Consider the following 72,089-nt stretch of genomic DNA (forward strand, 5'->3'; position numbering starts at 1 on the left):
GATGCCCTGACTTTGGGTTTTCGGTTTTGCGAGCGTTTTCCAATTGTTAGTCTCTACTTTTAGTTTAGGGAATTAATAAAATTCTGGCCTAAATGTGGACTACTGAAATGTACCCTGATATTTATAATAAGGTGCTCTTTTTTTGGCTGGTCAATCTTAGTAATAATGACATTGATCGTTTATTTCGAATTTGTTTGTGGGTTCCTTCTGCTTGATGGCATATTTGAATTTTTTTAGTTGTATCTATTTTCTAAGTATTGTGACAACTCAATCATCAAATACATTCTCGACTTAATCTTATTGTCATTCAGCTTAGATGTATTTATTTTTCCCATAACTTGTCATCTTCGTTTTGTGTTTGTGAGACTGTGTATGTTTATCATTGTCTTGTTGAGAAATGAGAAATAAGATTAGGGATTTGTCTTGTGACGATCCAATATACTTGCTGACTTTTTAAAAAATAAATTCCAATACTTTTTGATTTTATCTTGTTTTTCACGTTGTCCAATTGATGTTATTGATTACTGAGTAGGAAAGGGCATATATGATGCTGAGAATGAACAATGAAGGGAGTGATTATGGAAGTTGGGAAGCTGGAAGTTATTTACATGATGATGAGGATGATTTCAATGATTTTCATGATGACACTGACGTGGATGATGATGATGATGACGACGAGGAATTTGATGGAACTGATGTTGAGAATGATGCAGATGCATTTGATATGCATGCTCATGATGATGATGATGTAGAAGATGATAACCCCAATGTTGAACTTGACCCTGCTGGTTTTTCAAGTGACGAGGCCTATGCAAGAGCCCTACAGGATGCTGAAGATAGAGAAATGGCTGCTAGATTACTGGCTCTTGCTGATCTAAATGATGGTGATTATTTTCGTACTTCTCTCATTTTTCAAAATCTTTTCATTTGAAATGGTTTAGTTATGGGGTTTTGTGTTTTAGGTGAAGTTGAGGATGCAGACGACCATGGTGTTAACTCCCAGGTAACGTCTGCGTTAGCTTTTAACAGGATCTGCTAATTCTTTTTAAGCCCATCTCTCAGGAAATTCGTGGACCCAGACCCACCCAGATATACACACATCTCAAACTATTTTTAGTCCTGGTTATGTTGCCAGATTGTTTAGCATCTTTAAAGTAGAATCCTTTTTTAACTTTTTTGATATAATTCATATCCTGATTTAACTGTAGCAGTTGCTAAGAGGAGTTTTGATGAATATCAGTTTAAACATGGTACAGTTTTAAGTGTTTGGAAGTCAATGTAAAATAGGTATAATATGTCCCTTAAACTTCATTTTTGGGTATTTTGAGTTTGGCTTGGATGAATTGGTGAAGAGGAAAAGTTACACATGATTACCACCCCCCCGGGGCTCCCCTGGCGGGTTCTAACTAAAATTACATGGATCTCTGATCAGAAATAATGATACTTGTTAATTCCTTCAAATTTTAGAAGTTAGCAGTGGCCAGTCTTCGAGTAATCAACTGTTGAGAGTTAAGTTTTCAAATATTGCCTAGAGGGGTGATATTACCATAGGACTCTTTGCTAGGATATACATGCCTAGAAGTGTGGATATTAGAAGAAACCTCCCTTTTGGTTTGCAATTTGTTGTTTTATTTTCCATTTTTTATTTTATCTTGCTTTCTTTTTATTGTTTCCTTTTCTCCCCTTCCCTTGAATAAACTAAGAGAAAAAAACACAAAAAAAAAAAAAAAAACAAAAATACAAGGCATTTACGGCTTGAGTACAAAACTGTGAGTGCAGTCACCTTGAAGATCTGTTCAAGGTATCTGAGAAAAGCAGCATAGATCCATATTCTAATTTCATTTGATATTCTAGGTCTGCTAGAGCACCTCTTGGCTCATTTATATAACATGTGCTGATAGGTCATTTCTCACCAGACAACTTGATAAAATAAAGTTATTGGTAGCTGTGTATGATTCACCAAATTTTGCGGGCTGCTCCAACTAACTTTAGATCTTAAATGAGTTAAACATGATTTTTCTTTTCAGTTGGAATTAGACTTAAACATGATGTAGCTAACTATTGGAATGATGCCAAAAATGAGATAAGAATGTATCTCTCAAGATGATAAAGGGGGTCCATACCTTTTTCACTGTAAATTCATCATATGAAGTCATAGTACTGTTTTCAATCTTGTTCGTTTTTTATATCTTTTCTTACCTTAGTCCACCCAATGTTTCAAATTTGATGTATATCTTCCCTAGCCTCTTTGCCCTACATCGCTTCTGGAAGTAGTGTAGTATATTCTAGTGGCACTGGGTGCATTGTGGAGTACCTCCCAGCAAGATACTGAATTTTAAGAGCTGTCCTTCCACCCAAAAAAAAAAAAAAAAAATTTAATGACGAGCTGTTGTTTGGACTTTTCCAAACCATGTCAAAAAGTGTTCTTTTTGTGTTCTCTTGCCCATGTTTCTTAAATTAATATGTATGCTCATACAGTGAATCTGGTTTGTACTCTGCAACATTTTAGAGCATACCAGCAGTTATTTTTTGTGTGTGTGTGTGTTTGTTTGCTTTTGTATCTCATTATTGCATTGTCCAGGAAACTTGGGAGGAAGTTGATCCAGACGAACTTTCATATGAGGTAAGGTGTTTACACCTTTTAGTGGACTTTCTGTTTTCTGTTTTCTGTTTTATTGCTAAAGAAGTTCTTCAACTATTATAGGAGTTGCTTGCATTGGGTGAAGTAGTTGGAACCGAGAGCAGAGGTCTTTCAGCTGATTCAATTGCATCATTGCCTTCGGTAAACTACAAGACAGGAAGCAGTCAGATTGGAAGCAATGATTCGTAAGTATACATATAATAGTTCTTGGCATCCATGGCATTCATCTTATAATCAGTTTATTTGGTTTCAATTTAGGTGTGTCATATGTCGGTTGGACTACGAGGATGGTGAGACCTTGACACTGCTCTCTTGCAAACATTCGTATCATGTTGAGTGCATAAATAACTGGTTGAAAATAAACAAGGTACATTCATGAGATTTTGAGCTTTTTATTTCCTGGCAATGGTTTAATGGTTTTTAACTCTTCACTACTCTTTTAGTTTAATCTGCTATTTAATTGTTAAAGTAGGTTAATTACACAAGGTGTTCTATTTTAGACCCTATATTTTATTTGATTTTGATTGAGATCTGCAATGTATAGATTGATTTGAGGTAGGAATTGAAGACTAATGGGTTTTACAGAAATGTGCAAGTAACACTATGATGCACAGGATTTATTATGAAAATTGCAGTCCATAAATGTAATTGACGAAAAAACTAAAAATAAAGAAAAGATAATTTATTCAACGATTCTCGAAACAAGAAGTTTTGTTTTAGTCTTACTCAAACATTTTAAAATATCAACTTATAATTTTATTGTGAGAAAGAAATTCTGTGTAAGACACAGGTGTGTATAATTCTTTGCTAATCGCACAATTATTAAGATATTTGTTGAAAGATACTATTATTATAATATATATTTTTTATTATGCATTTTCATTATTATATGATAAATATTGAAAAATGCTAATTTTTTTGGTTAGAAATGTTTGTGGTTATAGTCATCTATACTGTGTTATTATAATATTTTCATATTGGTTTCTAAGCTAATTTTACGTTTTTTTAAAAAACATGTATACTTTCTCCAAGTTGTTGAAACTCAATAGTTTTTTATGAGTACCGTGAAAATTTGCACATAGTTATGGAGTTTATTGATTTAAGTTTGCTAAATCAAAAACATATTTCTGAAACTGTGAAATCAAACTTATTATTCTCAACTTAGAAAGCTAAACAGATACCTTTGTGCTTTATTCTTTCAGTTTTTTATTTTTTTTTATAATTAAATATTTTTTGGTTTTATTATAGTTTAAGGCTCTACATTGTGCTCTAATTTCATAAAATTCTTCATGTTACTTCCATATATCTAGTGCCATAAGCTCTTTTGCCCTCTAGAGTTGATAGATTTGGGGGTAGAAACCAAATCATCAGTTGGGTAAACGTATTCCTCTTAGCTTTGAAATTTATAGCCCATTAATTTCCTTATTCATTTATTTTTTGTGAGTTTTGGTCCCTTATATTGCAGTTGTGGTTGAAAGTCCTTATACATTATTTTCTTCATTTTTTCTTTTACATCTAAAGCTATTAGTGTCCTTGCATTATCTGAGTTGTTAGACGAGACTGAAGAGAAAGGGTATGTGCTTGAAAATGTGAAAGCCACATGTTATGGCAAGCTCATGCTCAATTGATTTGCATACTTTTCTGAAGCAAATATCTTATACTCAGGAAAGAAAGTTGTTAGATCTGGTCATTTTGGAGCTTGCTATGTCCCAATAGAGCTGTAGGTTTGGTTTTGGTATCAGCTGCTTTACCAATGGGTCTGCAAGACTTCTGATGGATCTTGTGCCCCTCAGGTCTTGTTACTCAAGTTTAATGATTCAATTGGTAGGGATTGACTCTATGTTTAATTATTTATATTAGCCGCAAATTTATTTTAGGTAGCTAGACATGTAAAGAAAGTTGAAATATTGTAACTAATAAGTTTCCTTGGTTGTTTAGGAGGTTTTTTCCAATAACTGATTTTTTGGACTAAATATGTAGATAGGATATCTTCTACCGTTTTTAATTACCTCGATCCATTCAATCTTTAAGCAGAAACAAGAAAATTCTCTTCCCAAGTTAATGGACTGGGCATCCCGCTCAATGTGCCAGATCTTCATTTGAATATCCTAAAATCCAAAAATGAAGAAAAAAGAGAGAGATGCTATTAAGGTTAAAAAAAAAAAAATAATAATAATTAAAAAAAAGAAAAACAACAACAACAAAAAGCAGCGCCATAGTCCATCACTTTAAATGAACTTAATTATGATGATTGATAAGTTTGTGTCCAAAATGAACAAAAGAAAAAGCAAAGTCAATTCTGTTACATGTATAATATTACATTTTCCTGTTGCTTCGTTTTGTAGTTTCTGATATTACAAAGTTGTGTGTGTACATATTTTTTTCCCAATAAAAAAGAAGAATTTATGTGTATTTTTATTAAGTAAACACCAAAAGTTATGGATAATATGACTGGTATACTAGTTTGAATATGTTAAATTGAAGTATGGCTAAAATTTATGATTTTTGGTGTATCTGCATGAAGTTTAGAACTAGCTGGAGATTATAAAGATGAGGCATGTAGGTCTTATGGTTTATAGATAAATTGTGAAAGGGAGAAAGAGATATTTTCACAATTTTTTGTTCTTCCTGCCCATAAACAAAGCCCAGAGAAATCTATTGAGACTACTTTGATGAATGCATTTCTCCAATGTGTGTATTTAACATTGTGAGGCAAACCTCTGAAAAAATTGGATTAAATTATTTTTTTGGCTTTGAATCATAACTTATTAAATATGAGTTATATGCTAAAGGATGCATCAAGACACTGAATATATATAATACGGTGTCATTTGACTGATTATCAACTACATTATTCGGTCGCTTAAGATGTTTACTCATCTATGCTCTCATGTCTGTAGTCTTTTAGATTGTATCATGCTGTAGTTGCATCTTTTGTTCTTGGAGTTATTTTATAGTTCACTAGAGAGATTTTGAAGGATTGCTTCTGTTTTTATAATTTATGGCCTTCCTGGATTTTAAAAACCAGTTGAGATGACCTTGTTTGTTTTGGTCATAGGACTTATTTTTGTCCGTAGATTATGTGCTTTGGTGAATCTAACTCGAAGGAAAGTTGAAATGCAAGCATCTTTTCCTCCATACTTATTTTCTTAATTGGTTCCTCCTTTATTTTGCTTTACCTTTATCATGAAAACTGAACTCCCTTTTCGGTGGATAGCTTTATACTGTGCTTGTTTTACAAAATTGGAATTTTCTTTCTTTTTAGAACATGCATATGATTCTTCATGTTTAGCTCAATTCTATTGCTTTACCGTTTGCTTTTCAGCAGGAAAGGGTTTGAGAGATGGATAAGTTTAATTACACTATAATTTACTCTTTGAGTGCAGGTCTGTCCTGTTTGCAGCACCGAGGTCTCTACATCTGGAAACAGCTAATAATATTTATTTGGCCATCGTCCCGTAAGTTTTTAGACATTCGTGTAAGTTGGTAAACCGCAGGGTTCCTACCCTGTTCTATTATGCATATTTCGTTATATACCAGTGGCGAAACGACTCAGATGTAAAATCCAACTGTTCAAATTAGATTAATGTTGATTTTATTATGGTCTTTCATTTTTTACAACGCCAAAGACGGTAGCCTGATGATTCTATGCATATTTTTGTCAGTGTTCTGGAGTGCAATGGTAAACTCCAACCAATTGAAGTAGTGGGCAGTAAAATTTTTTCTGTGTTGTCAATTTTTGGGCTACGAGGTATAAATTAGCCGCCTTCAAGTCCTTTCCACCTTAATCTGAGTTTTGAACCTAAGACAAAAGTTTTTGCAATTTCCTGGAGGTTTTATTGCTATTTACAGGGCTATCGGTACGGTAATCTACATCTTATAATATCTATTTCGATAAAATTTGTTAATAGCTGGCGTGGATTCATGATACTTGTTTCGACTTGAGAGTATAATATTGGTAAATGTGTGATTTATTTAGAACTCATGTACAAATATATAACATAGACATAGAACAGTGTTTGTGTTTTTTTTTTTTTTTTTTTTTTTTTTTTTTTTGGGAATAATTCACCTAATGTACAAGCTATCCAAAATCTCCTTTTCCCATGATTCATTCGAACTCTTGCGTTTGTAGGCACAAGTAGAGATGCTCTACCATTGGAATTATCCATTTTGTCAACAGTGTTTGTGTCTTAAGATTGGTAATTGGCATTATCGTCAAGACTTGGTACTTTATAAGAAAATGAAGTGGAAATTGTTTTACATTAGACGTCGCATTAGTGAGGATGATTACTGACCAACACATATGATAACACAAATGCAAATCCTGTACTCAACAGTGAATATATAAGGTGCCGTTTGGTAAAGAATTTGGTTTATTGTTTGGTAATGTGTTGGTTTTTGGTTTATATTTTTTCTTTGCCTAATCTTGTGTAATTTGGTTATCTCAAATATTTATTACTGTTAATTATTGATGATTAAAGTTTTTTAGGCATCTCAATTGACTATAAACTTTAAAGAAAGAAAAATGATATAAAAGAAAAAAAAATCAATTTGAAAGTTTGAAATTTTGTTCAATTTTATTTTATTTTTGTATTGAAATTTTTGTTCTTTAACTTTGTAGCTAAATAGATGCTTAATAAATTATAATTACTGCTAACACTAACAAACGTTTGAGAATAATAAAATACAAACAATTAAGTAGAAACAAATAATAAAAACCAAAAAAAAAAAAAAAAAAAAAAAAAAAAAAAAAAAAAAGAAACCAACAAGTTTTAAAGGTCTGATTTAGGAAGTTTTCTTGCTCCTGCGGTTCAAAAGTTGAAGGTTAGTCATGTGTGCCACAAGAAGTACTTGATGTGAAATGTTCAATAGGCAGTTGTTTGGTAAAACACTAGAAGAAAACAGTTGGCCTCCTTTTCTTTGTTCTTCTATTTCTACCTTTTCTTTTGTTCTAAAGAAAGTACCCAAAAGTAAAATAATTAATATTTGAATTTTGTTAGAATAACCTAGAATTCAAAGAGATATAATTAAAAATAAAAAAATAAAAAAAAAGAAGACAAATGACAACAACCAAAAAGAGTGTGAAAGCAACTACTGGGAAACTTGTAAATATGAAACACAATTGGCCAGGTTGCAAAACTTTGGGCGTTACTTACCCACTCATGGCATTTTGATTAGATGTAGTGTACCTTAAAAAAATAGGTTTATGGCTTTATATGCTTGGTCTGCCTCCATAGTCATCACCAAGAAAAGCATTTTTTACTGAACGGAGCTCCATGATCACCTCCTCCATGACCATTCTATCTTTTGGCAACTCCATTGAGCAAGCAAATCCTTTTTTATGGACGGAATGCAAACGTTATTACCATCATACATTACGGTATGTTTTTCACTGCTCTTGCTTTCATTAGGCTTTAGTTTTCCTACTTCTGCTTCTGCTTTTTGTTCTACTTGTCTTGAGAGCAATCTACATTAATCTTCCTTGTAAATCCCATCTTTGAAAATTCATGAATATTGAGAGCATCTTTGAACATTTCGCCTATCGGCCTCTTCCCCATGAACATCTCCAGCGGAAGAATCCCATAGCTATAAACGTCTCCATGTGTAGATGCTTCATCACCAACCCCATACTCTGCAATTTCAACGTTTTTCAAATGTTTTTGTTGATAAATAAGTTAAGTTTGTAAAAAGGGGTATGTAAGCATCTTTTTTTTTTTTTTTTTTTTTTGGGGAAATATGGATTGGAAGAAATTATTTGTCAGTTTTAGGGGCTTGATTTTGCAACATGCATTATTTATGGCTACAAATTACATTGTTTTGATGGCATAGTAAGGATTTAAAAGACAATTAAAACAATGAATAGTTTCTACCTAGAGCAACATAGCGAACAGTTCCCTTTAATACTATTGTACTGGTATATGATTTTAAGAAACACTGTTAGCGATTGAGAGCAGCCTTGCTAAGCCAAAGTCACCAACATGACCAACCATTTCATTGTGAAGAAGAACAATGCTTGGCTTTAAGATCACAGTGGATGATTGGTGGTGATATTGATGATTAAGATAATGCAATTTAGCCTTTGAAGAAGGTTCAAGTTTTGTGAAACATTTTTACCGGCTCTGTTTCGATGTAACCACTTTTGCAAGGAGCTTGCATTTTCCATGAATTCAAAAACTAGTGCTTTGAATTCATGGCCATGATAATCCATGCTAGAGCATGATGTTAGAATCTTTACTGGACTTCGATGTCTAATATTTCTTAATGCTTTACATTCAGCCATAAAGATCTAGGAAGTTGAGAACTTTTATAGCTACTACTCTCTAATCCTGAGTCAAAACTCCTTTATACACAGAGCCACAACTACCACTCCCAATCAAGTTTTCAGAAGAGAATCCATTTGTTGCCTGATAGAGCATTTTGCATGTAACTTTGGAAACATGATATTGGTCTGGGTCCGATGTTACAGGTGTAGCAGATGATGTTTTCCTAGGTTTCCTTCTCAAGTATAGTGCAAGAAAAATTGAGAGTAAGAGCATGGATAAAACCACACAAATAACTATTATTAACAGTTTGAGAGCGTTGTAGATTTGATGGGGCATGCATGAAGATGAAGTTCCAAGCACCCCAACAAAGCTTACTATTTCCCATTAATGATATGGCATTACAATTTCTAAAGGCTCCTCTGGTTGGCACTTCACCCTCTAGATCATTAAAAGAAAGATTGAAATACATAAAAAATGGAAGATCTTATAGATTTTTTCGAATATTTTCCGAAAAGTTGTTTCAAGAAAGATCTAAATGCTTAAAGCCTTTCAGGTTAGGTACTCAAAACTTGTGCATTCTCCAATGTTTCCAGGAATTTGACACATTGTTTTCTGATACATCTAATGCATTTATAGGCTTAAGATCGCCAATATCAATAGGTAGTTTCCCACTTAAGGAATTACTTGAAAGGTTGAGCATGAGTGAAAGTGAGGAAAGATCAGTTACCTGCATAGGAATGGCTCTAGTGAGATAATTTTGGGGAAAGGTCCAGATAATGTAAATATTTGCAGTTTCCTATACTTGCAGGAATGGTTCCTTCCAATTCATTTCCTGACAAAAGGAGTGTTGACAACTTTGTGAGATTGCCAAAGGAGGAAGGAATTGGTCCAAATAATCTGTTCCTACTAAGTGACATACCTTGAATGTTTCAAACAAATAAGAGGCAATGATGCCGGTGAAGAGTTTATCCTCTATATCCACTAAGTTCAAATTGGTGGTTTACTTATCTAATGCGTCAGATAGTTCCATATATTTGATTGCCACCAAGATATAGTTCACTCAGTTGGGTTGACAAATTGGCTATTGAAGCTGGCAAAATGAGTCCAAATTGGCTGTCACCAAAATCCAAGTTTTGGATTGGCTACACTTTTTCAAGTATGATAGAAAATTCAAGTCACCAGTTGAATTGGCACCTAAATTGTTGCTGCCAAAACCTAACCACCAAATATCTATGAGATGATCTCCCAAGTTACTTGGAAAAGAACCAAAAAAATTATTTAAGTCATAGCTAGTACTTGAAGCTTAGTAACATTAGTTATGGAAATTGGGATATATTGGACCACAGAATTCATTACTAGATATTTTCAACCACTGGAGATTAGGAGGTGCAATTTCTATATTTGGTGGAAAGCTACCTCTAAGTCTATTGCTTGAAATCTCATATGAAAGTCCTAGACGATATATTGTAAAATGAGATAGGAAACATAACAGATAATTCATTATCCTCAATTGCAAGAATCGATAAGCTTTACAACGGAATATTTCCTGCCAAATTATTGTATGGGGCAGAAAAATGCTTGAGGGAAGAAATATTTCCAATAGAAGAAGATGGGATGGTTTCCGTCAACTCGTTTCCACCAAGCTGAAGGTACCAAAGTTTTCTTGAAGTAGCCAAGTTTAGTGGGTATTTTCCCAACTAGCTTGTTGCTTCGAAACACTATGATCTCAAGCTCAGAGCAGTTGGATAACTGAGTTGGAATTTCACCAGTAAGTGTGTTGTTTGTGAGATTTAGATGACGGAGTCTGTACAAATGACCAATTTCTAGGGGAATTTCACCATAGTAGCTGTTGTTCCGGAGGTTGACGAATCCAAGGAAAGTAAGATTGCCACTAAAAGGAGATACGGAACCACTCTACTTGAGCCCTTAGAGGTTCAGGTTGACAACTCTGTCGTTCCTATGACTGCATGTAATTTCATACCAATTACAAAAGTGGGTAGAATCATTCCAAGAGCTTAACATACCAAAAGGTTCATTAGCTATGCTTTTTTGGGATTCAAGTGAAGCCAAAGTATCAGTTTCATTTCCTAATGCATTGGCAGTAATGGTGGTTTGCTCCATAAGTAACTTCAAAACTCCGTTATATATTAAGGAAGAGGAATTTGAACTTGGATAAACAAGGATTTTTACCTTATAAGTTATTCTAGTAGAAAAACACAATAAATCTAATATGGACCTCCATTAGGTTATAAGTTATTTTCATTTCTCATACTGATTGCTAAATAATTTAGTAGATAAAGTTGATAAATAAATTTGTAGTTAAACATATTTTGTGGCAACATATTGAAGCAAGTGGCATTTATATGGGTTGGAAGTAATAATAATAGATTATTTGAGAAAACAGGAAAGTTAGAACATCTCAATTAGGTTGGTACCCTACATGAAAATCCGTTTAAACAAGCAAATTAAATTGAAAATATAAAAAAATACATAAAAATTAAGAAAACATGAAGGTAAAAACAATCAAAAGTACAACAATCTACGGCCTCATTAAAACTTGACGGATGAAAATCCCCAGGAAAAATATCCAATAAGAAAAATAGTGCTAGAGGAATCAAACAAAAAGAAACCCAAAAAGTAAAACGTACAAGTTAATTACAAAAAGGAAAAGGATGAACCCCCATCAAATCAAAATAGTGGGCAGCTAAACAATTTGCCGGTAACATAATTGCCAAGTCAAAAGCAAAGATTGTAATAGCCATCTTTCAAAGAATATCAGCCACTGAATTGCCCTTATGAAAAATATGAGAGACATGGAAATTAATGGATTCTACAAAATGTCTACACTTGGCCCATCTTGCTTTGAATTTCCAAGGGACAAAAAAAGATTCATATTCGAAGAGATCAACAATATAAGACGAATCACATTCAAGCTAGAGCCGGTCCAATGAGAACAGTTTGACCAATTTTATAGCATGCACGGTAGCAGCTAATTCGGCAAGCTCCACATTGAAACTAAAACAGTCAAGAACCAAACAATTGTAATCCTGAAAGACTCCACCACATCCTGCAACACAAGAATTACCAGTAAAAGCTCCATTTATATTAGCATTCATCCAACCCTCCGATGGTAAATTCTAAACAACCGGAATAATTTGTAGCGCATAAGGAAACTTAGGAGAAGCACCAATCCTACAAAGGATTAGAAGACCATTCACTGAGTTTGCCATGAAGCCAGTTTTGAGTCTATTAGCACAAAAAATTGCCCGATGTATAAAGACCCAAGCTCAGGAAGAAGAACATCTTCATACAAGTATTGATATGGGTTGGAAGTTGTATTATAATAATAATAATAATAATAAAGAGTACTAATTGACTAAGAGAACTTTATTGTTCAAAAGTTAAAAAAAAAAATATATATATATATATATATCTTTCAAAATATTACATGCCTAATAATTTGAATGCTTCTTAAAATATTAATTAGAAATATACATGCATCAACCAAATGTGTATATATATATATATATACATTTTCATTGGGAGTGGGGAATTCAAACTCGAATTGATTTTTTGAAGAAACTTTGATTTTTACAATAGAATGTGCTTTCAAAGATAGAAAGACAATTAAGGAGCGAGGTTTTATATAATGTCGGCACTAAATCCTTATGTTGGATATCTCATGTCATATAACCTTAAAAAACATGAATTCGCCCTTTGCTATTTATCCTTCCATTTTATAATTTTTTTTAAAATATTATTGTATTATGAAAAATTTCTAGATTAGGCTTTGTGGGTTGATTGATCTATTTTTTCATATTGAATGTTGCTTTTTATGTGCAACAAGAGATGAACATTAATACAATGTACAGAAAATATTCTACTAGTCGATAGAGTCCATTATATGTGAACGAAAACAATCATAGATAGATTTCCTAAGTGTACATTTGATATATTTTACTAATACTCAGATAAAATCAAGCCCCTCTAGTATAGAAAGTGTATTTCAAGGATTTGTTGTATTGTGTATTTATACTCACCAAAGCATCAATGAAACGTGAGAACATATTTTAATATCTCTATCGAGCATGGTATTAAAGCCTATTTTCTTGACGTACGCTTTGGAACTCTTATATAAAGCCAGCCACCACATTCATCTATTGACTTTCTTTCTTCTTCTTCATAATCCATCACCATGCTTGAAGAAAATTCCAATGCTAAATCCTTTGCTTCATCTAAAAATCCCATCATTCTGACTCTAGGTAACATTGTTACTTCTCAATTCAATAATCTCATTGCCATTAACACAAACCATATGCTTTTTAAACTCTTAAAATAGAACTATGTTGTAAGATCCATGAACCCTAAAGAGTGCAAGGCAGGAGGGGATAAGACTAATGAACAATCTCACATTGCTCTGGAAGGAGTTGGTTAAGTAGTACATAAGTGTGGGCACTTTTCTCACTAGTATAAGACTTTTTGAGCAAGGTAAATGTGCTCTGGGCAAAAACAAACCATGTAGGCTGGGATTAAAGTGGACATTATCATACTGGTAGAGCTAAATCATGGACTTGTGGTACTATAAGATGGTATCAGTCATTGATAGTGCAGAATGGTATCAATCATGGTGTGCACAATATCATACTCATGGAGCTAGATCATGGGCTTGTGGTACTACAAAATGGCATTAGTCATGGGCTTATGGTACTACAAAATAGTATCATAGCCTAAACTCAACTAGAAATGTGCCTGTGGACATTACCGTGGTGTACTTCTCCTGTTCGAACAAGAAATGAAGGCTGGATGTTACAAAGTAGTGTTCTAGCAAAAACACTAGGCTCTTGCCAATGAGGATGCTAAGCCATGTGAGCCTTGAAAGATGCAAGACAAGAAGAGGCACAGTTAGTTAATAATCTTATATCACTCAGGGATATCATACTAGTGGAGCTGGAACTTCTGGTACTACAGAATGGTATTAGTAATGGACTTATGATTTTACAGATTAGTATCATAGCCTAAACTCAACTAGAAATGTGCTTGTAAAACAATGGGTAAGAAATGCAAGCTGGGCCTAAAGCGAAGCCAATGAATAATCTCACATCACTCAGGGATATCATACTAGTGGAGCTGGGTCGTGGACTCTAGGAGTTATAAAATAGCATATTAGTAAAGACATTGGACTCTTGCCAGTGAGGACGTTGGGCCTTTTAAGCCTTGAAAGATGCAAGACAAGAAAGGATGAAGCCAATGAATCATCCCACATCATTGGGGAGAAGTTGATTAAGTTGTATATACGTATGAGCACTTCTTCCACTAGTATGTGGCAATTTGGGCAAGTCAAGTATGGCTTAGCTTGAGCCAAAACAAAATTGTGTGAGGCTCAGTATAAAGCGGATAATATCATACTAGTGAAGTTGGATTGTGGATCCAAATTGTTATATATGTTGTTTGACGTGCTTAATATAGGAACATATTATTTGCTATATAGATTATAGTTTCCTCTTTCCTCTAGAAACTTGCATGGGCCAATTCTACAAAAATTCCAAATCCTGATCACAAGTTTTGGAAATGATAGGATAGCCTCATTATCACAAAATCATTGAATTTGGAAATCATTGAATTTTTTGTACTATCTCTATCATCTATTGTTCAAGGAGCCACCACATCATTTGAAGCTTGGCTTTGACTAAACAAATACTTATGCCAATGTTAAGTCTATGTGATACTCTAATGAAGACACATAAAAATTCTCTCACCATATATAATGACATGCAGAACATCAAACAAATCTCTGATGATCTTGCTCTCATCAGTTACTCTTTATTTGTTAATTAATTAGTTTTTCATACTTTAAAAGGCTTGAGAAATGACTTCAAGGAAATTGGTGTAGTGATTCATGCTAGAACCTCATTGAAGTGAGACAAGGAACCTTAACCATCATTACTGGTTATAGCACAATAGAGTTAACATTCCATTGTGTCCAAAGGAAGAAACAATCAAGGAACCAACAATGTTAGACAGTTTCATTCCAATAGAAACATCTAGTAGAATAATGGAAATACTAAATATACTATGTCAAAAAAATACAAGTCCCCTTTAACTTCCTCATTTAATTACTTGTCCAACTACAACAAGCTACGTGTATTTGGCTTCTGCTTTTATCCTTATCTGCAACCGTTCATATCTCATAAACTTGAGCCACAATCTCATCCTTGTGTTTGCATCTGATGCTTTAATGCACATAATGTGTATCAAGGTCTTAATCCTACAACTCTGAAATATATGTTTCTTGCCATATGTGTTTTTTGGTCGAAAATCAATTTCCTTTTAAAGACTCTCACTCGACCAATACTTCTATTACCACAAATCCATGTTCTTCATGAACACCTTCACCACCTGTTCCTATTTCTTTTAGTCCCATTACATCCTTAATCCCCATTGCACCTATCTCAACTTCTACTCCACAATATCACACCTTCCTATATTGTTCAGGTTGCTCTGAATGTGCAATGCCAATTCCTATGTCTCCATCATCTATTTCAACGTGGTTGAAAATCAAAACACTATACACCAACTTCAATCAATGCTACGCCTCTACCTTGAATCCTAAATTACTATGCCTTCATCAAGTTCATAACCAGTTTCAATCAATGCTGCCCCTACCTCAAATCCTTATTGTTAAATCTATCTCCCTCATTTAAGTCTCAATCACCCACGCCCATACCTCCACAAAATGTTCACCAAATGGTAAAATAATCCAAAAATAATGTTTTTAAACAAAAAAAATCATTCATTGCTGGAATTTCATCTACAAGTGGAGCAATTGAACCCATCATCGTCAAACAAACCCAACAACACCATGATGGTGAAAACTATGAGTAAGGAGTTTAAAACATTAATATCTAATTCTACATGGAACTTAGTCCTAAAACATAATTGGGTGTAAGTGGATTTTTAAGTTCGGATGAAATACAAATGGGACAATTGCTTGGCACCAAGTTAGGCTTGTTGTCAAAGAATTCCATTAGAGAATCGAAGTAGACTTTTTCGACGCATTTATCCCCATTGTGAAACCTACCACTACTTGCACTGTACTCAATTTGATTGTTTCTAATGGTTAGATATTATGCCAACTCAATGTGAATATGCCTTTTTTTGGAGATCATTATTTGAGGATGTGTGCATGCAATAACCATTGGGCTTCATTCAATCTCAATTTCCATCTTACATATGAAAATTGAATAGAGCCATTTATAGTCTTCGCCAAGCGTCTCGTGCTTGGAATAATGAATTGAGAACTTTTCTTCTTAAGCATGGATTTATCCACACCTACTCTAACAACTCATTCTTTCGATTTCATTATGACTTGTATGTCATCTGCCTACTTGTCTGCGTAGATGATATAATAATCATAGAAAATTCTACAGCAAAGGTGCAATGGTTCATCAGTCTTTTAGTTTAATGATTTATCATCAACGATCTAGGTAATTTATGCTATTTTTTTGATGTTGAAGCCTTGCCCACCTCATTCGATCTTTTATTACCTCAACATAAGTATATATGTAATCTATTGGATAAGACCAACATGCTCAGAACAAAGCTTGTTTTAAATCCTATGTCATCTTCTGAGTCACTCAAAGTGCATGATGGCATCTTGGCTATCAATGCTACTTAATGTTGGCCGGCTATGGGATCTATGCAATACCTAGCTCCCAGATATTTCTTTTACCATAAATAAACTCCCACAATTTATGAATTGTCTTATAATCACTCATTAGATGGCCACGAAATAAATGTTTTGGTATCCCAAAACTGCCACATTTGGCATTCATCTTCGTAGGTATTCTCCTATTCATTTTCATGCTTTTATTGATGCTTATTGAGTTGGCAATTTTGATGATTGCATTTCCTTCTCTACATACACTATTTTCTTAGTCCTAATCTTCTTAGATAAAGTTCTAAGAAACAAATAATAGTTATTCAGTTCTTAATTGAAGCTGAATAAAGAGTAGTAGCCTCTATCATAGTCGAGTTCAACTAGGTTCCAAAGCTGCTCACAGAACCTCATGTCAAAATTCCATCTCCTTCTTCCATTTACTATGACAATGAAGCTACCATTTATCTGCCGCAATCTCATGCTTCATTCACGAATGAAACATATTAACATAGACTTCCACTTTGTTTGCAATCAGTTATCCAAATGGCAGCTCAGAGTTACTTATGTTCATACTTTTAATCAACTTCAAGAATCCTTGATGTGTTACTCATGTTACACATTAACCATTCTAGTTGCATCATTGCAATATTGGCCTCTGTAACAGAGGCTTAATCTTGCAAGGATATGAAAGGAAACAAATTGATTTTCTAGGCATCCATTTGGTATAGTTTAGTAATATTGTATATTATGTTCCACAAAATCAGATCTCTTGTATAGAAAATATATCTTAAGGATTTGTTGCAACATGTATTTATACTCATCAAATTATCAATGAAAGCACGTATTTCAATATCTCTTTCTTACAATATGTTGGGTTCAACATATGTATATATAGATCATGGGTTGGGTTTAATAATATATGGATTTGGCATTGTTGCCTTTTGAAATTTCAACAGATTTGTAAATTGCACCTTGCACTTTATGTTTGGCATACATGTCCCTTAAAATTGTAAGTTTTGGTAGTAGTGCCCCTAAGAATGATTCTACCCATATATGGCTGTTAAGTATCATTAGGTCAGGGGTAAAAAATAAAAAATATTTGTAAGTTTAGGGGGAATAGATGCAAAAGCATTAAATTGCCTAAAAGTTCAAAAGGCATAGGTGTAAAAAATCCTTAAAAATAATTAATTGTATCTTTTTTATTGGAATAATATATCTTAAATAGATAAAATAACGGGTTTTTCATAATGTTTCCTCTTGAATTTTCAATGGATCTCTATACTTCATATTTAGCATTTGTAGCCCCTTTAACTTGCAAGTTTTTGACAGTAAGCGATTCTGTCCACATTCGATTGTTATGTGCCACATGAAATTCATATGCTATAACACTTCGCTTCTACTAGTGTACTTACATTCTCTGCCGATAATATTTCCAATTTAGCCACCACATTTGGTATGAGATTTTTTTTTTTTAGAGCTTTTTAGGAGGTCACCCATCCTTAGACTTATCACTTTTTGTTGACATTATCCCAATTTAGCCACCGTACTTGGTATGTGATTTTTTGGTTCAAAGCTTTCTAAGACGTCATCCATCTTTTGATTATACTCACTTGAGTACGCTGAACTTGGGAATTCTTTTAGGCCCTAAACCCAATCGTTTTGAAAGGTCTTAGTGTTACGAGAATCACTATCATTATATTTGAATCGTCTCCTATACAACATCTGGGCAATATGGAATTAGACACCAGATAGTTTGCTAGTGCTTTTTACACCTGTTGATACTAGTAAAATTTCACTTTGGGATTTAATATACAGGCAATGGATGCTACTATTGTGAACAAATTGAACATTTTAAGAGTAAGTTTCTTCCCTTTTTTACAAGGTGTTTTTTTAAAGCTTCCTAATCTAGCTTTGCACATTAGCAAATTAATGGTATAAGGAAATAGATTATTTAAACATGTTAAATAAAGTTGCTTTTTCTAGTGTGACGTCACAAGCTATACCAATAAGTAGAATTAATGGTCAACAAGGATGAACATTAAGTTAAGGCGGAATTTTACCATTACACAACAGGATGTTCATGCTATTCTAAATGTTGCTATGGAAATATAATCCAAATTAGTAGTTAAAGATGGAGGCAAACCCAAATCTTTTGGATTTCCAATGCTTCTTTTGTATATTTTGAAGATGGAATAGGCTTGAACCAATTATGCTTCAGTGGATTTCCTTACAAAGAAGTTACGTTTAGACGATCAAGTCAACTTAAGGTGTTATCCTATAAAAGGCACAAGATTCTTCCACCATGATTTATACATGCATGCTTTACGCAATGTTTATTTCATACAAAGTGTATTTGATATCAATTCTTATCTTGGATACTTGAAGCATTCATTCATTTTGTAACTTTACAAGTGGAGGCTCGATGACCTTCTAAGTTGCTACCGAAATGAGAAATAAATTTTATTAAAAATTTTCTTTCTAGTTGCATGATGTTAATTCATGAGGAGCAACAAATAAAGATTCACTACAAGAAGGCCATGTGTTTTGTCCCAAGACCTTGATATTGAGTTGAATATTGCGAAGGAAAGGAATCATACAAATGAAGAAGTTGCATAGAAACCTAAGGAGCAAATACATGCTTAACATCCACAAATTCTCCATCTCTATAGATGAAATTTAAGCAAAATATAGAAGTGGTCTTCATGTTTTCCATAGTTCATATGGTGGATATCACTCTAGAGTTGTCAAAGGTAGAAGGATTTTCTCTGTTATAGGCAGTTGTGCCATTTCATACAAGATTGTCCTCATTCAATGCATCACGTTATTGGAGTTCCTAAAGTTAGCAACCGATTATTGATGCTAAGAAACATAAAGCATAGGAAAGACTATAGGAACTTCCACAAGCATTAGAAAGCATTCTACAATCACCACTAGAGGCAGAGATTAGGATGAGCAACAGGTAAGAAGAGGCAGCGTCTTCTTCATGACATAGCAAGACACCTAAATCCTTCTAATAATGTGATAAAAGTTTTCATGCCCACAGAAGGCTTCTTATGGTATAGGTAGATGCTTGCGAGTGGTCCTTTATAAGGAGTGAGAATAGTTGCATTCAAGTTTTATTTCTATTTTTATTGTGTGATGTTTACTTCTTAAAGGATATTCCACTTAGTTACGCTGGGTGTTGATACTATTTGGTGATTTTTCATCTTTTAAGGTATTGTTTATTTGGAAGATATATAAAGATTATAAGAAGCGAGACTGATACTTTTTAAGCTAAGGATCTAGCATTTAATCTCTTAGTATTAGGTTATGATATTAGAACTAGGATTTAAATTTCTTCCTTGTATGTAGAATGAATTCTTAGAATCTACTTAAAATCGGAATAAAATATGGTTTTCTTAAGATTGATAATTTGGGATTATGAGAGAGCTTACACTTGATCTTTTGGATATTTATTATCATTTGTATTTCCTTTTGGTAGTGGTTAGCATCTTTTGTAGTTAGTATCTTTTGCTACTTATAAGTTAAATATCGCTGATTTCGGCAACAGTTCTTTCCCCCACTATCGATGTCAACACTCGTCAAAATCCAAAATTATGCCGACATTTCGGCTTAGTCATCGATATTTTCTTCCCTGGCTATAATTGATATGAGATGTGATTTTTGAAATAGTGATATTAGTGGTTTTGAGATGGTTTTTGAATTGATTACTAAAAGATAAATTCTTATGCTATTATGTTTTGGAAGTTTTAGAGATCTCTTATTAACGTTGTGCTTTTTGTGGATTTGTTGTTAATCACTTTAGATTGGTTCTTTCTTTTGGACTATTTGTGAAAATATTAGAGTTTTTCTGCATTTTGGTTGTGTATTCGAGGAGTTGACTTTTCTTTTGTGAAGTCAATGGTGTTATCATTTTAAGGTTGGAATGTGAGTGCTTTGTGGTTTATATTATGGCATATTCTCCAAGTGTGAGCTTAGTTGGGTTAAGTGAAATCTCATAGACACGAAGTTTCTACTATTGGAAATTTTGTGGTTTCTCAAAAAGTTAAGTTATGTTGGATTCCAAACAATTATACATGCATGATTAGCATCTTTACATGTGCAAAAAACAAGATATGAGATTTCGACGACAACATTTTAATAAAGTGGTAGGTTGCAATGACTCATCCTGAGAAAACAATTGGAATTTGAAATTTTTTATGGTTTAACCAACGTTGATCAAGTTTACTAAATTGAACTTTAATGTGGGACTAAGTTTAACTTTTCTTTGAAGATGGATTTTTGCTTTGACTCATATACTATTGCATAGAGTTTGTTAATACAACTTCGTAACTTAATGGTACGCCTAATTTGAGTTTTGATTAAAAAGTTATGGTTTTGATCAGTTTTAAAATATCAGTATATATAAGTATTCAAACCATTCCTGAATTTTTGTCTGCTAGAGACTAAAGGGCCCGTAAATAAATCAGAAACCATGCCTTGATTAAATAAATCAAGAAATACCCAAAAGGTCCCCGAAAACCCTTGTAGAACTATGGAGCCCAACCCCTCTCCTTGTAGTCTGTTTCCACATCCAACAACGTCAATTAGATTTTGCTCATTTCTGATCATCGGAAGCTTACATGTGTCATACCCCCTTTTGACTTAAACTCCGGCAACCAAAACCTCCATTCAAAGCCTACGATGGCAACTGGTTGGGTATCTAGTGGATTGGCCATTTTTTAGCCATTACAGCTTAACCTATACCTCTATTCCCTCTATTTTAAACCTTTTAAGCTCAAATTGAGCCTTTGTTAGACGAAATTCCTCACAGTTTGAAAGGTCTATCAATATCAAGTTTGGCCAAAACTTGGAGAAAGTTTTTTGGCCATTGACAAGGCTTTTAGACAAAGGAAAGTACACCATCACATTCTTCATGTCAGGGCTTTCCATTAATATAAAGTTTGTAAATTTTTGATGTTATTTGATAATTTTTCTATTTTTTGATCAATTAGTTTAATATTGAATAATGTCATAATGTATTTGGACATAATTGGACAAAATTAAAGTTGGATTAGTATGGTTAAGAGTTAATGGAATTCAATGGAAGGCTTAATTTTATTAAATTGGACTAAGGGTAAAAAAATCCCAATTTTAGGAGTTGGATATTGAGGGTTCACTGTATAATTGAACCGTTTAGTGTTCAATTTTAGAAATTTTAGTGTTTTTAAAGTTATTTTGGGACATTGGTATGCACATGTCTTTGGTTTAATTTATAGAGTTTAAGAAATATTTTATTATTATTTTATGTGGTAGAACTGATATTGGAGGCAATCCAGTGGAGGAACTGGTTAAGCGGCGATCTAAGAATGCACTTTTATTTTCTAAAATGGTTTTGCAAATTATATCTTTAATTTTATATGATATCTAAATTATCTTATTGGTATTATTATTATTTCAAATTTTTTTGAGTCATATGTCTTATTACTTGTTATGAAAAAATTATTTGATTTATCATGTTATGGTATATTAAAGGGATTGATTTGGCATAAATAAACTTCAGTATATCGCTATATATGTATGATTCTATAGGAATATGTGAGAATATTTTGATTTGATGATTATGGATATTATTTACTAAACCATACAAATATAATGGATTATGAGTTGGATGGTGGATTGTGGATTATTATGTATCATTGGATTATGATTATGTGCGTTTAGTTGACTATCTCCTACTTGATCACATGATTATTAAGATTGCATGGAGATCCAAGTCTGTAATGCTTTTGTGGAATTGAGGTTCACATTGATAGCTTCTTCCTCCCCTGCTAGTCGACAACACACTACGATGGTAGTTGTGGTCATACGAGAGGTTATAGTAACGATTATTGTCCACGGGGAAATTGTTGGGTGCACTACGGATACAATATGTATATATGTATGTGTGTGTGTGTGTGTGTGTGTGTGTGTTATTAACAATATTCATAATTTATTATTCGTAAACGTATTATTTTATTTATGAATGGATGGTTATTATTTGATTTTAAATTCTTTATGAAATCATTATGTTTTTGAGATAATTATGAGTTTTGTGAAAACCGTTTGTCAAAACAAGGGAAGTTTCAAAGAGTGAAAGGGAAATCTTCAAATTTTGAAGAATAATATTTATTTTCATAATATTTTACATGTTCACTCACTAAGCTCGTCCAATAGTTTTGCATTTTTTAAATTGTTCCTCTAGGCCTCAGTTAACAAGTTACATACACATGTCCATGCATCTTCATTATTCATATGTTATTTTGCTACTAATGTATTGTTCTTTTCCTTTGACTTTAATGATTGTAAAAATTCTTTCTTTCCTTGACTTTGATATATATATTATGTTAAGCACTTCCAATATTTTACATTTCTTCATGTGTACTTTTTTGTATGCTCTTGTGGATTGATTGAATATATATGCTTATTTATATTTTTGTTTCTCTTAATTTAGAACCATTAATGGGTATGGCTATCATTTCAAAGTTTCTATTAAAAACATTTATTTTTCTTTATCATTTTATTGGATTATATCCAATTCGTGAGAAGATGCCACGAAATTCTTGGTATCGGTTCAATAGGTTCCCTATGCGAGACCATCTTGGGTGCCTAAAACGGACCTCGAAAATGGTCGTGTCACTTATGGCTAAAGTATTTAACCAAGAGGAGAAGATTAATCATATAAAGACCTTTTCTTAGTTTTTACAAAGGATTGTTTTAGAATCATTATAATGATGGCTCACTTTGATTGGTGCTGCATTTGATGGATATTAAAGTTATTTCTGTATGAGTGTTTGTATGAAGAAATTTGTTTGGCCTAAGTAGTATGCTTCCAGGAGTTAGGGATTAAACATTTGATTTGTATACTCAGCAAGTCAATTTATGTATTGAGCAAGCCTTGAGATAGTAGTATAGCTCATGTTTGATGATATAGTTATCAAAATTGTTTTGGAAAATATTGTAAATGAGTGTATATGTTGATGGTTTTGTTGACAATGAAGCTGTCCCGTCATTTTCAAAACTTGTGATCAAGATTTGAAATTGCTATGTAGTTGGCCCTTGCAAGTTTCTACAGGACAAGGGGAACTATTATCTATATAGCTTCCTCACTGACAAGAGCCTAACATCTTCGCTATTACACCATTTTTTAACGCCTTGAGTTCACGATCTAATTCCACTAGTATAATATTGTTTGCTTTGGGTCCAGCCTACATTTCATGCCCATTTCTAGATGAGTTTAGGCTCTGATACAATTTTGTAATACCATAAGTCCACGATCAAGCTCCATTAGTATTATATTGTCTGTTTTGAGCCCAACCCACACGATTTTGTTCTTGCCCAGCCGCATTTGGTTTGCACCAAAAGGCCTCATACTAGTGGGAGAAGTGTCTACACTTATATACCACTTAACTGACTCGTCCATAAGCAATGTGAGATTGTTTCCTAGTCTTGCCCCTTCTTGCCTTATATCTTTTAATGCTCATAGATCTTACAAACATGGTCCTCTTTTGAGAGTTTAAAAGGCAAATGCTTTGTGTTAATCACAATGAGATTATTGAATTGAGAAGTTATAATGTTATCTAGAGTCAGAATGATAGTATTTTTAGATGAAGCAAAGGATTTAGTAGTAGAATTTTCTTCGGACATGATGACGGATTATGAAAAAAACAGAAAAAGTGTCAATAGATGAATGTGGCGGCCGATTCATATAAGGGTTCTAAGCCTTACATCAAGCAAATAGGCTCTAATATTATGCAAGAAGAGATATTAAAATATGTCCTCACATTTCATTGATGCTTTGGTGATTATAAATACACAGTACAACAAATCCATGAAATATACTTTCTATACAAGAGGCCTCATTTTACCTAACAGAATATACAATATTAATAAAATATACCAACATAAAAAGCAAGCAACTCATGAAGCCTAAAAGGCAACATTTAATATGATAAAAAAATACATCAATCAACCCATGAAGCGTAATCTAGAAAATTTCCATAATTAATGTTGGTTTCCATGTTAAATGAAGGCCATACAATAATATTAAAACAAATATTACAATATGGAGGGATAAAAACACAAAAGACGAGTTCATGTTTTTTAAGGTAAATGACATTCGATATGCCAATGTTATATAAAACCTCACTCATTAGTTGTATGTTTATTCTTGCAAGGATATTTTACTCTAAAAATCACAATTTTTTCATATAATAATTGAGTTTGAATTCCCCACCTCCAATGACAATATATATGTATATATATATATATATATATATATTTGGTCGATGTATGTATATTTCTAATTAATTTTTTTAAGAATTATTCAAATTATGAAGCATGTAATACTTTGAAACATAGGTTTTTTTTTTTTTTCTTTTTTTTCTTTTTTTTAAATTACAAATTGTTCCGGTTGTTTGGAATTTACTATTGGCCGGTTATTTGATTTATTGTGGTCTCTTACTGGAATAACCTATAAGGTAAAAACCTTGATTTTAAACAATGATTCAAGTTTTAATTCCTCATTCTTAATATATATCTATTATTTATTTATTTTTTTATGTCAGACAAACCTGATTTTGTCATTATCCTCAAGCGAAACAAGTCGATTACTTTTTTTAAATTGTGATCATTATCAAATGAGGTATGACGATTTTAGGCAATTTTAAAATTTTCTTTTTTCTTAAAAAAAAAAAAAATACTTAGAACGTTCTGGTGACAAACAGGTTCTCAGCAATCTACTGATTATGTTCTAGACACTTTCTTTTTGGTGAATAAATATGCTTTGGACACTTATGGGTTTAGATCATGTTTACGTACATGATAAACTTTTTTAACTGAAGTGTCGTCGAAAAGGAGTCTAAAAATATCTATTCTTAGAATGATCATGCCTTTTTGTTGCTCTTTCCATCGTCTGATTTGTTTTCAAAGTAGTTTATGCAAATAGTAGGTAGATATGTCCATCCAAAAAGTGCTCTAATCGAGAACATATTCATATTTTCTTTTTATTTTTGTTTTTTTTTAAACAAACACATGTTTAACTGTTCTCTCGAATAACGTGTCGCACAGATTGACCATGAAGAAACTTTTTGGTAAATGACAGTCAAGAAACTTAGCTCTTGGAGGAAAATTAATATCTTATGTATTTTCCTAATCTTTGCGTTATCTCTCACCATGAGGTTTTTTAGTTACTGAATGGTCCAGATTCTTTTTTTTCTTTTTTTCTTTTTTTCAAATTACTTTACACAGTTACTTTTTTCACATCTATAGTCATGAAAAATCCATATAACATAGCATATGATGCTACTGTTAACTGTCTTTTTTATCTGAATGACTATTATAACTAAAATAATATAACAGGAATAAAAATATTTATTAAATTTATTTATTAATTAAAATTAAAAATTATATATTTATATAATATTAATAAAAAATAATTTAAAAAACAAAATAAATAAAATAATTAAATATTATCACATATTTGATATAAATTTAGTAAAAATTTTGATAATTTTGATATTATTATTTTAATTATATTTAAAAAAATCTACAAATAGTTAAAAACATACATATAATATTTCAAAAAAATAATTTTTTATTTTATCTCTTCAATTGACCACGAACAGTATCTCCCAGTTGATAATATATATATATATATATATTTTAACACCGTTAACTCATAAAAGTAGTAATCCTTCTAATTTTGAACTACATTTGTTTTATTTATTTACTTTTTTTTTTTTATGTTTTATCTTTGAGATTGTCCCCAATATAAGATAATAATATAAGATAATAATATATTGATATGTAAATGCTGAGGATGTTATTTTAATTTAATATTAAAATCATATTTGGGCAAGGATGACCTTTTTAACTTGCGAACGCATATAAAAAATGACATTTTTTTAAAAGAACTGCCATCTATTATTGAAATATTGATGAAAAATTCTTCAAAAGCCTTAATCATTACATGCATCCTTAAATTAAAAATTTGACGATGTCCACACCCTAGAAATACTCAAAAATTGGATATATATGTACTAAAATTCTTGAAATATAATTTTGATAAATATTATTTGTCCATTAAATGGATAAATATAATGTTGTAAAAGTTATAGGAAAACCACTCAAAACTTTCTAAATGCTTATCCACCTTTAAATGCATCACATTAAGGTTAAATTGATTTGTCAAATACTTTGATACATTGAATACTCACAATTTATAATATATATATATATATATATCTATATATATATATATAAAATGTGAAAATTTTCTTTGATTTTTGGGATAGAATTGTCCAGTTTTAAAACAAAAGACCTCAAAAATCTTTAACTGTAATACCAAATTAAATTTTCATTTATTCCAATAGCTTAATTATTTTTCTTGATAGTTAATTTATTGAAAGGTGGATCATCCATTCATTTACATGTATGTAAACATAAACCTTATTCTAAAGTTCACTTCTCCAAGTTAGATTTTTAGTATTAAAAAATAATTTTTTTAAAGAATTAACAACTAAAACCAAACGATTAGTCTGTGCAAAATAGTTCACATAAACATATCTCGCATGATAAAGTAGAAAATAGTTCCAAAAAATCAATTCTATATATATTTGTTTCAGTATTAGATTTTAACTTCAATTTTTTTTTAATTTATTTTAAAATCACATCGAAAGTTATGATTTATAAAATTTAATTATGATCAAACATAAATTTAATAGACATTATTGAAACTCTGTTAGCAAAAATAATCCATTGATAATCGATTAATTATAAATATATTTTTAAATTTAAATCTTTATAGCACTTTAAAAATTCAAAAGAAAAAATAAAAAAACTAATGTTTTAACGATCAATTAGATCCAGTAAGAACCTGATCGTGTGAATCCCTCCTGACTTGAAGACCACCAAAAAAAAGGGGAATTTGGCCCAAGTCCTTCTTTTAAAGCCTCTAATGAAATATACCCCTCATTTTTTAGTTTTTTTTTAATTTACCCTCTGTTGTCCATTTTATCCCCTATGAAAGTAAAAAATTACTCTACTTTCCTTTCTTCATTCCTTCAGTCTGAGAAACCCAGAATCTTTAGTTTCTGCATTCTACCTTTTTATTTTTCTTCATCCCCGAAAAAACCCACACACAATCTCATTAAGAAAAAAAAAAAAATCCATGCTCCATTTCCTTGCATCTCTTACCTCTTCTCTTGCAAACATATGAAATACTAAGGGAAAATTGCATTTGAGGTAAGGATCTGTGTATTTTGATTGTTTTTTTTTTTTTTTTTTTTTTTTTTTTCTTTTAGCTTGGGTTGCTTGATTGGCGAAAGGCGAAGATGATGATTGGAATGGAGGAAACTAGTCGAAATCAAGTAGTAATAGTAGTAGTAGGTTATACAATTTAGTGGGGTAATTAAATATTATGAGTGAGCTTTAGGGTCGGTTTCTATATTGCTTTAAGCTCAGAAACACTTCACTAGTGTTTGTTGAATTTTCTAATTGCAACAGAATATTAAAGGAAATTGAAAGAAAAGAAAACCCAAAAAAACAAAATTGAAGAATAAGTTGAAAGTGGTTATGGTTAAAATCTGCTGTTGAATCATTTGTTTTCTTGTTTATATGACACTCAGCATCTTGCTAGATATCATAATTTAATTACTTAACTTCATTTTGATTTTATGTTGGTTTCTTGTTTATGGTTATGAAGGTGAGCGGTAATTGTGCAGAGGAGCTTCACTTGGAAAGTTTGCAGCATCAAATAGAAAGTGATCTTATGCCAAGTGCCCGATGTGACCAAAGTGATTCTTATGGTATCCTTTTAGTTATATGTTCTATGGTGAATTATATAAGTAAACTTTTTTTTTTTTAACAATTAGTTAATATTTAAAAAAGATGTTATACCTGCTATATGGACCATGAGGTAACTATCTATGTTGTTTAGTTTGCCCTAATTTCTTTCTATTTAGTTTTCAGCCAAGGTTGGAATTTCTTAGGCTTGGCTGATGGAACATTATTAATTTTCAAGTTGATTACAAATATGCAGTTGGGGATAGGATAGGTGAACTGTCTTATACTTACTCCTATTTTATGAATTTGAGGTTGGTTGCCGAGATGTGGTATTAGTTTGCTTGTGGTTTTGTATTATAGGCTAATGGCACTCAAGACTTCCATGATAAACTGATATTTACAGATTGAGAAACCCATACTATTGGTTACAATTCCAAAAATGTGCTTGAAAATGCCTTAGGTCAGGTGCATATCATTATCCTTGTGCACTTGGTTATGAGGTTGATGTAGTGTCCCTCCTTAACATATTGAAGTTGTGGGTTTATTTTTTTTATTTTTATTTTTTTTTTGTCTATAAGTAATAATCACTGCCCCCACACCCTTTCTGTGAATTTCATGTAACAATTGGTGTATTACTAGAGTGGATATCACGATGGTCTCATAGCAAGAGAAGAAACTGTAGCGTAAGAGGGATTTAATATTGGCTTTAAGGAATCAGTCCTTGTTGGGTACAAATGGGGTCTAGTTAGAGGTGATACCAGGTAAAAGAAAACAAAAGAGGAAAATAATTTGAATGCTCTATTGCTCATAGAGTTTTTAATGAAATTGCTATAAGCAAATGATTAAAAAAGAATTTAAATGCTCTGTTGCTCATAGAGTTTTTAATGAAGTTGCTATAAACATATGATTAACTTCTTTTCTCTGCTACTTTTGTTTTCCTATTTTGTTCAATTTGCATCCCCATGAACTGCCTTCATTTTAGGTCTTGAGGACTTGAAAGAGAGCATTTAAATTCTCAAGATGGTAACCAAACTCTCAAAGACATGAATTGTATGGTTGCTTTTCATAAGGGTTTGACAACATGGGCTAAGTGGCTGGATTCTACTATGAATCATAGTAAAACCAAAATCATCTTCCAAGGAATTTCTCTTACCCGCTATCATTAAGTTTACTTCTTTCCCATCACCAATTTTTTTTTTTTTTTAAAACCAAAAATTAATTTTGTGAATTTCTCTGATGCTTTTTTTCTTTTTTTTTTTTCCTTTTCATATTTAGTGGCAAGGGATTGGAATGAGCTAGGGGTAACAAACTGTGGAAATGAGACAAAACTCCTAAGTGGATCAGTCTATCGAGGGGAATTGCCCAAGGAATTATATGTGGTGAAAGATGTATTAACTGGAATGAGAAAACATGTTCATCTGCTGGACATAACAACTTTATCACAACTCAGAAAAGATGCACATCCTGGCTTTTATAATGGCTTTAGGCGCATGGACTATAACCATTGGTGTATTGCTGGACTTCTAGATACTTGGAATCAAGTTTTTATGCATTTCTCATAATTGTTATGCTTGTTCTGGTACTTTTAGTTTATAAAAATGATCATACGGTTGCTTAGGTCCTTCCTTCCATAGATCACCATTTTTAAGGGAATCAAGTTTCAAAACACGACTGATCTTTTCATTTTCAATGTCAACCAGATATTGAGAGTTAAACATCATTAATGAAACTCTACAATCCTGGATAATTTAGGGTATTTAATATATTCATAATTTGAACCATAAATTTGCATGACTCTTTGATTTTTTTTTCCCTAGTAAATATGTCATTTAAAGGCCCACTCTTTAATTCTTTGGTTGTTAAATATGTCATTTGATAGTTTCCTGACCTTGCATGTTACATTAGTATATGAGTCTTTGGAAAATTGCATGGTGACGGAGGAATGAGGCAAGGCTGCATGAGTCAAACATATGAGGGATGCAAAGTGGTTGAGACTAAGACAAAGTTTTGAAAAAGTTCTCAAATTTGCACAAAAATTTGATTATTGAAGAGCCTTCGATAATTACCAATGAAACCTACGGTAATCAATTTGTCTTTACTTGAAAAATTACCGAAGGTTTCATCGGTAATTACCGAAACACCTATGGTAATCACATTTTACCAATTTTTTGGCCCCCACAAGACCCCTAAAGTGTGTTAAATGAAAAACCATGTAAAATATGGATTCTAAAATTATCCTAAGGAGGGAAAACCCCAAAATATCTGAAAAATTTCTCAAATTGGCCAAAAAATTACGATGACTGTAGATCTTCGCTAATTCCCGATGAAACATTCGGTAACCAACATATACCCTCTGGAAAAATTACCGAAGGTTTCATCGGGAATTACCGAAGCCCCTATAGTAATCACATTTTGCCAATTTTTTGGGCTCCACAAGTCCCCTTACATGTGTTAAATGAGACACCATGCAAAATATGGATTCTAAAATTATCCTAAGGAGGGAAAACCCCAAAATATTTGAAAATTTTCTCAAATTGGCCAAAAAATTACAACGACTGTAGATTTTCGGTAATTCCTGATGAAACCTTCGGTAACCAACATATACCCTCTGGAAAAATTACCGAAGGTTTCATCGGGAATTACCGAAACCCCTATGGTAATCACATTTTACCAATTTTTTGGGCCCCACAAGTCCCCTTACGTGTGTTAAATGAAAAAACATGCAACATATGGATTATCAAATGATCGTAATGAGAGAAAATCCCAAAATTGCTTAAAAAGCTCTCAAATTGGCCAAAAAAATACGATGACTGTAGACCTTCGGTAATTCCTGATGAAACCTTCGGTAACCAACATATACTCTCTAGAAAAATTACCGTAGGTGTCATCGGTAATTACTTGGCTGATAAATAACTCACTTCTTGGTCTTCGACCCCCTCAATCAAACCCCAGTGGTAATCACATTTTACCGATGTTATGGCCCCCACAAGTCCCATAATGTGTGTTAAATGCAAAAACATGCAAAATATGGATTCTAAAATTATCTTAAGGAGGGAAATCCCTAAAATCTCTGAAAAAGTTCTCAAATTGGCCAGAAATTTATGATGATTGTAGACCTTCAGTAATTCCCAATGAAACCTTCGGTAACCAACATATACCTTCTGAAAAAATTACCAATGGTTTCATCGGAAATTACCGAAACCCCTATGGTAATCACATTTTACCAATTTTTTGGGCCCCACAAGTCCCCTTACGTGTGTTAAATGAAAAACCATGCAAAATATGGATTCTAAAATTATCCTAAGGAGGGAAAACCCCAAAATCTCTGAAAAAGTTCTCAAATTGGCCAAAAAATTATGATGACTGTAGACATTCGGTAATTACCGATGAAAGCGTCGGTAACCAACATATACCTTCTGGAAAAGTTACCGAAGGTTTCATCGAGAACTACTGAAGGTCAACAATAATCGTACTTTTTTGGCCAATTTGAGAAATTTTTAAGTAATTTTGGGATTTTCTCTACTTAGGATAATTTTAGAATCCATATTTTGCATGTTTTTGCATTTAACACACATTATGGGACTTGTGGGGTCCATAACAATTGTAAAATGTGATTACCACCGGGGTTTCGGTAATTACCGATGATACCTACGGTAATTTTTCCAGAGAGTATATGTTGGTTACCAAAGGTTTCACCGGGAATTATCGAAGGTCTACAGTCATCATATTTTTTTGGCCAATTTGAGAAATGTTTCAGATATTTTGGAGTTTTCCCTCCTTAGGATAATTTTAGAATTCATATTTTGCATGGTTTTTCATTTAACACACGTAAGGGGACTTGTGGGGCCCAAAAAATTGGTAAAATGTGATTACCATAGGAGTTTCGGTAATTACCGATGAAACCTACACTAATGTTTCAAACAAGGACAAATTGATTATCGTAGATTTCATCGGTAATTATCGAAGGCCCTATGGTAATCAAATTTTGTACCAATTTGAGAACTTTTTGAGAACTTTTAAGGTTTTTTCTCTTTAGGATCATTGAAAAATGTATATTTTGCATGTTGTTCAATTTAACACACATTAAAGGACTTGTGGGAGCCAAAAAATTGGTAAAATGTGATAACCATGTTGTTGCCAATTCTTTTATTTTTCATTTCGAATCATTACAATTCAATATACCTACTTTTATAATGCGGATTTGTGCGAAGAATAAATGATTATTCCCACTATAATTCCATACACACATTAATATCATATTATCATGATAATGCCATCTTTATAACGGTGAATAACATATGAAATACTTAAAACACAATACTATTTTACCAAAGTAATACCACCTCTGTTTTCCTTTCCTCTATGAAAAAGCATCTCTCACCTCTCCTCTTGTAAGCGTAAGAAAGACTTAGGAAAAATTGCATTCACATTATAGCCTACAACTGATTCAGATTCAGATTCCGCTTCTGGGAGATCAAATGGAGCTCGACTAGTTTCCACTAGATGAGAGATAAAGAACATAAACAATATAGGGAACAAGGGAATACCGGACCATATATGCTTTTAAGGTGAGGATATTTTTAATTATCATCAAAATTGCATTTAAATTTTTCTTTCGCAAATCATCCAAATTTACAATTATTTTTTAACAATATATTGCACCATAGAACATGTTGAGTGCAACATTCTTTAATGATAAAAAAATATAAGAAAGAACACCAGCTGCAGACCTGCTCTCTCTCTCTTTCTTTTCTCTCTCCCAAGCTCTCTTCGGTTGCAGACCTGCTCACTCACCAAGTAGACGTCTAATTCGGTGACTCCGAGGCTTGTATATCCAATCAGTTCGAAGGTTTCCAAATCCCAGAATTTCACAGCTCTGTCTGCTGAGCCTAGAAAAAGATTTCTATGTAAAAACATTACTAGTTGCTTCTTAAACATTTTAACAAGATTTAAATGATCCTCGAAAACGAATAATAATATAAGGACTTATACAAACCATTTTGATATAGTTATAGAAATATCAACTTGAAAATCATTAACAAGGCAACAAGCCTGTCATATATTTGCAACAATTTCTACTGCAAGGCGCTGACAAGTTTAATTAACTCAACTCATGAAAGCAACTTGGCTTCCGACCTCTACAACGGTAATTTTTTTCATGTGGTTTTTATATCACATACCATCACCTTCAACTCTAGAGGAGATAATCAGTCCATGTCAAACCTACCCTAAATATGCTTTTTTTTTTTTGTATGAAATTAATAAGCCTATAGAAATAATAATAATAATAATAGAGCAGCGAAGGAGAGGGACGACACTAATAGACTAAACAACAAAACTTTCCTGTTTACAAACCCAGTAAATCAAAGGATATCTCAAGCTTGGATAAAAAGGCCTAGACCTCAAACATTTTACACGCCTGTTTCCACATTTTTCTTTCAAAGGGGGAAAAAAAACACACACACACACACACACCCACCCACCCACCCACCCACCTAGCTATAGCTCCAGTAGCAAAAATCAGACTGTGGCATAAGAACTTCATAAGAAAACTTCATAAAAGCCTAAGAACCATAAGTAATAAATAAATCAAGGTCATTACATTTAAACTAAATATATTGCTAAAATCAAAATTATGCAATAATAAAAATTTATAATAAAAAAGTACTTTTTCCAAATAGAATTTCATGAAGTTCGCAAAAGTAATCACTTAAAAAAAGTTCATAAAAATATTCAAAAGTCTATATTAAATATACTCCAGTCATTGCGATAAGGATGGTCAACAAAGGCTTATAAAGACCCTATCAAAGGGTCACTACAAAAGGATATCGAATTTGAAGAGTATCGGTATCGGCAAGAGGGGAGCTATGAGTCACCTGGGCCGCCAACTTTTTGGTTGGTTGATTCTCAAAACCATATAAAGAGAAATAAATTAACAAAGGAAATTACATATCATAGTGCTTCTCTGCCAAATTTCCATTAAATTTTCACACATATTATTTAAAACTCATCATCATTGTTATTAAAGCATAGCCATCCCATAATTAATTAGCCTTTGCATTATCTTTTTTTCATCCCTCTCTCTATCAACTCTCTGGTCTAACATTGTTGTTAGTGGCCATTCTGGTTTTAGGTTAAGGTAGCCTTGCCATTAATTTGACAAACTTTTAAGGTATTAGAGAGTGGACCTAACTCTGCATATGAAGCCAATTAAATAGATACAAAACAAGACACTTAAGTATTAACCAAAAAAAAAAAAAAAAAGACACTTAGAACAGGAAATGACTAAGACAAACTACAAGGTTTCTCCAGCAATTTGTTCTAGTCAATTAACTACAATTCAATACCAAACAAGTGGCATTAGCCATCAACAAGCAAAAGTGGTCAATGGCCTCATGATTGACCCATGAATAAATCCTCAATGATCACCATCTGTGTCTTCACCAGCTTAGCCACTGTTCTTTTAAACTCTGTATTGTAAGATGGAAGCGTGTTCTGTATCTTTTAGTGGTGAGACTATGCTAGAATTCTTCTATACCCTTTAACGGTGAGAATATGCTTGAATTCTTCTACATGGGACGTTCTGATAATGTACTACTTAAAAATTGGAGCTTTCATAAGAGTTATTAAATTCACTTCTTTAGTGGCTTGTTCATAAAGACTTTTTTGGTTGGCAGCTATTCTTATATTATTCTGCGACCCCCTATAGTCCTTTAGTTGTGACACTAGAGGCATTTTTAGTTGTGACACTTCAAAGATAATCAAAAGAAAGTAGGAACACAAATCTACAGAAGTATTGGCATTCAATCCTTAACCAAGGAAAAGATCAGGTGTTTTATCTGAACCACATCATCATAGAGTTGAAGTGATTTCCAATGCCCAGTGACTGACTGTTATTTACTCTGACAAAGGGGCTTATCCAATTTATCAGAGAGAACTAAGGTATGATTTCTCTGTTGCATGAATATATATTACTGGAGAAAAGAACAATCTACCACATTATAACTCTAGAAAGAATATCCTAAGCAATTAACGCCATACTTACCAGTTTTGGTCCTCAACATTGCTTTTCCATAGGAATTATAATTACGAGAAAGCTGGCATGTAAATGCTTAAATGTGGCGAGCCAATAATCAATGCATTCAAGGGAGAAAAGAACAGAAATTCTTCAAGAAAAGAAATCTCTCCAATGAAATGTGAAGCTATTGTAATCATCTATGTCATTTAAGTCCTTAAGTTGCCTCAGGCCCACAACATGTCAACAACTATTAGTGCAGCTAGCAAAATAACAAATTTAGACTAGATTGAAACTAACGTACACTCCAAGCCTACTTATTTTCTATGGATAAATTGAAGTCAACTAATAACATAAAAAAAAAATGTCTAATCAATGAATGTTAAAAAAGAAAAAGAAAAATATGTTACAAATACATTGACAATCATATTTGTAGGTAGATAGCTGCATACCTCAACACCTCAACTTTAGATTACAGCTTTTGTTGGCTAATTTATGTCCAAGTTCACTCCTCAACTCCAATACAGAATCAGCTTTCATAGCCTACTTATAGAAGGAAAAATCTAACATAAACAAATGTATAAATTTGACATGATTGTACATTAAGAATTCAGTCATCAATTCACTTCTACCTAATAGAATACCTCTATACGCTGGAGCAAATAAGTACAAGAACATATATAAAAATGACCCATGTTTGGAGAGAGAGAAGGATATATTGACTATACCAGGCAATCTCCAAATGCTCCAGCCACAAGAGCAATCTCATATGATTGGCTGAGAGAATCATTCCTGCTTCTAGGATAAGCCGGTTAATCCCTAACTAATTACATCCTCCAAATTCAAAAAAAGCAAATGCAAAAGCCTTATACACCCAAATAAAGAGAGAATTTTATAGCTTTACAGCTTTAAAAGATAAAATAAAATAAAATAAAAATTCAATAAACCGATAAAAACAAATTACCTGCTTGAATGAAGATGGATTCAAAGATCAAACCCTCATCGAAACAAAATTCAAATCTTTTAGACCACTACCAGCTCTTTCCTTGAAATAATCAAAAACAACAGTAGCTCCACTCCTTCGGATGTCAATAACCCTCTCAACATTCTCACCAACTGAACAAGAACTCTCACTGCAATCTACTGCGGTCTGGTAGTGATTCGAAACCACCACTCTGCTGACCTTGGAAGAGATTTCCAGAACAAACCCAGATGGATCCACGAAGTCTAGAAGGTAAATATCGCTGATTACAGCCAGAGGGAGCTGATTGGAAGCGATGGGGTTGTAGATGGATGTTGGGGAAGAACATCAGCAGAAGACAAGCAGCAGAGAAGAAGAGGTGAGCAGCTAAATGTCACGTCCCGTCCAAAAGGAGCAAGATCCTTGAGGTTTAACCGGAAGACTCTACACTCTCCATGAAGGATCAAGAGAAGCCCGGAATATTCTAGAAGATTCAAGAGAAACCTAGACTAATGTAGATGAGAATCTCTCTAGAATACTCCATGTAAATATCTTGTACATAACCCTAGAATAATCTAGATCCATGACTAGATAGGTGACATGTGTACATATCTAGAACTTTCCTACATGCCAAGCCCTCTATATAAAGGGGTTGGTCTCTCATTTGTAATATATCCAAGCATATCCAAGCACACCAAGAATTCTAGCAATAGAAGTATTCTCCACATTCTCTCAAACTCTCCTACTTCCTACTCTCTCACTCTTAGCTTCCGCATTTTCATAGCTTGTGAGCAAGGCTTACTTAGCAAGGGAGGTGCTAAGTGCCGCACGGGAGTGTTGGAAAAGTTAGGCCCGTGACAGTTGGTATCAAAGCCAATTGCTGCTCAAGCATATCGTTGGTGTAACGTGGAAGTAGGCAAGATGGCTAGCTCGGATGTTACCATCAATGTGGAGGGAGCTACCGAGGTGCGAGGTCGTGAAGTGCAACGCAACCCCAATGCGGGGAAGCAGAGGCATAAGTCCAAGTCCAGGGATGTGATGACGGGTGTAGAGTTACGCTTGGAGGAGCATGCATCCCGAGTACAAGAACGGTTTGAGGCGCTGGAGAGTCGCCTAGATGGGCTAGAGTCGGAGGACATTGCCATCAATCAAGCCGTGAGGGGGTTACTCAACGGACTAGACGATGCCTTAAGGAGGGAGCTCCGTACGACACGCGACCAATGCATGGGGGAGGTAGCAGACCTTCGTGCAATGTTGGAGAGGGAATTGGATGTCATCCGCACCCAAATGGAGGATATGCGGGGTGATTGGGCTCTTTGCAAGAGGGCGGTGGCGTCGGGGACAACCACCATCCGTGAAGGGCCACGTATCGATGTGCCAAAGCCCAAGTCCTACTCCGGGACAAGGAATGCGAGGGAGCTCGAGAATTTCCTTTGGGGCTTGGAGCAATACTTTGAAGCAATGGGCATTGTTGACGATGCTTCAAAGATAAGGACTGCCACTCTCTACCTTAGCGACACGGCAATGTTATGGTGGAGAAGGAGGCATAGCGATATCGAGCGAGGTACGTGCACTTTCCATACTTTTGATGATTTTAAAAAGGATCTCAAAAGGCAATTCTATCCGGAGAATGCCGAAGATGAGGCAAGGAGTCGCCTTCGACGACTCAAGCAAGTAGGCCATATCCGGGAATACATCAAGGAGTTCACCAACTTGGTGTTGGAGATCTCGGACCTATCGGATAAAGACTCCCTTTTCTACTTCATGGATGGACTACAACCTTGGGCCAAGACGGAGTTGAAGAGGCGTGGAGTACAAGATTTGGCTAGTGCCATTGCGTATGCCGAAGGCTTTATCGACTACTCCAACCAAAGAGACTCTCCAAAGCCAAAGGAATGGAAGGACAACCATGGAAAAGGTGGGGGAGAACCTAGTAGGTCCAAAGAAGACGAAAGGGAAGAAAGTGCACATAAGCCAAAGAGCTCAAAATGGAAGCCGCCTAGAGAAGGTAAGGATGCTTCCAAACCTAAAAACTCTTGTTTCTTATGTGATGGACCGCATTGGGTTAGGGATTGTCCGAAGAGGAAGGCTTTGAATGCCATGACTGCCCAATACGAGGAGAAGCAAGAGGAAGGAACTAGTATAGGTTCCTTACAATTGCTGAATGCTATCAAGGCTGCTCCTAAGGAGACAAAGAAGAGTGGCCTAATGTTCGTGGAGGCAAAACTCAATGGAGTGCCCACCAAGGCGTTGGTGGACACGGGTGCCTCACATAACTTCCTATCGGTGGAGGAGGCACAAAGGCTTGGGATTAAGGCAACACAAGGAAGGGGCTTCGTCAAGGCGGTAAATTCTGACGCGAAGCCGCTCCAAGGAGTTGCTCGAGGTGTGAAAACCACCATCGGCGATTGGGAGGGCCAATTGAATCTAACGGTGGTGTCCATGGATGACTACAAGGTTGTCCTTGGTATGGACTTCTTCAACCAAGTAAAGGCTTTCCCACTCCCATTTGCAAACAAGTTATGCATCATGGATGGGGGAACGACGTGCATGGTGCCTACGGAACAAGCTAGCAAGCGGGAGGCTAAAGTCTTGTCGGCACTACAGGTTGAGAAGGAGGAGCAACTCAACCTGATTGCTGCCCAAAAGCCTAGTGAGGACGTCCCAAGCCATGCCAAGACACCTCCTAAGGTACAAGATGTGCCAAAGGAGTTGCACCAAGGGAGCTTGCGTGCATTGGCTTCAAGTTGTGGAGACAACAAGAGGAAGCATGTGGAGGCTAAGGGCGGGGCCTTAGTCAAACCACTACCCCAACCGCACAAGATGCATGAGGGGGTGATAGGACCCTATGAGAGGTCACCTCCCATTGTAGGGAAAGGGGGCAAGGAAGCCCCAAATGAAGGTAAGTCAAGAAGGGCACCCATGGTAATAGCGACTTCACCCGACAAAGATGTGGAAGCCACACCTGCGGATCGAGTCGTTCAACGTGAAGGCGTGCCTAACTACTTGGTGAAGGGGAAGGACCTGTCGGATGGTGAAGTAAGTGGGGAGCACGAAGATACACAACGGCAACTCAAAGATCACATTCGGCGGGCAAGGAAGAAGGCGCGACGAGGGCGTCGCGAGTTTAGGTGGGGGAGAGTGTCACGTCCCGTGCAAAAGGAGCAAGATCCTTGAGGTTTAACCGGAAGACTCTACACTCTCCATGAAGGATCAAGAGAAGCCCGGAATATTCTAGAAGATTCAAGAGAAACCTAGACTAATGTAGATGAGAATCTCTCTAGAATACTCCATGTAAATATCTTGTACATAACCCTAGAATAATCTAGATCCATGACTAGATAGGTGACATGTGTACATATCTAGAACTTTCCTACATGCCAAGCCCTCTATATAAAGGGGTTGGTCTCTCATTTGTAATATATCCAAGCATATCCAAGCACACCAAGAATTCTAGCAATAGAAGTATTCTCCACATTCTCTCAAACTCTCCTACTTCCGCATTTTCATAGCTTGTGAGCAAGGCTTACTTAGCAAGGGAGGTGCTAAGTGCCGCACGGGAGTGTTGGAAAAGTTAGGCCCGTGACATAAAGCTGTAAAAGCTCTGTCTGAATGTGGAATGTGGTAGGTGAGATATTGCTCAGTGAGAGGAAGAAATTGCACGTGTTTACAGCATAAGGCTGAAGTTGGAATAATGAAAAAAAGATGGGTAGATGAAAAAAGTTTTAAAGGGCAGGGATATTTTGTTTAAAATAAGGGTATAGGGCCAAATTCCCCCAAAAAAACATTCGGTCTTGTCTCGCTAACCAAAACAAAATAAGGTAGGCCCCTTATTACAAACGGGCAATACGTGGCCCAGGCTCACAAATGGCAACTGGCTCCACTGAAAGCCAACAAAACCGCCTTTGACTAGTAGCTAAAACACGGTCATTCATTTCAAAGCCAATTTACCACCTATGTATATAAGAGTTTTAAAATCATATTGTGTATGTATGTCAACTATTCTTTTTATTTAAGATTAAATAGTATATCATTATTTCACTTTAGTTTCAATGCATTTAAAAAATTATTTTATATCTATATTTAGTTATATAGACACATATATCGTCATTTGTCTGTTTCGTCAGTTTTTTAATAATTAATCTTGACATTTAAAGATAAAAAAGGAAAAATTGATAGTTTATAGTTAAATAATATTAAAAAAATATAATTTCGATTTTAATTGATAAAAATTGATAGATTAAATTTTTTAATAATGTTTAAAAACTAAAAAAATAAATAAAACTTTTTAAAAAACTAGAATATAAATAAAATAATAACAAATTTGAATTGATATTAATGAAAATTTTCCCTTTCATTTATTATGTTAAAAAAAAAAAAACAATTAGCATTTTTTTTGCTCACATGACAAAAGCAATTAACATATATCATCATTATGCGTGAACTTTACCTAACGAGGTGTGACGTTTTTATATAAGGCAATTTGAAATCTTCTTTTCGGTGGACAAATAGAATAATACATGATTTGGATACGTGTAGGTATATATAGACGAAGTGAAGGGGAGATCAAATCTATTAAGAACATGATGATATTTTTTGTTTGAAGTATCATGGAAAGTAGCATACATATATATATATATATATGATATCATATATTATTTTAAATGATCAGAATCTTTGTTGCTTTTCATGTTTGGTCTTTTTTTTCTTTTTCTCGGACAAAACTTTTCTTGTCTGGTATAATGGACCTTATACATACATATGGTAGGCATGCATGTTCGCTCCAAAATTCTATGCGCATGCTGTTCATTTTCACTTTTTTTTTTACTTTTTTTTTTCGTTTATTTTTTATTATTATTTATTTTCTCCTCTAAAACGAGCACATTTTCTTTACTACAGACGAATTAGCATTTACCACGTTTTACAATTTCCGGCTAAGAAACAATTGTAGTCACAATTGTACATCAATACTCAGGCGGGGATCCTCCGAATTTTAACGTCCACCTAATCAATAACAGGAAATGATTCTACTGTATACTTCTTATTTCTTAAAAATAAAAACATCAATACTCATATAAGACAAAGACAGTGGCGGATCGATAAATTTAGTTTAATAAGGACACCATTGTCTAATAAATGATCCTTTTAAAAGCAATGCCAATGTAAATTGTTGCTTTAGTTTAATAATTATATATGAGAAATTTCGTTTATATGCTTTTTAAATTTTTAAATAGAATCTATTTGCTATACTTTGGAATTAAATTGAAATGATTTGTTTTTTTTTTTTTTCCTCTCATATAAGAACCTTAAACTTCAGAGCAAAGATTGAAAAAAAAAAAAAATTAATAAAATAAAGGAATTAATCATATAGACACAATAATCACTAGAAAAGAAAGAAACATTTAGAATGAGTAATGATATAAATAATTTCACTTATTTTCTATAGAAGAAGTAGCTTATAAGGAAAAACAAGCAATTTTCAAAGAAATACTTTATAAACATAAAGAGAAAGACAAATTTAGTTTGAGTAATGACATAAATAATTTCACATATTTTCCATAGAAAAAAGTAGCTTATCATGAAAAAAAAAATTTATTCAAAGAAATACTACATCTTTTTTTTTTTTTTTAAATGGATACTATAACACCGCACTACTACTGGCGTATCTCTCACTGTTTGCTGATATTATCTTCAATTTAGTTATCACACGTTCCAAGACACCACCCATCTTTGTTTCTCAAGAGGTCACCAATCGTTTAACTTCATAGTTCTTTCAAATCCTAAAGCCAACTGCTATAAAAAGGCATTGGTGTTACAAGAATGGCTATTATTATATTTGAATCATCTCTTAATATATATTTAGATGAAGTGGAATTGGGAGCCAAGTAGCCTGTCATTACCTCGTGCTTGCCTACACTAGTCATTGTGATACTATTTAATTTTTTGAGAGGGAGCACTCCCTGTTATCTATAAGAGATTGTTTATCAAAAACATATATGAATTTATTCTTATAAAAGAAAAAAAAAATTGACAGAGGGCAAGTGACAGGACCCACCTTGGGAATCCTCCCAGGATCTCCCGGGTAGTCTAGTCTAGTGAAGTTCCACTGGACAATTCTTAAAGAATATCCAATGGAACCATACCTTAAAACGTGGACAACTGAACACCAGCATTAACAAGAATACCTCAAAATATAAATATAAAAATAAATCCACAACAGCATAAAGTCCACAATCGGCCTACTGTATTAAAGGCCATAGCTACACATATAAGTACCATGGTCTCTACTGAGTCCTATAATTAAAATCAGAGCATTTTAAAAGTGTCAACAAAGTCTAAAAGTACAAATAAGAAATAAATACGTCCAAAAGATAATAATAAATAAATAAAGGATAAATACGGTTGCTGTCGTGAAAGTAACTAAGCGATAAGTTGTACCCGAGGTAGACTGCTACTAGCTGCCTAGGCCTAGGGGAACGAATTTAAAACAATAAAACGAGGGAATCTCAGTGAGTGGCATAGTATAATATAAAAAAATAATAATTTATTTCCGTAAAAAAATCTTTCTCTCAAGACCTCTTATTCCGCTCTTTTGAAAAGTTTCCCATTTAAAAATCATTTTACGAAACCCAAATTTATATCCCAATTTAATATCATGAAATGGATGCTAAAAAGGTGTAAAATAAACGATCAATACAATATTATAAGTGCCTTAATCAAGATGTAAATTTTAAGCATAAAATCTTGTCAACACAGTTCCACAAGATAAGTATGAAAATACAGAAATAACTACAATATGTGCAAATCATCAATATCGTTAAACGTATACAATGTAACATACGATGTACCAATCTGTAAACTGTGGGATACACCCACCTCATGACCCTCAATATACGAAAGATGTCTTGGAAATAACAATTAACCATCGGAATGTGCCCAACGTCACGGTTCGTGGCAATAAATATCGTGTGGGCTGCGCCCATCCTCACGGTATCGTGGCAATAATATCCTGTAGGATAAACCCAACCTCACGATCCGTGGTAATAATATCCTATGGGCTGAACTCAACCTCATGGTACCGTGGCAATAATAACCTGTAGGATCATCCCAACCTCATGGTCCGTGGCAATAATATCCTATAGGCTGAACCCAACCTCACAGTACCGTGGCAAAACCCAGCGCACTGTAATATAATATAATATAATACTGATCCAAGGTATTGGCACTATATGGTACATCAATTTAAACATAACCAATACACTATCCTTAAAACATTCTTGTAAAATCATATATATTTTCCCCAAACGATACTGTATCATAAATCATAATTTAATATTTAAATTCTACTGCTTATTTAAATATTTCAAAATTTTCAAATCATCATTTCATACAAAAACCAAAAATACCATAGTGAAATATATTCACCATAAGCACCTAAAAATTTACAAAATATTTGAACATGCTTAAAATCATATGAATTCTCAATCTTGTTTCTTAAATCTATTATTTTTCAAAATAATTTAAAATCTCAATTTAAATACCAAGATATTTAATTAACATAATTCACAAGTTCACTACGAACTCATCAAAATAAAAAATCAATAAGAACCTTATTAAAATCCACATAAAATGATAACTTATACAAGTGAAAGCAAATATTATATATGCATAAAGCAATCTTTTCAATCAATTTGTATATATGTAAAATATCCAACCACACATATATATTATTCTATATACCTAAAATATTTTAAAAATAATAACCACTCACAGTACTGCAGATGCTCACTCCTGCTCCCCTGCAGGGTCGTCTCCAGGCTCAACTCGAGTGCCTGTAATATAATAAAATATTCCTCAGGCTCCAAATAACTAAACCAAAGTCACTTGTATGACCCCAAATGTCTTACATGAACTTTTAGTACTATAAAATTATATAAATTGGATACCGGATAGTCCAATTATACCGTGTGTCTCTAGGATCCGATACCCCAAATTGAGGATTTTCATCCGAAGTCTAATCCTTCAAAATTGAACATCCTAATGGTCCTAATAATATCCAATTTCACTAATCCAACTCCAATTTCAACCAATTTGACCAATGTTTTCCAAACACAGTCCCAATTTATCTAAAAATTAACTAATTGACCCAAAAACGAAAAAATTATCAAATGACCTCCAAAATTTATAAAATTTATATCCACGGAAAGCCCAAGAGATAAGGAACCCAGAAGTATTCTCACCTCAGTCAAAAGATTCCTCCGGTGGCTAGAAAACATAGTTGAAGTGTCGGTCAAACTTTCCGTTATCGTATCTCCCAAACGGTGAAGAATCTGGGCAAAAGAACCACGAAAATGAGTTCAGAGGGTTCAAAAATGTAAGAAAGGTCTATGGGATGGCCTGAAATGACCGAAAAATAGGAAAATCCGACAACCCACCTTGCTGGCTGCTGCTGTCTTCGCCGGCCAGATCCGAGCGCTTTCGGCAACCGTTCACCGTGAAATTTCACGCCTAAGCTCACTTTGACATGGTCTCTTTTCCCTGGGTGGTGTGTGTACAACTTTGGTGGTCAGAATGGGCAAAAACGGCGGTGACCCGGTTCACCGTTAAACGGGTCAAAACGATCCAGTTCGAATCCATGTGTTTAGAGGAGGAATTTCTCGAGTTTTGGGGATGAAATGGATATTTTTTAAATTATTTTCTTGTTTGGCATGCTTACTGAGGCGTATATAGAGCCTTGGGTCATATCAGATAAAAACTGGGGATTAGTTTGGACACTGATATAAAACTTATACTTAAAAATTCTTAGAACCATAACTTTTTATCTGTAACTCAAAATTTGGGGTGCTGCTAGTCTATGGACTTGTATCGATGAGATCTACACAATGGTCTCTCAGTCAATCCAAAAATATTCACCACTGAAAAAGTCAACTTGGACTCACATGTTGTTCACTTGGTCAAACTTGTTAAAATATGTGTATTATTGGTACAGGGTGTTACAGCAAGTGCCCCTGAGCTTAAACTAAACCCGCCAATTTGATTTTCTTGCTTTAAGATAAATAAGATGATAGGCGAGAGGCAAATAATTTGATTTTCTTGCCTTAAGATAATTTTCATCCTACATTGACTTTGAGTGGTCTTCTAATGTGAATTACAGGACCAATTTCAGGATACTTTTCAGAAACCCCAAGGTGGCCTTGTTTAAGGAATTCCTACTAAGCAGACCTTATGGAAAACCTAATGAAATCTCACTTAAAATCATGGATGTCCCAAAACATAAGCAAATCAAGCAACACTCTAACTATATTCCACATCATTAACACAACCTTGAAACTACAATCACATAAACAACCTCCATTATCAACAGCATAAACACAATATAAACCAATTCTACATGTACCAAATACAATTAACACCATGTCCATGATATTCAAAGGATATAAAAAGAAAATGTCTTAAATGTCTAAGATAATATAGAGATATACTAACTAGTACAATGGTAAAACAATAAGAAAGTTTGCAAAGTTTATAGATGCGGCACACAACTGATAAGATCATACACGAGGAAAGTTGCTACCTGACTACTTGAACTACATTGTGCTTCTAGTTATTTTAAATCATTGAAGAGCTAGACAGTCTCATACTGAATTGTTTTTGCATGGAGGTTTAAATTTAGGGAATTTTATGGATGCAATGGACATAAATGAAAAATAAACATACAATTTTATTAAAATTTTGAAATCGTTTATGGGGAATTGGTGTACCTCTAGCCCCTTGGTCCAAGACGATTTAATTAAATAAAAATAAGACAAATGGGAGTAATGCCTAATTTATTAAAAGAAAGAGTTGGATTGATAGATTTGAAGGTGCTCGAATTCAATTGGATGGAATATCCTTCCCTTCCATATCTTATAGCCAATAACTGCTAGGATAGGCAATCATTGTAACCCAATAAAGGCCTTTCTAGTTTACACCAAGCTTTTTGACATTGAATTCTTAAATGTTCTAAATATCTTTCTAAAGACAAGATCGCTTACTTAAAACTATCTAGTCATAGCCCTAATATTGCAATATTGTACTGGTAGTTTTTGGTACTACCTAAAACAAATGGACACTGCTTCTCTCTTCTCCTCTGCTTTAACCAAGGATTGCCTCATCATTTGATCATTCAATTAGCAACTAGCCAAGAAATCCTATTGTTTGCAAAGTATTCTCAAACATTTCACGTGGTAAGATAATTTTTTGCCTTGAGTCAAAGAACAAGGAGTTCAATCCCTAGAAGCACTAGTAATCACTCTATAATACTAGAGCACTCCAAGTAACTATTCTACCCATTTTTCTTTAACCTACTCCAGGAAATCCTTGAATGTATTGAGGATGGTCTTATTTGTAATTATTACCATTGCAAATCCACAATGGTAAATAATATGTTTGTATATGAATTGAACTATTTGAATCCTAAATGTTAGAATATGCTTCAACCTTAATCATTTTATAGAAGTATTCGGTTGCTAAATCATAAGCTTCATTTGTTCTGGTTCCACTGGTAATGGCCTCATAATGTCAAGTGCCTCTTATTTTAAGTGCCGATGGCTTAAAATAGATGTGAGTTAATTGGAGAGCACATGGTACAATGGGCAAAACTTCTAACATTTCCTCATCCTTTAACATATTCATTCGAGTCTTTAAGTGAAATGGACCAATAGTACCCTTGCAATATAGTTTTCTAAGCTATTAACCTTCTGCAAGAGTGCATCTTTATCATCACCTTCAATGCAAAACCTTGGGGACATAATTTTCCATCATCTTCAAGCATCAGCATGACTAAGAAAAATGGATGAATAATATCCTTGCAACATAATTTTCCAGGCCAACGACCTTTCTTTATAGTGCATCAGTGCCATCACCTTCAATGCAGCATTGAGTTTGATACATTTAAGGAGTGGTCTTAAAAGTGACTTCCTATAACTCTTCTCTCAATATGCAATACTTTGCTACTCTCATCCTTATCTAGTAAACCATTATCTACAATATAATTTTGTATCTCTTGCATCAACATCTGTTATCTTCTTTCATAGTTAAAAGTTAGCCTTCATAGAGATGTTCCTCTTAGACAAAAAACTCAACATGAATTGTTTGTTTCCTATCTGATGGCATCGCTAATACGATACTTACAAGTGCATCCATATAATAATTCTTATTCTTTGACAACTGCTTCAGCTCTATCTTTTAGGTTGTATTAAATTGATTATGTATGCATTTGTTGGATGATTAAGTCATCTTATAAGTTGGAAAATGTGTGATTTGAGGAAAAAATGTTAAATGGAAGCAAGTATGTTTGACAAATTATTAACATTACGGTAGCTAGTATCATCACAGCAGGACCTTGAGAAGGTTAGGTCTTGACACTTTATCATTTCCATGTTTAGCCAACGTGAGACTTTATTTGTACACTCTAACAACCTCACACTATTTGTTGAAAAGATGGTCTCAGTCATTCCAAAAGGAAAGTAATTTTCAGTTATGTTAATGGTAGTGCTAAGGCTCTAGACTAAAGGCTCTTGAGCTTTGAAGATCACATATCTTAAAATGGGCTTAGACTGTTTAAGATGAATTGTAATATCAGCCTAAAGTCACAAATAAGGAGAGTAATCGAAGCCTTTTATATACCCTTTAGGTTTTTCATATTTACTTAATGTAGGACTTTGTCTACACATGTGACAACCCGTTCAAAAATTAGAAATTTTGAATTTAAATTTTATTTGGTTTGACTGAGATTGATTATTTGAACTATAGCATAGAATTTATAGATATGAGTTCATAGATTGGTGGAAATGCCTAATACTGATTTATGGTTAGAAAGTAAAGGTTCTAGGAAGCTTAATATTTTATTTGTGTCCAAACCAGTCTAGATTTTTATCTTTTACTTCAAGAACCATGGATTCATTAAACAAATTGAAAAAAACCCAAAAAGTCCCAAAAACTCGCTAGATCTACGAGCTAGACCCCATCACGAATCAAAACCCTTTTTAATGCCAATCTGGGATGCTAGTTTTTACTCATTTTTCATTTTCAAAATCCCACATGTGCTGGCCATCGAGATAGCCTACATCCCAATGACCAAACCTCCAAGTCCTATGGTCAGCCATTGGATGTAGTGGGATTGGTCGTTCATTGATGGTAATGGTTACCCATGGGTTTTGTCATAGTTTGGCTATTCCCCAGCCATTCTAGCTCACCCCATATACCCTCTCCCATATTTTAGACTTTATAAATACATTGGCATACTCTGTTTGTCAAAATTTTTCATGGTTTGAGAGATTCGTTAATATAAAATTTAGTTGAGTTTTCTAATGTGCTTTCTGGCCATCGATGGTATTTTTGGACCAAGGTGAGCTTAGATTCTTATTACTCATTCCATAAGCTTTCCATTGATATAAAATTTATAAATTTTGGGCATCGTTTGATAATATTTTTATTTTTGGGTCGATTAGTTTAATACTGGATAAATTTGGATTATGTTTGGACATAATTGGACAATTGAATGAAATTGAAGTTGGATTAGTGAAATTAGGTGTTATTGGGACTTACTATAAAGTTTAATTTCATTAAATTGGCCTCCAAGTAGTAATAAAAAAAAAAAAACTAATTTTAGGTATTTAGGATTTAAGGCTCACAGTATAATTGGATTGTTCAATGTCCCATTTTGAAAATTTTAGAGTTAAAGTTATTTTGGGACTTTGATATGCATCCAATATCTTTGGTTTAATTTTTGGAGCCTACGAAATATTTTTATTATTATTTTAGGTACTCGAAATGATATTAGAGATGATCCGGCAAAGGAGATGGTGTGAGTTGTGATCTGTAAGTGAGCTTTATTTTTTTTAAATCGATTTCAGGGAATTATGTGCTGTATTATATATATTATTTTATTATTATTATTATTTATGGAATTAGTTAAAATTATATGCTTTATTTCATGCTATGAAAGAATTATTTTGAAGTATTATATTATAGTATATTAAAAGGAATATGTTGTCATAAATAAATTTGTGTATATGACTATATTAAATTATATGCAAACCCGGATATTTGAGAGAATGTTTTGATATGACAAATAGGGGTATTATTTGATTAATTATATCTATATATATACACATTGGGTTTTGAGTTGTATATTAGATTGTGAATTACTATGTAGCATATTGTACCATGCTTATGGATTTATAGATTATGATTACATGTGCTTATTTAAGCATCCCCTACTTAATCACATGTTTCTTAAGGTTAGATGCAAAGCGTAAATCTATGACACCTCTGGGATGTCGAAGGTTGCATTGATAGTTTCCCTCTTTCATGGTAGTTGATGATACACTGGGATGCTAATGCAGTCAAATGACAAGTTATAGCAATGGATATGGTACATAGAGTTATTGATGTTACATTATATGGTTCTTTATATTTTTGACTACCGATTGCTATAATTTATAACTTGTAAAAATATTATTTTACTATAAGATGGAGAATATTATATGGTTTTTAATTTCCTTGTCCTATGATTTATAAAATTGTTATGCTAGAGAAAAAGAAAATAAAGGTTTTGTAAAACTATTTATAGAAATAGAGGAACTTTCAAAGAATGAAAGTAAGGTCTTGAGAAAAATGATTTTTAAGAATTATATTTAGTTTCATAATACCATAGCTATTCACTTATTGAGTTTTTCTAATAGTTTTCTATTTTTTTTAACTGTTTCCACTAGGTCTCGGCTGATTGTTGGTGCGTGCTATGTTTGGGCATCGTTCCATCATCATCATGTCCATGTATTTCGCCATTATTGCATCCTACATTTTACGTCTTTCCATTACTGATATATTGTCTCTTTCTTGCTTTTTCATGAGACTATTATATTTCATTTTATTTATCATTAGACTCATTTCTTTTCATTTAGTATGTTTTGGTGGATTAACCTTATATGTATGCTTATTTCTTTTTGTTTTTTTCTCCAAAATTAGAACCCTTGATGGGTATAATTATGATTTTTAGAATTCCTATTAAAGTGTATGTTTTTTTTTTCTTTTATGCTATTGGGTTATATCCAATTTATGGAGAGGTCCTACTAAACTCTCAATATTGATCTAATGGGATTTTCCTAGATGGAGCGATCTTTGGTGCTCGAAAAAGGCCTTAAAAGCGATGATGTCAGCACACTTTAATAACCTCATACTATTCACTAAAAAGATGGTAATATCTATTGAAAAGATGGTTTCGGTTATTCCAAGAGGAAAGTAATTCTCAATTATGTCTATGGTAGTGCCAAGGCACTAGACATAAGGCTCTTGGACCATCAAGATCACATATCTTGAAATGGGTTTGGAATGTATGAGATGAGTTTTGGTATGAGCTTAAACTCACGAATAGGTGGTGCAGTGCAAACCTTTTATATACCTTTTAGGTTTTCATGTTTAACCAATGTGTGACTTTGTTCGCATATTCTATCAACCTCATATTATCCACTAAAAATATGGTATTATCTGTTAAAAAGATGGTCTTGGTAATTCTGAGAGTATAGCAATTCTCAATTTTTTGTTAATTACAGTGCCAAGGCTCTAGACATAAGGCTTTTGGGCATTGAAGGTCATGTATCTTAAAACAAGTGTGGTATGTCCAAGATGAGTTACAATATGGGCCCAAGCTTTTGTAAGCCCAGTTTCAGATTTTTGGACCATTACTTGGTTAAGGGAGCATTATCTCCCTATTCTCAAAAATCTTGAGGGATTCCATTAATTTTATCTTTGTTTAAGGATCATCCAATTGGATAATTCTATCCACATAATATGTATATGAATAATTAAACTTTTAAATGGACAATTCAATATAATAAGTCAATGTTAGCAGTAAGAAGTATGCCGATATATTTAGAAAGATGATGTAGCAACGTGATGTTTATTATTTATTAGTTGATAAATTAATATATATAATCTTCCAACAATAATGCAACAGGCATTGTAATATTTACTAAAAATGTTATCAAGTGATATGTATTAAGATATTATTGATTGATATATTCATATAACTTAAATATGAACAAGTGGTCTATTAAATGGATAAGTAAATAAAAAATAGATAAATATTGTTACATCATTTGCCATATTATTTGGTAACAATACCTGATGAATATTTTCATAACTCTAGCATTAATAATAATCTAAATATAAATACATGAAGTTTTGAAGGAATAGGTGTAACTAATATAAAAAAATCAAATAGTGATACCTTATCACTTAGTATAGAGTTCTTAGTACCTCTATCGTTATTCATATAATTTTTTAATAAACTATTACCATATTATTGGCCATGAGATTTGGTGAATAAAGTTGGTAAACAAATTAGTGTATGTGTGTCTATTGGTGAAAAATCTGAAAGCTTCTATAAACTTGAGCTCACTCCCATTATTTAAGGAAAAAAAAATTACTAGATAATGATGATGATAATGATTATGGAATTAAAAGGAATAATAGATTTGGAACAAAAATTAATAATAACCCCAAGAGGTTCTTCTGATGTCTAACATTATGTTTCAATTGAAGGAATGTAAAGGAACAAAACAGGAAGGGTTTAAATCATTTGGATGATTAAAATGAAGTAGAAAGGAAAGGAAAGTGAAGGATATGGAATGAATTGGTTCTTTTGTTTTAAATCAAGTTTGTTTTCCTTACAAAAGTAAATGGATAGAAGGGAAAAAGTTTTTAATGAATTTTTTAATATTTCACAATTATCCATATTATTACGTATATGAAAATATTTATTATCGTTAATTTCTTTTTCCTTTCCTTTCCATTCATTAATAATCCAAACAACAATTATTAAGAAATACTTTCCTCTCCTTTCTTTTCCTCACTAAACATTTCCTTTCTTTTCCTTCCTTTTTACTATCCAAACATAGCCTTAAAGAAGAAAAAAGAATTTAAATAACTATGATGGATTAATTGTAACAATGATGAAAGTTAAATCAAATAAAGTGAAGACCAAAAAAAATTGTAAAACAATTAATGGATTGTGTGGAAAAACTAAAACAAAAAACCAAGAACTAGGACAATAAAGTTGCAGAAACCCAATAAAATTTCCATGAGAAAATTGTTTGTTGAAGATGTGTAGGTTTGTAAAATTTTATAACTAAACTTGTTTGTATGTATAGCCTTTATTTGTTAATCTCCATGTATAAATTTTATCTTTAGTCCAACTCAACTTCAACTTCTACCTCTAGCCAATAATATGCATTCTCACCATCTCTTCGTAAATATCTATGCTTTGATCATGTATGGTCATCAAATTTTTAATTTTAATGTTGGCAAAAATAAAATTTTAAACGTCAAGACCAAACTCATTGAGGATATATGCTTAATTACTATTGAAAACTATTGAATTACTATACAGCATAGATCTATTGTGAGGCTGGTTATCATTCATTTATATATTTCTTTAACACTCTTATTCATATATAGGTTTGACTTTTTTAGCCTTATCTTCTATCATTGCATATGCCTTTGTTTTGAAAAGTATTTTACCAAATAACCATCTTGAAAGAGCATGATTCAAAATAGTGTTCATTTCAAATTGCGTATAATTTTTATCACTTTTACCAAAATTTCCCTTTGACATTGGATTTGGTTTTTCCAAAATCTAAATCTTCCTCACTAGTGCAAAAATTTGTTCTTGCCTACATTACTTTGTTTAAGCCATCTTCACCTGAATTGTTAATTGATGTCAATAGTTTGTCTCCATCATATGCTTATCCAAGCTTCTCTCCCACATTCATGTGAACCAATGGAACCATAGTTGCTCCTTTAATTTTGAAGAACCATGTTGTTGATGGCCCATGCTATTGTCAAGTTTCTATCCCAAAAGCTAAACCCATTAAGAGGAAGAAGAAGTTTGGCCTTACACATATCAAACAATGTAAACAACCCAAACAACAAATTTAACAAAAATACAAATGCAAATAAAGGTACAAGTATCAAACACAAGACCTCTCAATGACTAAGAGATAGGATCATTCCTGGGGCCTTTTCCAAACTCTAGAGAGGTCCTGCGTAGGTAAAACCCACTGAACTAGTATCAAAAGTTCAGTGGGACCTCTTTGTAAATTGGATATATCCAACAATATAGATAAAATATCATTAACATTATAATAAATTTTTCACAAAATCATTACCATGAAACATTGGAGGTCCCAAACCCAAGATACAAGATAAAGAGAGAAAAAAATTCTATGAGTCATACATATTAGCTTAATTTATCAGAGCAATCTAAGGAGTTTAAATGAACATATGCAATATTGAAAGTGTTCAATATAATTCATACACTAGAGTCAATGAAGAAAAAGTATTTACTATCATCAATTTAAAAGGGCAAGAACAATGCATTAGCGATAGAATAATATATGGATAAGAAAGAAGCCTAGATGTGATGTGTGTAACCTATCAGCTGAGGCCTAATAAAAACCATTTAAAAACAACACTATGAGACGGGCACAATGAGTGAACAAATAAAATATTATGAAAATAAATATTATCTTAAAAATTCTTTCTTCCAAGACCTCACTTTCACTCCATACTACAAAAAACAATACAAGGCTCAAAACTAACAAACTACTACTAGCTAGGTACATCCTATTTAAATATTGGTTCATGGTGCTCGTGCCGTGTTCATATCAATCTATTTATTTATCATGTTGTGCTTGTGCCAGCCCATTTATTTATCATGTTGCGCTTGTGCCATCATGTTCATGTTTATGCCAATTTGTTTTCTATTTGTACAAACATATTTTTTTATTTATTTTAATTATTTATTGATTAAAATTAATACATGATATAAAGTAAATATAACAAATAACTTAAGTTCACTACAATAAACTTATTTTCCGATTTATTAGGCATTTAATATTTGCATAAAAAGGACCAAATTAAATAATTAATTAATTAAGTAGCTATTAAGCAAAAAAGTCTTTAAACAAACAAAAGTATTATAATAATAACAGTTACAAAACTTAAATCGTTTAATTTAATAAAGTATTCTTGCTTAATTTGGAAACGTCAACAAAACAATTAAAAATATAAATTAACTAGTATAATTTATTATTCATGCCAATTGTGTTACGGCTCATGTTGTGTTTGACCCATCATAGACTCATTATAACATCCCATACCAAATTTTACTGGAATTTTTCGTATTTTCACCAAGGTTGACCTGAGTTGATTGAAGTTGACTGAGCGGGATCCCATAGTTGACTATTTGATACAGCTAGAATTTCATTTTGACTAGGGCATCATTGCGAAATATGCATCATCACGAGTTCACAAAGTAGCAGCATGCCAAATTAGGAGTTGGTATAAAAAAGTTATGATCAGAGCAAGATGTGGTCTAGATTAACAAGTAAGGCCTAAGGTTAACATTTTATTTGTACAAGTTATGGCTTTAACTTCTCTACTATCATATAGTGTTCATCGATACGAGTCCATAGACCAGTAGCAAGCTTAATTTAGAACTACAGTTGAAAAGTTATAGCTTTGTAAACTTATAACTATTTTTACTCCAAACCCGATTGGTTGCCTAAATTTTGTTGCTAGATAACCAGTCACACGCCTGAATCGAGGTGATTTTTGATAATGACGATAGCCCCCTTTTCTCTCTTTAAATCACTGCTTTTTGGTTGCCCACCTTTCTTGCCACCACTACTATGAAGCCTAGCTCAAGATTAGCTAGCCATCCAAATTTCTCAACCAGACCACTAGCAATGGCTGCAACCTACCCTTTTTTCACTTTTTCATCGGGTTTTAAGCCAAACAACCATCTTTTTCCACAATTTTTAAACCTCTTGAGCTTGAATCAGAGATCTTTTTGGCTCAATTTGATCTAAATTGAGAGATCCAAGAGCTTGAAGTTGGATGAATCTTTCAGGTGAAATTTCGGCTACCGTTCACCAAATTTCCTACAAGTAAAACCCCATTCATGATCCTTAAGCTTGAAGCTTTGTTTTGATATATAGGTTGCTAATTTTGGATGAGGTTTATGTTTAAACCTTTGGGTGAGCTGTATGTAAAATATGCATTAAAAATTAGGATTTTAATGAGTGTGGAACAGATTCCATGTGGAATTTAGAGTGATTCCCAATTTCAGGTGAAGGGTTTATTTTCTAAAATATATTTTTGGGATTAATTAAATAAAATGTTGTTATTAGTTTTGACTAGCATTGTGTTATTTGATTTAAAGGAATTTTATTTCACATATGTTTTATGATAATGTTTTTATGTATACTTTTGTAAAATTATTGGTTGAGATTTATTATAGTTATTTATTCAATTAAATATTTTATATGGGTCTGACAAGCAATGATTTTCTGATAAAATTTATATATTGGATTTATGGAAAAGTTTGTACATTTGTGTTAGTTTTAGATGCACCATATAATACCAGTATTCTATACTGTTATTAGCGTTGATTAATGTGTAGGTACTATTTAGCAATCCTATGAGAGCTAAGATAAGAGAGGGTAGGCAGGTATTTTATGATGTAGGTATTAGTCGTGCTCCTTTTAGCAGTAAGATGGCATGTTGTTAGCATTGATGCCTTTGGGATGCCAAGGTATCCAATTGCAATTATCTTTTCACTCTTTTTTTGTTAAGTGGTATTTGGAATGCCAAGTGCCACTTGGCATGATTCAATATATAGTGTGGTGCAGCAGGTATCCATTTGATATTTTATGTGTTTTTAAATGTTTTAATTGGATTTATTTAATTTATGGTTTTAATTGTTCAAATTGATCATTTATTAATTTATTTAATTGTTTTAAGTATAACATTTGGATAAATTTGGGGTAATTAGTTAAATAATATGTTGCCTCACCTTATTTTATTTCTTATAATGATATTTAAATATTTGAGGATATAAAATTATGAGTTTTGTGAAAATGATTTTGCACAAGGCAATTTTTTAAATTGAGTGGACTAGTGGGAATTTTGAGGGAAGAATCATTTGCAAGATATTTGTTTTATTTTCTTGAATTATCACTATTATTATTATTATAAATTTTATTATTATCGTTAATATTTTTTTTGTTTCTTTTTGGTAATTATTACCATCATATTCTATTTTCATTAATATTATTGTTAATATCAAATAGATGCCACTCACTAGGATGATTAGCATCTTATTAGTTTTCTTTCTTTTCCAAACTTGGTCCTCTAGATCCAAGTAGCTAACTGTTTGATTGTCCAAGCTGCATGCCTCTTTCGACTACATTCTTTCGTTACCATGCTAGGTAGCATTTATTTTTCCTATTCCTTTACTTTGTTATTATTACATCTTTGTACCTATAATATTTAAATTTTTTTAAATAGTTTTCAGATGCTTTAATACTAAATTATGGACCTGGATATCTGTATAAGATTATTTATGTTTATTAATTATTTATATGCTATGTTCTTTTATTTTGAAGTGCTAAAATTTTATGGAAAACTGTAGTACGGGAGATAAATAAGGCAAATATATATTTTGGAGTGTGTTTTCCATAGAGGAAAATTTTGGCTAAGTCCAATCTACAACGGAGATGCTGTTGGCTTTTCGGTGGAGTTTTCGATGGGTTTCCCCTTGCCAGGGCTATCTTAGAGTTCCAGTAGGGAATTTTGGAAGGGTCTTTACAATGTTAGTATTAGAGCTTTAGGTTATTGTATTCTTAGGGAATTGCATACTGTTGTGCATCCCATCTTTTAATTGTTTTCTTTACTAAATATTACTAAAATTCTTTTTCTAAATCTCTATTTTGCTCCTCTAGAATTTACTGCACTGCCTAGACCTAGTAGACATGATATTCAAGAGGAATTGGCTAAGAGTTTTGGAAGTGGTTTGACCTTGAGAAATCTTGCTATGTAGTTGACTTGAGTGTTGGGTTTATAAGATACAATGTGGATAAAGCAAGGCACATTTGGAGCTATAAACTTTGGAAGAACTGAAGGCCCAATAGTAGCTTTATGCTAAAAAGGGATACTAGGAAATTATGGATAGTAGAAAAGGCTAGAAGACATCATTGTTGGGAGCAATTTAAAAATTTGTTCATCAGGGAGTATTGCATTCCTGCTTTCCGTGAGTCAAGGGGGAGAGAATTTGAGAGGCTATACTAAGGAAATATGGCAATCTCTGAGTACGAAAGGAAGTTCTGATAGTTACTCGAGTTTTGTACTCACTTGAATCCAGATGAAAGCAAGAAAACGAGGTTCAAGGATGGCCTGAATTATAACGTAACATTGAATATTTCAAAGGTGGTGCATCTAACTTATCAGTCTATAAGAGATGCTGCAATTGAGGCTGAAAGGCAAATTCTGATGTACGGGTCAAAGCGTAGATCATTTGAAGGTACTGATTCTGGAATCCCCAACCAAAAGTCACCTAAAAGAAGTCATAGCTCATGTTCGTTTAGTAGTGGAGCATGGGGCAGTGGTGTACCAAACCCTTGAGGTAGCTTGATGCGGAGAGGTTGTCGTTTTCTAGGCATAACGTGACATTCAGTGAGCAAAGGTACCGATCCTTACTTGAGGTTGAATATTGGAAAAAGCTCTAAACTAGCTCAAATGATTTGTGGCAAGTCGCATGGTTGCCCATACGAATGGGACTGCATATTTTTTCAGTGTGAACAATTAGACGATATGAAGAAGAACTGCGTTTATCTTCATGGCGGTATCAGAGTATTAGGATCGGACCTATAAGCTCATTAGGCTAGCAGTTAAGGAGGTTAGAGCATATAGGCAAGCCAAGCTGCATGTGATTCATCCAGATCAGTGCAACAGTCCACAGTACCTAGCAAAGATAGAGGACAAAGACCACAGCCAACAAATTTAGGCCGAGTGTTTACTATGATATAGCAAGATGCCTTAGCTACTGCTAATGTGGTGACAGGTACTTTGAATGTCTTTGGCAATGATGCACTTATTCTGAATGACTCGAGGGCCATGCATTTCTTTGTCTTATGAGAGTTGTTGCCCGAGTTGGAATAACTCCAATTCCTTTAAGGTGCCATCTAGAAATCTTTACTTCCATAGGAGAGTTATTGTGGCCAAGCCAAATGCTAAAAGAATGCATTTTCAGTATTAAGGACCAAGTAATAAAAGCAGATTCAATCCTATTGGATCTTCATGGGTTAGATGAAATTTTGAGCATGGATTGGCTTGTTGCAAATCATGCTTCCATGGACTGCTATAAGAAGGAAATGATATTTGGGCGACCGGGCTTACCAGTGGTAGTATTCCACAGAAAGTATAGGAGACCCTCATCAGGCCTAATTTTTTCCATTACTATGAGACATTTGCTAAGGAAAGTAGGTGAAGGTTATCTTGCACAAGTGATTTATACCTGGGTTAATAAGATAAGCTTGGAGGATGTGCTCATAGTAAAAGACTTTCCAGACGTATTCCCTGAAGAATTATCAGTGTTACCTTTAGAAAGAGAAATTGATTTTGCAATTGATTTAGTCCTAAGCACTATTCCTATTTCCTCACCAACATATCGAATGACTCCGACAGAATTAAGAAATTAAAGGTTCAATTGTAAGAATTAATAGATAAAATTTTTGCCAAGTCAAGTGTATCACCTCAGGGAGCACTAGTCCTATTTGTAAAGAGGAAAGATGGTGCCTTAAGGTTGTGCATTGACTACATGTAATTTAATAAAGTTACTATCCCAAATAGGTACTTGTTGTTCCAGATTGATGACTTATTTGATCAACTTCATGGTGCAAAGGTGTTCTCAAAGATTGATTTGGGGTATGGATATCATCAGATAAGAATAAGAGAATCAGATATTCCTAAGACTGTTGTTACAATTTGGTATGGGCTCTATGAGTTTTTAGTGATGTTGTTTGAACTTACCAATGTTCTAGTGACTTTCATTGACTTAATGAATCGTGTATTTCACTTGTACTTAGATCGGTTTGTTAATGTGTTTATAAATGACATCTTGGCTTACTCAAAGAGCAAGGAAGAGCATGTGAGGCATATAAGAAGGGTACTGCAAACTTTAAGGCAACATTAACTATATGCTTAACCATTGGGTACGCTTAACCATTGTGACCAAAGTGTGGAGTTTTCTTGGTAGGGTACTACCGCCACTTCATTGAATCTCAAAGATAGCGAGACCACTCCACTACCTAACCTAAAAGGGAGTTAAGTTTGACTGGATTGACAAATGTGAACGAAGCTTCTAAAAATTAAAGAAAAGCTTGACAATGACTCCTATTCTAACACTATTAGAAGGAAATGAAGGTTTTGAGGTCTACTATCGTATATCCCTTTAAGGTTTAGGCTATGTCTTGATACAGAACCAAAGAGTAGTTGCTTATGCTTCAAAACAATTGGAGAAGCATAAGTTGAATAGCCCTACTCATGATTTAGAGCTTGTTGCAGTAGTCTTCACCTTGAAAACTTGAAGGCATAACTTGTATGGAGCTACGTGTTAGATCTACACAGGCTACAAAAGCCTTAAGTATATTTTCACATAGAAGGATTTGAACATGAGGCAAAGAAAAAGCATAAAGTTATTAAAATATTACGATTGGGTAATTGATTATCATCCAAGTAAGGCTAACATAATAGTTGATGCTTTACGTAGGAAGACTACTGGATCCCTAGCCTATGTACAATTTATTCAACTTCCTCTAATGGATGAGTTAAAAAATATGAGAGTTGAAATGTGCATGCATCCTTCTAGAGTACTCCTAACAAGTTTCTAGATGCGGCCAATGTTAGTTTATTGCATTCTAAAAGTCCAAATAGAAAACTCAAAGTGAAGAATGATAAAAAAACAAAGTGGAATAAAGGCTTAACCAAGATTTTTTTTAGGAGAGATGGAGACCTAGTATTCAAGGGCAAGTTCTATGTTCCAGTTATAAAGGAACTAAAAGAGAGATATTGGAGGAAGCACATATTTCAATGTATACAATGAATATAGGGAATACTAAGATATATTGAAAGTTAATAAAGCATTATTGGTGGATCTATGTGAAAAGAGAGGCATAGAATTTGTATTGAATTTCTTTGCTTGTCAACAAGTCAAAGTGAAGCAAAAAAAGCCTTCAAGACAACTCCATCTCTTATCTATTCCTATACGGAAATGGGAGCACATTACTATGGATTTTGTACTTAAACTCCCTCCCATAGCCAAAAAGGTATGATGATGTATGGGTGATCATAGATTGACTCACTAAGTCAGCATATTCCTACCGGTAAAAGAATAGTTTTCTCTATAGAAGTTGACCAAGTTATTTGTAAATTGTATAGTGAGTCTACATGGAGTGCCGATGAACATCATATCCTATAGAGATCCGCATTTTACTTTGAGGTTGTGGTGTAATTTGGCGAATGGACTAGGTGCAAAGTTAAATTTAAGCATTGCCATTCATCTATAAACAAACAAACAATCTAAAAGAACAATTCAAACTTTAGAATACATGCTAAGATCCTGATTCATGCAGTTCAAAGGAAAGTGAGTTGAACATTTACCATTGGTGGAATTTATTTATATGATATGAACATTTACCATTGGTGGAATTTATTTATAATAACAATTACCAATCGAGCATCGGGATGTCTATATGAGTCACTATATGGGAACCAGTGCACAACCTTACTATATATAGTAAGGTGGGTGAAAAAAAAAGCTTATCAAATCTAAAGACGTAGTTAGATCTAATTGCTTGAGGATTCGATGCAGATTAAAAGTAACACAGGATCGATAAAAAAAGTTATATGGATGTGCTAATGAATGATTTCGAATTTGAAGTCAATGATTGGGCATTTTTGAAACTATCCCCATGGAAAGGAGTTATGCAGTTTGGCAAACAAAGAAAACTAAGCCGTCGATACATAGGTCTGCATGCTATAATTGAAAGGGTGTGACTAGTGGCATACAAAATGGAGTTACCAAATGAATTGTCACGAGTTCACAACCTTTTCCATGTTTCCATGCTGCATAACTACATTGCTAACCTATCGCAAATGTTGGAGGCACTAGACATCAAATTAAAGGAAGTATCTTATGTAGAATCTCCAGTGTAAATTCTAAATTGTAAGGAGTGGGTGCTTCACGACAAGATGATCCCTTTAGTTAAGGTCTTCTATAGGAACAGTCTAATGGAGGAGGCGACATGGGAACTCGAGGAGAAGATGTAAACCTAATACCCTACCTGTTTTAGTGAAGTACAAAATTTTGTGGATGAATTTTTTTATAAGGGGGTAGATTATAACACTTTGCACTAAATTGCACCTAAATTTTTTGTATTTTAACCAAGTTTAAGTAGAGTTGATCGGGATTAACAGAGCCAATCCCACAATTGACCTTTTGATACTACTAGAATTTCATTTTCACTAATGCACCATTACGAAGTATGCATCATCATGAGTTCACAAACTAATTGCATGCTAGATTCAGAGCTGGGATCATAAGTTATGGTCAGAACAAGATGTGGTTCGGATTGAGCAAGCAAGGCCCGAGGTCAACCTTTTATTTGTACAAGTTATGGCTTTGACTTATGTGACATCATGTAGTATTCATTAATACGAGTTTATAGACTAGCAGCATATTTAATTTAGAACAACGGTTGAAAAAATTATAATTATTTTTTTGGTACTAATTTTATCAGCACTTTTTAAAAATGTGTAAAATGAGGAAACTAAAATATCAATTGATATGTGCAACATGTCAAAATCCAGTGGCTCACGTGGGTCCATAGGGGCAAAATGGAGGGTTTTTATCGCTCCACTCAGACTAATTAGAGAGGAGAGGGAGAGGAGAGAGAAACTAAGAGAGAAGACAAAATTGACTCACCTCCAACTGTCTTCCACTCTCACTACCACCACCACTATGAAGCTCACTTTAAACTCAGTCGGGCCAGCCAAATTCCGTGATTAGTTCGTCAATGATGCATCAGGATCGGGGCAATTTCCAATGGCAGCTATAGCCGCATTTCTCCTCCGGCCACCAACCTTTCTCCTTGCCACCCACCTTTCTGCCTGCCACAATCGCTGTGAACCAACTTCAAGATCGACCGGCCGCACAAATTTCACGGCCAGATCGCCATTGATGCACTAAGATCGGACTAATCACTAACAATGGCAATGGCCTCTGCTTTTTCACTTTTCCGGTGGGTTTCAGGCCAAACAACCACCTATTTCCACCATTTTTTATCCCTTAAATACAAAGTCGTTTTAGCTCAATTTGAGCTAGACTGAGAGATACAAAAGCTTGAAGTTGGTTGAATCTTTCCGATAAAATTTCAACACCATCGATCGAATTTCCAACAGGTATGACTTGATTCGTGATCCTCATGCTTGAAGTTTCATTTTGGTATATAGGTTGCTAATTTTGGATAATTTTTGTGTTTAAACACTTAGGCGAGCTGTATTAAAAGTACCCATTAAAAATTAATATTTTAATGAGTGTTGTACTTTTAATGATATTTTAGGTACTTTTGTGAATCGTAGAATAGATTCCATGGGGTTTAGAGTGATTCCCATTTTTGGGTGAGTGGTATATTTTTTGAAATATATTTTTGGGATTAATTAAATAAAATGTTGTTATTAGTTTTTATTAGCATTGTGTTATTTGATTTAAAAGGAATTGTTATTTCATGTTCGTTTTATGAAAATGTTTTAATGTATACTTTTGTAAAATTGTTGGTTAAGGTTTGTTATAGTTATTAATCGATTCAATATTTTTTATGGGTTTTATAAGCTATGATTTTCTGGTAAAATTAACAAAATAGATTTGTGAAAAGTTTGTACATTTGTGTTGTTTTTAGATGTACTATAAAGTACTAGTGTTCTGTACTGTTATTATCGTTGATTAGCACGCATGTATCATTTAACCATTCTATGGAAGCTAAGATGAGAGAAAGTAGGCAAGTATTTTGCAATGTGAGCATTAGCTACCCTCCCTTTAACTGTAAGATGGCAGGTTGTTGGCATCGGCACTTTCGCAATACCATGGTGTCTGATTGCCGGTATCTTTTTCCTTCTCTTTTTGGTAGGTGGCGTTTGAGATGTTGAACACTACGTGGCATCATTTAGTATACAATGTGGTGCATCAGGTGCATACCTGATATTTTATGTGTTTTAAATGTTTTAATTGGATTTATTTAATTTATGGTTTTAATTGTTCAAGTTAATCATTTATTAATTTATCATTTCTTATTTTTAATTTTGTTTATTTATTTATTTTAATGGATAAATTTTGGGTAATCAATTAAATAATATTTTGCCTCGCCTTATTTTATTTTATTTTTTACAGTGAAATTTAAATATTTGAGACTACAAAATTATAGGTTTTGTGAAAATAATCTTAAATAGGAGAACTTTTCAAATTGAACGGATAAGTGAAAAGTTTGAGGGAAAAATCGTTTTTGAGATATTTATTTTATTTTCTTGAGTTATCACTATTATTATTATCAATATTATTACTATTTTTAATTCTTTTATTTCTTTTTGTTAATTATTACTATCACATTCTAATTTGACTAATATTACTGTTAATATTATATAGGTACCACTTACTGGAATGATTAGCATATTGTTAATTTTTTTTTTTTTTTTTTTTGTTTTCCAAACTTATTCACTTAGGTCTAAATAGCTCGCAGGTCGACTATCCAAGCTACACACCCCTTTGAACTACATCTTTCTGTTACCATGCCAAGTAGCATTTTTTTTTTTTCCCTATTCCTTTACTTTGTCATTATCATTTCTTTTTATCTGCAATATTTATATGTTTTTTAAAATACTTTTAGAATGCTTTGATACTAAATTGTGGACCTAGAGATTTGAATAATATTATTAATATTAATTAATCATTTATATGCTATGTTCCTTTATTTTGGAGTGCTAAAATTTTATAAAAAACTGTAATGAGTGAGAGAAATAAGGTGGATGTCTATTTTGGAGTGCATTTCCCATGTAGAAAATTTTTGAAAAAGTCCAATTAATAGGAGATATGCTGTTGGTATTCTGTTAAATTTCTCATGAGGTTTCCCCTAATTAGGGCTATTTTAAGGTTCGGATAGAGAATTATAAATCAGTCTTGACACTCGTGTTGTACCTAATTAGGCATGATCCACTACGTGTTTTGTGCTTGGTATGACAAAGTTTGTGATATGACATGTCCATGCTATGCTCATGTTGTGCTTATGCTATTCGGCCCATTTTGAAAGCTTTACAACAAGGTCTACTAGAACTAACAAATCACCTTTGACTACTAGCTAAAACACGGCCATATTTCTCAAAACCAATTTACCTCCTTTGATGTAAAAACTTTGAAACAAAAACATTGTCTTTTCCTTTATGAAACAAAAATAGAAGGGTAGTTGCCTTTCTTATGTCTTTGAATTATGCTTACATTTTTTTTTCTTTCACATTTTTGTTGTTAAACTTCAGTGTTTTTTTTCTTTTTCTTTTTTTCCCTTTTACTTTTGCCCTTGAAATTATATTTTGTCTAATTCTTAGCATGAAAACAACAAAATTACAAAATTGGGTAAATCTACAAAACCCTGCATATTGTATCAAGTGTATTGGAAACCTTAAAATTTGTAAAAATTACGCTGAAAATAGTTTTAACAATTAAAATGTATCAAAACAAAAGTTATGAACTAGTTAGTGAAAAATAAATAAATAAATAAATAAAGATCAAAATATGTACATGCAGGGCTAGTCCTAAGATTTGAAATGCTTTTTACAAAATTTAAATGAGTGCCCTCTCACTATATATATATATGTATATATAGATATATAATTTTGTTTTATAAAACACTTTTATTGATTTAAAAACACAAAAATAGAACAAACAACAATAAATTCATAATCTAAATTTGTTGTTCTTTTAACAATGATTCTGTCAAAACAACCTTTTTAGGATTGTATTAATTCTTCAAATTTTATCTTTTTCTTTTGTTTTGCATATCTAATTAATTGTTTTCTAGAATGCATTTCAACTTTTTATGGGGGAAAAAATAAAAGAAACAACATGAAAACAAAACAAACATAAGTGTAAACAGAGAAGATCGAAAAAATAAAACTTGATTTATGGTAAAATAAAGTCAGAGAAGCGCATAGACAAAAACTTTTTAACTGTATTATTTGTGGAGAAAAGCAAAAAAGCACAGAAGTAAAAAATTTAGGTCATGTAACTACATAGAAAATGAAGGATTCATACATACATACATATATATATACATATATACACACATAATTCTATTAAGAGGAGAAAATTTCCAAAAAAAAAACTGCTGTTTTTGATGTAAGCTAGTTATATTAAATCAAATATCTATATTTTTTTTTTCAACCTATGGTTATTAATTTCAGACTTGTATCTTAGGCTAGTTACATGTAAATCAAATATCTATTTTCTTTTCTGAGCCAATCACTTTCCGTAAACTACGATAGATATAAAATTATAAATATACTTTTTATAAACTAATTTGGCAGATATTGCTATTTCCTATGCATTATTATAGGTTGTCTAAATCATGCTACCCTAGTTAATTCTAATGCGAGTTTCAAGAAAGATAAAAAATAATTTTTTTCATTAATATGCCCTGTTTTTTCAAAAAAAATAAAATATTGTTCTATTGTTAATAATTTCTTGTGGGTCCTTATGTCCCTACATTTTGTGTTTTTTAATTTTAAAAAAAATTAATTCGTTCTGAAAGACTTTTTAAAATAATTAAAAAAAAAATACGTACTTAGGCCTGAGGGATTTTCCTTTTAAGTTTCTTAAATAATCTATTTAAAGTTAATCGAAATAAAAATTTGGCCTCTCCATTAATGACATACGAAATTAATTTTCCTATAATCAATTGCCACTTTAAAAGCTTCTAATCAAAATATTCATTATTTTTGTTAAAAATAGAAAGAATTTAGTTTATATATTAAATATAAAATAAACTAATGTGGTAATTGTATATACTTTTTCTTATAATAAATTGATAAGATAAGGTAAGTTTTAGTATTAGATTTATTTTTTTATTTAATTTTTTTAATTTTAGCATAATATATATTTTATGTGATTACATACCTTCATAGATGTTGCTAAAAAATATATATTAGCCTAATAATTAGTCTAAAAATCAAATTTAAATATACAATTTTTCTTCAATAATTACATAAATTTTGTTAAAATATGAATATTTGTTAAAATATAACAAACTGGTCTAGAATTCAATTTTCTTTTTGCCCCTTATTTTATATCATATTTTTTCTTTAAAATTAATATTTTTAAAAATCTTTTTGTCCTTTACATTACAATAAATTATTATTCATTTTATATTTTGAAATATGAAAATTACATATATATATATATATATATATATTTATTTATTTTCCCTTTACATTGCAGTCCCCAAGTTAAGTTCCTGATTCTGTTACTGATTTATTATATACCTATGATGATTTTATAGTTAAGGGATCCTGTGCAATCACTCTCTGCACACGTTTAGGGCCGACCCTATATATGAGTATGGTTCAGGCATAGTGTTTGCACGTCAACATTAATTAGTTTCGGCTACCATTATTTTCATTAGCTTCAAGGAAAGCAAAAATCAATTAATATATATATATATATATATATATAATTGTAAAACGTATACTTTATCAAATGGGGTATGACATTTTTATAAGGCCATGTGAAATTTTCTTTTGGATGGACATAGAGAAAGATTGATACATTATTGGGACACGAATATGGATCAAGAGTAGATAAAATCTATTAAGATCATGATAATGTTTATATTATATATAGTTTTTGCTGAGTATGAGAGAAAGTAGTTTGCATGTATATATTATTTTAAATGGTTAAAAAATTTTGTTGCTTTCTTGTTTGGTCTTTTTTTGACAAAACTTTTCTTGGCTGGTATGATCGGATCATATATTCAAAGTAATTGACATATGGTGGGTACGTATATGTCCCCTCCAATAAATTAAATATTAACTAAGCACTTGCTAGTTTTTTACTTCTTTTTACTGTTTTTGTTTGTAGAAAACAAGCACATATATTTCTTTATTGTAGACGAATTAGCATCTACCGCGCGCCACAAAAACAGCGATGCTCTTAGTTTTTTATCCATATTGATATTGACCGAATGCCGTTTACCAACCAACTACATAATTTCTTTTCACGAAATTAAATAATAATAATAATAAAATAAATAAATAAATAAAAAGACCTACATGAAGACCTTAAGTGCTCGGCCTTAAAAATAAAAAGTACGTTTCTTTATCTCTTTTATTATTTTTTTGGGGTAAATTTTAATGCTTCTTTAACTTATCCAAAGATTACTTTAAGAAACATTAATTAACACAAAACAATGAAAGTATCTAAGATTAATACCGACCCAAATTGAGAGAACTTGACATTATTTAAGTCAAAACAATGGAAAGTATCTAAAATTACTACTAACCCAACTGAAAAAATCTTCGCTTGGCAAATATTTATGTAACTTTAAAACTCCATATTATTTTTGTTTCAAAAGGAAAAGACAATTTTTATATTAAAAGGAACGTTTCTAATAATAAATCTAAATACACCACCATGTGACGAATGATCTGAGAATGATTCATTAATTTGCTTGTATTAAGTATTACTTATTCATTTTCAATATATATATATATATATATATATATTTTATTTACCTTCAAATGTATATAAGTCAGTGTTAAATAACGTTCATTTTAATTTATTAAACTAATATTTATCTTTAATAATCTTTAAATCACATTAAATGTTAGAATTTAAAATTCAAAAAGTAGTCAAATATGAATTTAATTACAAAATAAAATCCGAAGAAAAGTAAACAGATGATAAGTAAATATAATTTTAAATCGATCTTTAATGTGATCCAAGTACCCAAAAACAAAAAAAAATATTATATAAGTTTTTATATTAAGAATTTTATTTAAACATAAAAATCTATAATATATATATAAAATTTCATGTTTTACTACAGTAAAATATTTTTAAAATAATACTCTATAATGGAACAACCTCTATCTAATCATAAAAACTTATGGTTCCAACTGAGACAAGTTATAAATTAAAATAAACTTGTATTAAATAAGCTATAAGTTTTTTAAGTCCTGTTTTAATTTTTATTACTGGCACATAATAATAATTATCCATATATTATAAAAAAATATATGGTACATTACATTAATATAATATAAATTATTTATGTAAAATTGGTTGGAACATTAATGTATTCTTTAGAGCTGTTACAACATTTATGAACTTGCAATTATATATATACATATATGTATATATATATATATATAATAGCTCACTAGCATAAACACTTTTTGTTAAAATCAAAATATTTTTAACCACTCAAGATTATATTTAAATACTAAATTAAATTATTTATAGATTCTTTCCTAATAAAGAAAACATATAACTTGATTAATTGTGGTTGCATGGGATACATTAGACAATAAAATTTTGAACGATACCTCCTTTAATTATAACCTTTTCATAGTTATAAAATTAATTTTATTGCGAATTTAAATATGACTATAAGCAGATTTTATTATATATTCACACATCATTTTAATAATTTAGTAGATAAAATTGGTAGTTAAATATATAATTGAACATATATTAACTCTAAATGTTATACGTATATATTATTACCAACACTAAATGGTTATGTTGCAATATCCACACTACTTACGTAAACTAGACGTAAATCTAACTACGAGAAAAAAATAATAAAAAAAAAATAAAAACCTTCAAAAGACATGATTTCCTTGAATTTTCTTTTCCATTTTCTTTTTTTTTCTTTTAATATTATTTTACATGTAAATCTTTCACTTCAACTTGGAAAGCAACATTTAATATTAACAACTTCCAAATTAAGCTTCAGGACATGATTTCCTTGAAATTTCTTTTCCATTTTCTTTTTTTTTCTTTTAATATTATTGTACATGTAAATCTTTCACTTCAACATGGAAAGCAACATTTAATATTAACAATTTCCAAATTAAGCCTCAGGACATGATTTCCTTGAAATTTCTTTTCCTTTTTTTTTTACTTTTAATATTATTGTACATGTAAATCTTTCACTTCAACATGGAAAGCAATTTCCAAATTAAGCTTCAGGAGTTGATTGATGTATTATTATTATTATTATTATTATTATTATTATTATTATTATTATTATTTATATTGAATGTTACTTTTTAGGTCAATAAGTGATGAGCAATAATATGTATAAAAAATTAAAATAACATATTGGAAAAAGGAAAAAGGAAATTATATATATATATATAGATATACTAACAAATCTTAGTATTTGTTATATTAATAGGTTGCAACATAAAATGAGAATTATATTCTTAGCAAGTTAAAATTAATAGTTTAGTTATCTATATTCATAAATTTGTTCCAATAGTAAAATCATTGAAAATATATATTCATATTTTATTTCTGCTTTCCCTTTTAAAGGTGTTCATAGATTTAAAATAAATTTGTTTTGGTAACAATCAATATGATTTAATTACTTATCGGCTTGGTAATTTTCAATTTAATCTAAATTGATTTTAATATCGATTTCAATCCAATAATAATCAATTTAGATTAAATAGATGGTCATTTTAGGATTGTGATTGTTTGCGTTTGCAAATTTTAGCTTTCATATTTTAAGATTTTTTTGGCCTTTTTTACTAGTGTAAAATAGCCCCTTTTTTTAATTAAAATCTCTTAATATTGTGAAAAATAAAAATGTTTACTTTTAGAATGAATAAAATAAAGTTAGATAAAATAATATATCAGTTAAAACTGATTTACTTTAGGACTAAATAATGCTAATCAATATATATTAAATAAAACAAAAACAACAGTGATTTTCTAATTATTTTTAATTATTTATATTTTAATTAGTTTGAATTGAATTGGCTTAATTAGTCGGTTTTTGTTCATTAAAACCAATCCAAACTGAAGTAATTATTATTTTTGAAATGCTAGAATTGATTCAATTCAATTAACATAAAGCAGCTAATCCAAACAAGTTAGGGTTTAATTGGTTGATCGTTTTAATGTTAATCGATTTTTCTGCACCCACTCTACCTTTGATTTAGAATACAAGGGGGCTTTCTCCATACAAAGTTTTTTGACAAAAGCATTTGAAAAATAATTTAAGTCTTTTAACTAATTTAATCTGAGGTTTCATATTTATCTTTTTAAAACCATTAAATATTTCATATCTATATTCAAGCATCATATTTATTGTTTACTTAAATTCTTTATCACTACCAAAACTACTATCCAAAATCAATTTTTCTCTATGTTAATTAAGTTCAAATGCTCATTCGCTCTCATTTGATTTATAATCTCTAATTTTAACACACAGATTTTTTTTTTGCACAAAGAATAAAAAAATTATAATTTATAAATATATATAAAGAAGAGTTTCATGGCTTTAATGATTTTTGGCACAATATATATATATATATATATATTGTATAAAGATTTCAAGAATACAAGAATATATTTTAAAAATAATAATAATATTAATAATAGAGAATAAAAAGGAACTAAAGAAAAAAAAAAGATTGGGGATTAAGGAGAGAGAAAGATTGAGATTGAGAAAAGAGAAATATTATTTGAAAAGTAATAACTAATTTAGGGAAAAAAATAAAATATTATTTGGATATAAATATGAGATATTTAAGATTTTTAAGAAATAAATATACACTATTTGATTAGATAAAACAAAAGGATTAGATTATTTGTCAAATATCTTTGTTAAAAAGTTTTGTGTGGAGAACCTTCCCAAATATATATATGTAGTTTAGGTATTCGATAATCACGTTTATTATATATATATATCTACGTAGTTTAGGTATTCGGTAGCCACGTTTATTATAATAACTTTATAAAAAAACTTTTTTCTTTTGTTTGAGAGAGACAGAATCTAAAATAAAGATTATGAACTAAAAAGTCAAAAATAAATAAATAAATAAAGATTATACTAAAAATATTTTTATCACTTAAAATGTAACAAAAATAAAAGTATATGAACCAAAAGTTAAAAATAAGTAAATAAATAAAGATTAAAATGTGTATATGTAGGGCCAGTCCCAAGATTTTAATTGCTCTATACAAAACTTAAATGAATGTCCTTTCTATTTTTTTTTTTTCAAAAAAGAAAAACACTTTCAGTCACTTAGAAATACAAAGATTGTATTAATTTTTGTTTTTTAATAAATCTAAATTTTGTTGTTCTTTGACAGTGAATCTGTCAAAACCACCATTTTAGGATTGTATTAATTTTCAAATTTTTTTTTTATTTTCTTTTGATTTTCTTATCCAAGTAATTGTTTTATAGGATGCATTTCAACTTTCTATAAGGGGGAAACAAAAAAAAAAAAAAAAAAAAAGAAAGAGTAAAGAGCATAAGATCGCACTCCCGGCACATGTTTGGAGCCCACCTTATAAATGAGTATAATTCAGGGATAGTCTTTGGATGTCAACATTAGTTTCAGCTACCATTATTTTTATTATCTCCTAGAAAAGCAAAAATCAATTAGTATATAGATATATAATAAATTAATATATGTATATAAATCATTGTAAAACGTGCACTTTAGCAAATGAGGTATGACATTTTTATGGGGCCATGTGAAATTTTCTTTTGGGTGGACAAGGAGAAAGACTGATACATTGTTGGGAGACG

The 72,089-nt window shown here is 32.2% G+C and overlaps 1 protein-coding gene and 2 long non-coding RNA genes across 9 annotated transcripts in view; 2 read left to right on the plus strand and 1 right to left on the minus strand.

Moving 5' to 3' along the window:
* LOC107421899 (E3 ubiquitin ligase BIG BROTHER-related) overlaps positions 1-6,239 on the plus strand; it is a 6,860-nt gene extending 621 nt beyond the window's left edge. Inside the window, exons 2-7 of one of the 3 annotated variants that reach the window (XR_007242096.2) lie at positions 533-884; positions 963-1,003; positions 2,582-2,623; positions 2,705-2,826; positions 2,880-3,008; positions 6,028-6,239. Coding sequence is in view for 2 of the 3 variants with exons in the window: in XM_048477488.2 (XP_048333445.2) it covers positions 533-884; positions 963-1,003; positions 2,582-2,623; positions 2,705-2,826; positions 2,900-3,008; positions 6,028-6,075 (714 nt within the window). In the remaining variant the exon portion in view is untranslated. Of the gene's footprint in view, positions 1-532; positions 885-962; positions 1,004-2,581; positions 2,624-2,704; positions 2,827-2,879; positions 3,009-4,162; positions 4,597-6,027 lie in introns of those variants that run through there. The other 2 variants (XM_048477488.2, XM_060815655.1) reach the window with 2 other exon arrangements.
* Positions 6,240-27,619: 21,380 nt separating this feature from the next.
* Positions 27,620-30,170, plus strand: LOC132803203 (uncharacterized). Of its 2 annotated transcripts, XR_009638221.1 has the most exons (4): positions 27,620-27,823; positions 28,284-29,124; positions 29,346-29,386; positions 29,639-30,170. It is a non-coding gene; the product is annotated as an uncharacterized LOC132803203 (long non-coding RNA). The 2 variants fall into 2 exon arrangements; XR_009638220.1 differs by lacking the exon at positions 29,346-29,386 and having other exon boundaries at positions 27,623-27,823.
* Positions 30,171-32,919: 2,749 nt separating this feature from the next.
* LOC125424104 (uncharacterized) lies at positions 32,920-36,725 on the minus strand. Of its 4 annotated transcripts, none has more exons than XR_009638182.1 (3): positions 36,107-36,725; positions 35,831-35,921; positions 32,920-33,252 (listed from the first exon to the last, which is right to left on the minus strand). It is a non-coding gene; the product is annotated as an uncharacterized LOC125424104 (long non-coding RNA). The 4 variants fall into 4 exon arrangements; XR_009638183.1 differs by having other exon boundaries at positions 32,920-33,266; XR_009638184.1 differs by lacking the exon at positions 32,920-33,252 and adding an exon at positions 33,834-33,927.
* Positions 36,726-72,089: the final 35,364 nt, after the last annotated feature.

The sequence above is a fragment of the Ziziphus jujuba genome, chromosome 3 (assembly GCF_031755915.1).
Source record: "Ziziphus jujuba cultivar Dongzao chromosome 3, ASM3175591v1".
In the NCBI taxonomy this organism is placed as follows: Eukaryota; Viridiplantae; Streptophyta; class Magnoliopsida; order Rosales; family Rhamnaceae; genus Ziziphus; species Ziziphus jujuba.